The 69,384-nt window shown below is 47.0% G+C and overlaps 3 protein-coding genes and 1 long non-coding RNA gene across 6 annotated transcripts; 1 reads left to right on the plus strand and 3 right to left on the minus strand.

Moving 5' to 3' along the window:
• Positions 1 to 3,685: 3,685 nt before the first annotated feature.
• Positions 3,686 to 10,281, minus strand: ISCU (iron-sulfur cluster assembly enzyme). The gene is made up of 5 exons (XM_047761388.1): positions 10,017 to 10,281; positions 8,242 to 8,355; positions 7,271 to 7,381; positions 5,710 to 5,788; positions 3,686 to 4,211 (listed from the first exon to the last, which is right to left on the minus strand). Exons 1-5 carry the CDS (start codon positions 10,128 to 10,130, stop codon positions 4,126 to 4,128), a joined length of 504 nt encoding a protein of 167 aa, XP_047617344.1. The 5' UTR covers positions 10,131 to 10,281; the 3' UTR covers positions 3,686 to 4,125.
• A 1,244-nt stretch (positions 10,282 to 11,525) lies between these two features.
• Positions 11,526 to 47,472, plus strand: SART3 (spliceosome associated factor 3, U4/U6 recycling protein). 3 transcript variants are annotated; one of them, XM_047762680.1, is made up of 19 exons: positions 11,526 to 11,874; positions 22,516 to 22,642; positions 23,884 to 23,988; positions 26,540 to 26,724; positions 27,865 to 27,970; positions 29,279 to 29,403; positions 33,035 to 33,190; positions 33,883 to 34,021; positions 34,707 to 34,814; positions 35,607 to 35,684; positions 35,803 to 35,861; positions 36,797 to 36,906; positions 40,298 to 40,410; positions 41,417 to 41,493; positions 42,050 to 42,218; positions 43,676 to 44,115; positions 44,825 to 44,977; positions 45,765 to 45,955; positions 46,530 to 47,472. In XM_047762680.1, exons 1-19 carry the CDS (start codon positions 11,560 to 11,562, stop codon positions 46,705 to 46,707), a joined length of 2,934 nt encoding a protein of 977 aa, XP_047618636.1. In that variant the 5' UTR covers positions 11,526 to 11,559; the 3' UTR covers positions 46,708 to 47,472. The 3 variants fall into 3 exon arrangements, with proteins under 3 accessions (XP_047618636.1, XP_047618638.1, XP_047618639.1); XM_047762682.1 differs by having other exon boundaries at positions 27,919 to 27,970; XM_047762683.1 differs by lacking the exon at positions 33,883 to 34,021 and having other exon boundaries at positions 33,035 to 33,179.
• Positions 47,473 to 48,793: 1,321 nt separating this feature from the next.
• On the minus strand, positions 48,794 to 54,231 carry FICD (FIC domain protein adenylyltransferase). The gene is made up of 3 exons (XM_047762684.1): positions 54,140 to 54,231; positions 52,445 to 52,998; positions 48,794 to 51,427 (listed from the first exon to the last, which is right to left on the minus strand). The coding sequence occupies exons 2-3, from the start codon at positions 52,743 to 52,745 to the stop codon at positions 50,352 to 50,354; spliced, it is 1,377 nt and encodes a 458-aa protein (XP_047618640.1). The 5' UTR covers positions 52,746 to 52,998; positions 54,140 to 54,231; the 3' UTR covers positions 48,794 to 50,351.
• Positions 54,232 to 61,567: 7,336 nt separating this feature from the next.
• LOC125116868 (uncharacterized) lies at positions 61,568 to 64,078 on the minus strand. Its single transcript, XR_007132441.1, has 3 exons — positions 63,930 to 64,078; positions 63,447 to 63,617; positions 61,568 to 62,367 (listed from the first exon to the last, which is right to left on the minus strand). It is a non-coding gene; the product is annotated as an uncharacterized LOC125116868 (long non-coding RNA).
• Positions 64,079 to 69,384: the final 5,306 nt, after the last annotated feature.

Below are 69,384 nucleotides of genomic sequence, written 5' to 3' on the forward strand. Positions count from 1 at the left end.
TCAGTGGGACCCAGAATTTTTCTGTCCCAACATGAGGGTGAACACAGAGTCTGCCTCCCTTGTCTCAGCTTCCAGGGGCCTTCATCATCAAAAGGCACCCCTCATTTGCTTGGCTTTTTAAGAAGACTCTGTGATCAGGACAGCCAGTTTTGACAGGACAATGCTTAATGGGAATTTGTAAAAGTGTGCATCTCAATGTGATCCCGAGTGGCCAGAATCCAGGAATAACATTTAGGAAAGGTTAATTAGCGATGTGGTTGTAGCCATGGTGTGGTGCCTTGTAGGGGACTGGGAGGTGGGCAGAGAAACTCAGCTGGGACTCTGACCTACCATTTCTCTCTCTCTCTCTCTCTCTCTTTTTTTTTTTTTTTGGTTTTTAGGGCCGCACCCGCAGCACATGGAAGTTCCCAGGCTAGGGGTCAAATAGGAGCTACAGCTGCCGACCTACACTACAGCCACAGCAATGCTGGATCCTTAACCCCCTGAGTGAGGCCAGGGATTGAACCCTCATCCTCATGGACCCTATTTGGGTTTGTTAACTACTGAGCCACGAATGTAATTCCTGACCTACCACTTCTTAGCTGTGTCACCTGAGGCAAGTTGTTTCAACTCTCTGACCTTTCTTTCTCCATCCATCCATCCACCCATCCACTCACCCACCCATCCGTCCATCCATCCTTCCACCCCTCTACTCATCTGTCCATTCCTCCATCCACCCACACATCCATTCATCCACCTACCTACCCACCCATCCATCCACCCATCCACCCATCCATCCATCCATCCTCCCACACACTTACCCAGTCACTCACCCATCCCTCCATCCATCCACCCTTCTACCCCTCCACACATCCATCCATCCATCCACTCAACTCAATAAACATTCATGGAGCCCCTAGGAAGTCAAGAGCTCTACCAAATGCTGGGTCTCATAACTGACATTGCTGTCATCAATAGAAGACTAAATTACAAACCATCACACATCAAATGCTGGGTAGCTGTTAATAAGAATGAGGCAGGTCTGTAGGCACTGATGTGGAGAAATACGGTTAAGAGGAAAAGAAAAAGATACAGAAGTATGTGTACTCTGCTACTATTTGTGTCAAAAAAGAAAAAAAATGGACAGTCTATTTAAACACACGTATATGGGATATGCCTAGAAAATCTTTGGGAGGACACTTAAGAAATGAAACAAGTACCAGAGACTCTGCCTCTGAGGAGGGAGGCTGGGGAACTAGTAGGGGTGGCAAGGACACTTCTATATCACTCTGTTCCCTTTCAGGCTGTTTGAATTTTTAAAATAGTCTATTATTTAAAATTGAAAAGAATATTTTAAAAAAGACAATTTCTGAGTAATGATATAGAAAGACAAGGAAAGAGCAAAGTACAAAGCCACCTGTAATCTGTGTGGTATTAGGGAGGGACAGGGGACTCTGGGAGTAGAGAGCACCTAGCTCAGCCTGGCAGAATCTGGGGAGGCTTCCCAGGGGAGGTGGGATCTGAGATGAGGTTCCTGGGCTGAATGGAGGTTAAGGGAAGATGCCTGGTGAGGGCAGCCATGGCAATAGGAGTGGCATAGGGCCTGAAGGTAAGGTTCATTGTGGCCAGAGCAAAGTGACTGACATGGTAGGAAGTTTGGCATTTGTCTGAGGGTAACAGCAAGCCATGGACAGGTTTCAAGATGAGGAAGGCCAGGGTCAGAATGGGAAATGGATCTCAAGGTTGGGGTGAGGCTGGAGGCAGGGAGGCCAATAGGGAGGCCAGGAGAGATGATGGAGGCCTAGACTAAGGTGGATGGAGGCGGTGGGAGGGGCAGAGAGGGAGTTGGAGATTGAAGTGACACCTTCTCCTAGGACTGAGCCTCCACAGAAATAGTTTTGGCAAACTGCTTGGCAAAGTGCAGAGCACTTGACAACGGTTATGCACCCTGGAAACTCCCAGGGAGCTTTGCACAAACGCCCGTGCCCAGCCCCACTGGCACAGCAACAGATCTAATCAGGCATTGCCGTTAAATTGGGCTCCCCAATGGCTCTCAGGCATAGCCAGGCCTAGACAAATGAATGGCTTGGGCCTCACCCTGTGTTGGGATTCACCTTCCTGCCAGTACTCAAGGCACAAGAGAGCTGCTGACATGGGGTGAGACTTCTTGGTGTCAAGTTCTGCCAAAAGGAAAGGAGGCAAGAGAAGCATGGGCTTTGAGGTCACCCGGCCCAGGCCCAAGCTGGTGGTTGACTTCTGAGCCAGTTTCCTTGTTCGAAATAATGCCCACCCCAGAGGGTTGTCCTATAGATGGACGGGATTGCAAAGATAGGGCTGCTGTAACTTACACATGGGGATCTCCTGTGGAGGGTTTACGTGGAGATGCTGAGATCCTGGATGCAAAGATCTCCAGACTTGAGCTCACTCAAGAGTACGTGGCGCCCTCGTGTGGTCCAAACCAGCTGTGTCCAGGAGAAGGAGAGGCTGGTGGAAGTTAAAATACTCATCTTTTTCAGCTGCAGGACCACATAGTTTGAGGTTTGGGCTATTCTGGTAATATTGCCCTTGCTGTTTAGGAGCAGCCTCTGATGTGTAGAATTTAGCCTCAGCTCTCAGAGGATGGAATCAGAACAAAAGTGTTTCATTTAAAAAAGTCATGAAGAAAAGCAGTGGGGAATTGCACTGTGGCCACATATGAGACAAGCACAGCCTAGAGGGACCATGAATTAAATAGTAGAACACACCACCCAGGACACCGTGACGTGGTTCCACCCGGCGGCTCTAATTTGAGATTCTGATGAAAGCCCTGCTCTGTGGCCTTCCCCGCAGGCTGCGGCGGGTAGGGCTTTTGAAGTTCTGGGCCCTGCCCAGAACCCAAAGGAGTTTTTTGTTTCAGGTTTTTTTTTTTTTTTTTTAAATAAAGGAGGTATATTTAAGAGACAAGGCAGCCAGCCTATGCTTGAGCTTTAGGAAGAACAAAAACATCTTTTGAACTTGGCAAATTGAGACTTAGCTGGCATTTTGAGGTCATGTTTTCTAGAAAATCGGGCTTCCTTTTGTAGGGCTCTGAGCTAGAGCGTGACCGTGGCCCTGGGGGCAGATGGGATCGGGAGGGCAGAGATGAAAACATCTGTTTGTTATATGCCCCTGAGCTGGGGGAGATGTTTTTTAAACTTCAGCTCACTGTACACATATCTTTCAGAATGAATGACTTAAGTGTCATACCTGTGCCGCTGTGGACAAAAGAAGTCTCCTCCTGATGGCTTGGCTGTCCGCCTCCACACAAAACCACCAGGAGGTTCTCAAAAGTCAGGTATTGGAGCTACCCACCCAGACTCCAGCAGAGCCCTGGGCCCAGCTCCCCACACTCTCTCCGTAGTGGTCTGTACCTTTAGGCTGGTGGTACTCAGATTTCGGGATTTCACGAACCAGTGAAATTACAGAAAGAATCTTCTGGACTCCTTTGGAGTCGCCAGCCTGTTACTTGGCAAAGAAAACAAGGGTAAGTGATGGCCATCTCCTCCCCGCCTTGTTGTAGGACACACGATGACACCTGGCTTTGTAAACATCTCCGTGCAGGGTCTCTGCCGCATGAGTCCGGGATCTGCGAGCGCCCTTGCTGTCCACGCCTGGGAACGTGCCCCGAGGGGCTGTGGCAGCACCAGGAGGTGAGGGAGGACCTGAGAGACAAGGCTTTCCAGAGAAAAACATTCTTACTTTCTTTTATTATATAAAGGCAGATCTGCGTTATGTACAATACTTGGGCCTACCAAACAAGCTTTCCAAGGCATTCTCTGGGTAGGCTTCTCCAAAACAGACTCAGGTAAAATTAGTACCTGACCACCCAAATGGGAGACTGTGCTACTCCTTTCGGTTTTAAGGGCCCTCCACACAATTCACACTAGACATGGGCTGGGGTAAGGCTATAAACGTGAGCTGCAAGAACCCACAGGATTCAGAACAACTGGACTGTGTATTGTGCTTGCATTAGAGCCACAATGTGAACGGCAAATGTGCGGGTCTCATGGTTCTTTTATTGTAGGGCGAGGGCAGAGGGCATCTGAACACCTACGTGACTACTAAGCGGTGACGGCATGGGGCGGGGGGAGCAGCTTGTGTGACTGGGGCGGGGGCTTCATCCAGGACTCATGTCTTCTCAGCCTCTCCTTTCTTGGGTTCTTGCTTGAGTTTGTAATCAGCCAGGGCGGCCTTGATGGCATCTTCGGCCAGCACTGGAAGTAAGAGAAGGAAAGAGAGCCTAAGTTTCTAGAAATCTATAGAAATGGCCCTAGGAAGAGAATTTTAAGAGCTGGGGGCATTGGTGCTGGGACGGGCTTAACAGAGTCACCTTGCCAGGGTGCTGGGCGAGAGCAGCAAGCCCAGTGGTCTGATGCCTGCTTCCTGGGCCAGGTCACTCCCACTGGGTGGCTCTAGGGACAGCCTGGGGGCGGCAGACACCCAAGATTCTGCTTAGTTCTTCTGCCTTTGGACAGCCATGCTTTTCTTGGGGGCTTTAGACATAAAGAGTCTGAGGCACAGGGGGGACATAACGAATGTCAGTCCTCAGCTGTTCACACGAAGTCAGGATTGAGCATGGTGGATGCCGGTGACGCTGGCATAACTTAGGTCCTGCCAGTTGGTGGGATGTCATTGGCTGTCACTCTCTAGTGATCTCAAGTTTGAAACCTTTTATTTTGGAGTCTATATGAAAAGGGGGGCTTTGGGGAAAATAAAAGTAGAGAGAGCCGGAATGACGGCAGGGAGCACCAGCTGAGGGTTTCTGCAGCCAAGAAGGCCTAATGAAAAGGCGAGGGTTTTTCTGAAACCATGAGAAAATGTTTATAGGCTATGGCCTTTATTCCGGGTATTTGAAATTCCAGCTCAAGTGGAAGGAGCTCCGTCTCCGCCGGCCTCCTGAGGTTGGCGTGAGCGCGTTGCTGCCTTGGCGCTGAGTTCTTCTCCTGTGAGTCTCACCCTGGCGGGAGGCCTGGTTCTCTGCTGATTTTTAACTAATTTGGTCAGTAAACCTCCATCATTAAGGCTACTGTTTCTCATCCCCTCCTTTCCCTAAGAAGGTTGAGATTTTAAAAGCTTTAGATTTAAGACAGAAACTGCACGGGACAGCCACGTCTAAGCCCTAAGGCATCTGGGCTTTCTCTTTAGGACAGTGGAGAGAGGACTGCTGCCCAACTGGGTTAGTCATTCCTCACACACAGATGCAGCCCAGATAGGAACAGCAGCTGGAGAGGAAGTGATGAAACACGCAACAGGACCATGGTGAAGGCCGAGTTTTCTCCTTTACTGGTCCTAAATGCATTGCACAGGGGTGGGAACGGCACAGATTCTGGGGTTAGAGGCTGGGGTTTAGGTTCTGGCCCACCCCCTGAGGAGTGGTGGGATGGGGGTGCGTTAACCTGAGCCCTCGTTTCCTCCTCTGCAGGGGGAGAGGTGAGGACGCCTTCTGAGGACTGGAGGATGGTTGTGAGGCTTAGAAATGAGGCCGTGGTGGGTCTGGCCCAAGGCACATCCTGTAAGCCTCAGCCCCCGGGGCTCTTCCCCTCTGCGGGTTATGGAGATTCGCTCTGCGAGCTCTAACCTCCAGAGGGTTATAAGGATGGATTCTACAACCAAAGAGGAAGCCCTGTGCCTCTGTCACAAGTGCAGGTTAATGCCATTATGAAATCAGCCCCAGCTGTCCAAGCCTGCAGGCATCCTGGGGCTGAGACTTACTGGAGCAGTGCAGCTTCACCGGGGGCAGGCAGAGCTCCTTGGCGATGTCTGTGTTTTTGATGGTCAAGGCTTCCTCCACCTGAGGGGCAGACGGGAAAGACAGGCAGGTTTAGCGCTACTCTGTCTGGTGGGACAGAAAATGAAAAAGGCCAAAGAGACCCCCACGACCGGGTGGTGGGGGATGATGTCCATTTATTAACCCCAAACAGAGGCCTCCCACTTGCACGGCCAGGCTGCAGCTGGGCTTCTCAAGTGCAGAGCAATTCGTCGCCCCTGTACTGCTCGGCTGGCTGAGCACGGCTGGCAAAGACACGGCCGCCAGCCAGGAACGGAACCTGCTCGGAATCTCTGAGGGATCAGGCTGAGGCCAGTGACTTGAAGCTTTTTTTTTTTTTTTTCAAAGGCAGTGACTCCCTATGCAGGTTTTGTGACTCTCAGCCTCTCTGATTCTTTATACTAAACATTCAGAATAAACCCCTTCAACTCTTAAGGGCTAAATAGCGTCAGGGAGGCCCCAGGCCAGAGGCATCTGCACCCTCTGCCCCAAGGAGAATCTTTCTCCTCGAGAAGGATGCCTCAGTTTGGGCAAGAGCCTGAGGGCGTAGCAGGAGGCAGGCCTGTGTGGAGCAGATCCCCCTGCCTGGTCCCCAGTCTCCTAAGTCTGCTACCGCCACTGAATTACGCTTCAAGTTCAGTTCTTGGAAACCCAGATGGGAGGCTCTCAAGGTCAGAGAAAGGCCCTGTCCCCACTCTGATTACACTCTTGGAGCCCGCAGGGCCCTGTCTCCTCATGTCCTCCTTCCCTGAGGACAGTTCTGGACAAAGCACTTCAGAGTCACCTCTGGCCAGAACAGGTTAGGGCTCTGATTCATTGGCCCAGAGAAGCCTGCGGCCAGGAGGCCCCGAACCACAGGAAGCAGGTGGCACGTGGCCTGGCAGGCGTCCTGGCTGCGGAGCTGCCCAGCTCCCTCCACACAAGCCTCCGTGACTCAGCTCCTTGAACTTGGACCCTCGGGGCTGCAAAGACGGGCACCTGCAGTTTCACTTTTCTGAGGTTCTAACGACTTCGGGATTTTAGAAAGGCTAGTTTATTTCATGAATCCCCCGTAAGCCATCTGCAATCCTTCCTGAAACCCGATGGGAGGAAATAAAACAAACCCCCACCCCGCCTGCCCCCAGCAGACTCAGACTTCTAAGAAATTATAACAAGGTCAGCAACCTTGAAGAAAGCCAAATGTTTCTTTTCACTTCTATTTTGTTAGAGGGGGAGGTGAGGATCTTTTTTTCTATTTGGTTAAAAATGAAACACCACCCAAACCCCCGAAAAAATTAAAACGATCAACCGCAAAAAACCCCCAACTAAAAAACACTTAACAAAATTATCTGTAATTCCCAATGTGGAAAAGAATGTAATAAAAACCTGGGAAATCAAAATTAAAAAGGAGATTCTTAGAATGATATTTAGAGAAAAAAAAAAAATCATAGGTAACCGGACCCTTCCCTTAACTGAGAGCCAGGTTTGTGGGGCCTGTGATTTAATTCTAATTTGCAAGACCCTTACCGTCTTCCCCTTTACCCATTCGGTGGCTAATGAGCTGGAGGCAATTGCAGAACCGCAGCCAAATGTTTTAAACCTGGCGTCCACGATCTTCCCCTTGTCATCCACTTGAATCTAGCAAAGAGGCAGGTGTTAGCTGGTGACATGGCGGCCCATGGAAGGGCACGCACTCCCCAAATCCTCTGGTCCTGTTTCTGACACTTAAAAGTTTGGGCATTCATGACTGAGTTTCCTCCATTTCAAAGAGCTCGGTGATGAAAAGCTCAAAGCAGGAACTGCTACACACAGTCATACAGGTCTAGCTGGTAAAGATTAGCCGAAATTAATACCCCTCCTCCCCCCCTCTCCTGATTTCTGGCTACAACGGGCTCCTCCCAGCTGCTGGGTCAGCCTGCATTTTTAAGCACAAGAGAGTCTGCAGTAAAGGTCTTCGGTTAGTGCTTTTTTCTCCAGCACTAAACTGCACCTAGGGGTTCTCTCCTGCCTTGTTTGTTTTCCAAGATAGGCAGGAAGACGTCTGGAGAGCTGCCCGCCACCGTGATGAAGGAGATGTGGAGGGGGTTATCCCTTGCCCCAAAGGGCAGGCCCTACCTGCGAGTTGTCGCCAATGCGGGGGACATTTGATTTATTGCATTTCCTGTTTCTTTGGGGATTGCTTACCACACGGCCGTGCTTTTCCTTTGATAGGGAAAACTCACAAAAGCTTTTACTTAGCTACAGTTGGAATTTAGCTGATACTGGGAGTTCAAAAGTGAGACCAGTTTACTATGTCAGCAAGGGTCAGCGTAGTGTACCAGTAAGACTGGGATTCAGCCCCTGCTCAAATCATTCATATGTTGACTCCTCTCATCTCGCAGGAATCAAGATGGGGACCGAATGCAACGCTGCACGTGCAAACGCTCTGTCAACTAGGGAATACTGTACAAGTGATTGGATCACTGTTAACCACCAGTAAAGATGGAAACCAAGGATACCTGTAATTTCATTACATCGCCACAGGCCGGAGCGCCCACCAATCCGGTTCCAACATTTTTAGCTGTCTTGTCAAGGGACCCCACGTTTCGGGGATTTTCATAATGATCGACAACCTGAAACGAGAGGGTGAAGAGAAATCACAATTACTCTTTTTTGGTATTGGTCTCCCCGACTTTGATGGCACGTTTGAAGTCAGCAAACCGAACCTGGCAGGCGTCACGAAATACCAAGTTTTACCTGGGCGGGAAGGCTTATGCTCAGGTCAATGAGAACCACTGGCCACCCAAAGTCTTTGTGTGTCTCCTCTCAAATTACCTTCAGAGATTCATAATAAGGCAGAAAAATCTGCAAGATCTGGCTTTGTTCTGCAGGGTTTTGAACCACAAATAATTGACCTTTAACCACCTGAGGCATCAGAGTTGGGCTCAAACACCATTTTTTATCTCAAGATACATCTCAAAGGATCTATCAAAGCATAATGCTTACCATTCAAAAATTGTAAAAGTAAGTATGGTCCAGAAATAAGTGTTTCCCAGAAGCTTCAAGGAGACTATTATAGGAGGGACAAGACTAGGAATGCGTCCACTTGTGGGCGATAATAAATAAAAACAGTCCTTTCACTGTATTTCAGGGCCCTGAACCCTCTGGTGCACAGTGCGCCCTGGTGGCTGCAAGGCTGAGAGCACCAATTCGTTCTGCGTGGACTGTCAACAACACACCCTCCTGAGCTGGGGAAGACAAGAACATGGGCAAATGCGTTGAAGCCAGAAGAGAAAAACAAAAAACAAACCTAAAACAAAGCAAAAAAGCTCAAACTGGCACGTGGAAAGTTTTAAAAACTTTGAGGTCTGTTTACTAGTTAGCCGTAAGTATCCCAATCTTCCAGTCCCCTCCGCCCACTTATCTGTCCACGGATTTTGAGTCCAAGCCCTAGGACCTACAAGATAAAGTCCAGTCTGGACTTTCTGCCCCGTGTTGATCTGCTGCATTCTTTAGTTAACCGGTTCTAGAGTGAAAGAGTTTTACGTTTAGGGACCTCACGCCCCTGGAATGTAAAGGCTTCAAACTACGCACCTATCTCTACTCACAGCTCCCCACCACCCCAAACAAAACTAAACAAAAATGAAAGCATTATGACTTGGTTACATGTCCATCCCCATTCGGAGGCTCTGAGCTCCTACAACAATAATAGCAGCAGCACCCTAAGTGGCCTCCCTGTGCCAGGCACCAAGCAGAGGAGGACTCCGCAGGCACGGTCTCGTGTAGGGGGACTGCTAAGAGCCCCCCCCCCCCAATCTGATAAGTGGTAAAACAGGTTCAGCTCAGAGCAGTAACTTGCCCAAGGTCACCTGGCTAGAGCAGTGGCCTTAGGTGAGGCCGGAGCCCGCGCCGTTCTGTGTGTGTCTGTCCCTGGACTTCGGCTGGCAGGTCACAGCAGAACCCTGCTTGCTGGGCGGTTGGGAATTTTAAAGGCTTGGGTGCAAGAGATTAAAGACAGCGGCCGGGCCCACGGGCAGTCGCCGCTGAACAAGCCGAAGCTGTCATTCTTATTTCAGGCGCCGTTAGTGCACTTGCGCATCGAGAGAAAGTTGGTCGAGGCGGACTCGTGCGAGGGGCGCCCCGTTTCCTGGGCCGCAGTGGCGTTCCCCGGGCCGCGCAAAGCCAGCCGGCCAGTCGTCCCTAGGCCAGGCCTTTGGTAGTACGCCTAAGTCCTCTCGGCGGTCCTAGTCCCCCGGCTGGTGCAGGCCCCGCGCACGCCCTCGCCCGCCCCTACCTTCTTGTGATAGAGCCGAGCCGGAGCTGACAGCTCCCGAGCAGGCAGGCGCGGGACCGGGAGCAGCAGGACCGAAGCCGCCCGTCTTAGACGGCAGGCACCAGCCGCCGCCATCTTGCGAACTTGCGCCTGCGCAGGCCGAACGCGAGACCGAGGGGAGGGGCTCGTGCGCGAGTTGGCACCCGGCTTGGAGCGCGCCCCTCTAAAGTCCCGGCGACTTTGCGCCTGCGCCCTCCCGCTCGGTGCTTGAGTCCGCGCCTTGGCCCCGCCTTGACCACGCCCCTCCGAGTCCGGCGGGGCGTGGAGCCCAAAGGTCTGAATTCGCAGGATGGTTTTTCCTCCGTGCTGGGTTATGGGTCTGAGGGGCTTCAGGCTGGAGTTCTGGACGCAAATTTACGTTCACAAAGTCCACTGCCGGAATGCGGCACAGAGGATCAACCATTCCACCTTTCTTAGCCCTGTTTTGCTGCTTAGAATGTTGAGAGGTTTAGGAACTTGTCTGAGGTTGCCCTGAGAGTTAGACTCAGTTGGGATGCAAAGTTGGACAATCCTCAACTAGAATCCCAGCTCTGCTCCTTACTGGCTGTGTGATCCTGGACGAATGACATCGTCCTTCTAAACCTTGATCTCTTGTGTACTAATTCAAGGACAACTATTTCATCCGTTGAGCAAGTATGTTTTGAATATCCACTTTGTGTCGGGGTGTTTTGGGGATCCCAAACAAAGAAGAACAGACATAATTTCTGACATAATTAAGCTTGCTAACGAGAGAGAAAGGCAATAAATAGACACAGCAAGACTTTCCTACCTCAAAAAATAGGAAGCTTAATTAAACGAATACTTTGTCCAAACTTAATAAAAATTTACGTTTGTGTCTATTTCTTTATTAAAAAGCAAACTGTCACAATTTATATGACAAGGCCTGGCAATGAGATTCTAAATAGATGTTTAGTAATATGATTTATTAATGTTGGGTTACAGAATAGGAGCTTATAAAATGAAAACTCACATGTGTGTCTAACTACTAGGCACCAGGGATTACATAAAGGGGAAATGAGTTTTTCTCATGAGTCGTGCAATCGATCCTTCCCTGAGGACTTGGACTTTTCTCTGCATGTGAGGCTCGGTTGCTGGGGAGACTGAACTACGCGCCAGGTCAGACCAGGCAGTAAGAAAGCCGTTTATGCCAAGAATCATTTTGACCTTCTCAAGATGGCGCCACACACTGAACGTCGATCATCACGCTCTGTCCATGACTTCCTCTATGGCGTCCACTTCCTGTCTAAGGACCTAATTTCTGTCCCGAGTTGTGGCGGAACACATGCCCTGTTAGCGAGTTTTTTACCCCTAAGGAGAATTACTAAAAGCATGTAAAGTGACATAGATTTGTTGTATTTCTAGATTTTTCCCTCATCTGAGGCTCACAGTTTCTCTTTAAGTGGCAAGAGAGGGGGATTTTGATCAGGCGCGCTCCGCGGGCAGCTCCTATTTCAGAGGGTCTTTGGCGGCTGAGTGAGGACCCAGGAGGCACTGGAAGCGCAAGATGGCGACGGCGGCCGCAGCATCGGCTTCGGAAGCGGAGGCAGAGCCAAAGGCCGGGCCCAAGGCCGAGGGAGAAGAAGATGAGGCTAAGGCGGCCAGAACGAGGAGGAAGGTGTTATCGCGGGCTGTGGCTGCCGCGACGTACAAGACCATCGGGCCAGAGTGGGACCAGCAGGAGGAAGGCGTGAGTGAGAGCGATGGAGATGAGGAGTACGCCATGGCTTCCTCAGCCGAGAGCTCCCCCGGGGAGTACGAGTGGGAGTACGACGAAGAGGAGGAGAAGAACCAGCTGGAGATCGAGCGACTGGAGGAGCAGGTGGGCCGCGGGGTGGACGGCGGGCTCCTTTCCTTGGGTCCCTAGGCCCCGGCCCGCCTCCCCGGTCTTCAGCGGGAATAAAGCCGCTAAGGCCGCCAAACCAGACCTTCAAGTGCTTACCGCTCGATCGGAGCTTTGCAACCGTTATCCCATTGAGCCCTCACACGACCCGGTGAGGGAAGTAGCGTATTTCCCGTTTTACGGGAGGAAACTGAGGCTCCTGGTGGAGGGAATTCTCTTGCTCAAAAATACACTTCCTGCAGGTGGCGGGTCAGGCCTTGAACTTCGAATCGACTCCAGAACTCCCACTCTTAGCCACACTGTTAAACTGTGTCTAGCAGTAGAAATAAATTTGTCTTCTTAAGAGAGAATTATTTGTCTGTAGGAATGACAGTGATAGGCTGTGGCGTGGTAGGGAAAATAGCGACTGTGACGGTGGTAATAGAAATGGAGAGGTAGAGATTTTAGCGTCTGGAGGCCAAGACCCAGATCTGGCTCTTACACACCTGCATATGCTTGGACCAGTTTCTTAATTTCCCTGAGCCTCCGCTTCCTCTTCTGTAAATTGGGAGAAAGGATTCGCACACATTGAATTGTCATAACGGTAATTAGTGCCTAGGGCTTGGTGTTAGCAGTTACCTTATGAGATGCAGGTGGCAGTATCTCCTGTGTAATCCAGGATCGCGGCCGGAGGATCCCAGGTGGCACGTTCAAATTAGGATGGTGTGAGGAAGGTCAATAAAGGGACTACTGTGTCTAGGGCAGGGTAGTCAGGAGTGACGGTTCAGTATCTCAGGGCTAGTAACAGCAGGACCTTTAGTGTTCTTCTTTAGGCTGGAAGAGGTGGGGGGAGTGGCCAATTTTCCAGGACGGTTGTGTAGAGAGGGCACCTGAGAGGTCAGAGGGTGCAGCCCCAGTTTCCCATCAGGGATTAAGGTGAAGGAGGAAATACCCTGAATGCCTCTCTTCCTCTCTCCAGACAACCTGCTGGTGCTTTATGCTGAGAACAAGAGAGCCAGAAAACTTATCCGTGTGCTCCGTACAGTGGGGCCCAGGATAGGGAGAGAGAAGATGGAGTGGATTTGGAGGGTCAAACAGAGGGAGATGGAGCACATTTTCTTTCTACAGATGAGGAAACCGAGGTGCAGGAGGAATGATGAAATGATTTGCCCAGCACCACTCAGGAGGGGATTTGAACTTTTCAAGGTTGTCTGTGGACCAGGTGCCACCTGGATATGGAATTGCTTAGCGATGTGAAATTGTTAGCCGGGGTTTCTCACCTAATCTGTCTGGGTGTGAGATTTCTTAAAATGTCCTCTCTGGGATGATGTTTTTGTTAAGCTGTGCAACAGTGACATCATCCTGAGGCATACCTGGCCCGCTTGTCATCCCGTTTGAATATTAGAGGAACCAGTTGAAGGGAGGCAGGTGGTTACCAGTTCTGCTTTTTATCAATCAGCACAATGAAGTTCATTCAGTCTTTTATTCTTTAGCAAATGTCTTGTAATATGAGGTGCCAGGCTGACTGTGACCCTGTCCTGATAGAAATTTGTTCTGCTGGCCTTGGGCCTTTCAAGGAGCTGTTAGCTCACTCAGTAGGGGAAATAGGATTACCTGTTTCAGTGGAAGGACAGGGGTGGATGCAGAGAGATGAAATTCTCGATGAGAGTTCCCAGCTTACTAGAGAGGAGACTGGGTCAGGGCAGAGGTCTCCTGGCGTTGGGCATCATGCAGTTGCCAGCCCTGTCTCAGGCTCCTGCAGGTGGGCTGGAGCTCAGAAAGTAACCATAGATTCTGGCAAGTGGTAGTGGAATGAACAGCCTCTGGCTTTATTCTCTTTGTCCTGGGGTCTACACATTGACTTTTTCAATTTTTCAAAAGTTCCTCCCACCTTCTCCTACCCCACAGCGTCTCGTTCCTGTTGTATCCACTCTCATGGTGGAGCATGATGATGAGTAACTCCCAGAGAGGCCTGGGAACTACACGGCCTCATATCTGTGAATTCCAGTTCTCACCTGAGTGTGTCTTATGAAAGCTTGCAGTTAGCTATGGTATCTATCCATGTAACAAAGGCAAGGATTCCCCGCTCTTTCTTTGTGGCCTGAAACTAAAAGTGGCACCTTGTAGTGCCTTACAGGTTATGTCAACACTCTGAGCCTGGTGTCCCAGTGGCTAAAGGAGGGTTGTAATAGGCCTTTCCCTCACGGGGCTGTTGTTGAACTTAAGCTATAGGCACAGTTTGACATGTAGGAGATGCAATGCCAAGACCTGCTCTCTTCCTCCCTTTCCTGTGATTGTACCCATGTGTCCTTTCCACTGGACTTCTCTGTCATCACTCTGGTCCAGGTCGTGCTGTTAGGGAGTTAGGAAGTCACTTCCCAGATCACCTGCACATTGGCTCTATGGAAGTTCCAGGGCCAAGGATTGAATCTGAGCTGCAAGTACACCTGCGCCACAGCTGTGGCAACACTGGCTCCTTAACCCACTGTGCCACAGCAGGAACTCCAGCCCCTTCCTTTTTTAAAGCATCCTTTGTTGTTAATGATGTTCTGAGGTCAGACTGAACCTGCATTTGTGCTCATTGTCAGCGCTGATTGAACTCTCTGGAAGGTCTCTTAAATGCATTTCAGTGTGCATGTGACATACATATGTGTCAGCGCACCTCCCCCATATATCGTATCTTCATTATCTGGGACTAAAAATCAGAAACTTATACCAGAAACCATCTGAGAGACAGTTCCTGTACTTTAGAGACACTTGTACGTTTTTCTTCTAACCTCTGCACAGTGTTTACAGGAAGGCCACATGCATAAACATCACTCAGGCTGCCTCTGCAGCCCTACACTGCCATGCTCAAGCTCAGAAAACACATTCAGACCCAGGGGTGAGGGGAGAACTGAGCCTGCTTCTTCATGACGAATGTGCATCTTCCGCAGTCTTCACTTCTTTCGCCGTTGTAACCTGTGTGACACATTTGACTTTTGAGACATCAGTGTGTCATGGCCACTCTCTTGAGCTCCAGAGGTGTACTCCAGCGCCTTCCAGGGCAGACGGGGAAACAGAACCAGTTGACGTTAGGACACTTGTGTCCCCAACCTGGTCCAGTCCTGTCAGGTCCTCACGGGGTGGGTTCAGCCTGACACATTTGTAAGTCATGAGCAGGAGAACATTGCTAAGAATGTTTTGGTTTTTTTTTTTTTTTTTGCTTTTAAGGGCTGCACCCATGGCATATGGAGGTTCCCAGGTTAGGGGTTGAATCAGAGCTACAGCTGCCAGCCTACACCACAGCCACAACAACACAGGATCCAAGCCAAGTCTGCAGCCTACACCCCAGCTCATGGCAACACCAGATCCTTAACCCACTGAGCGAGGCCGCCAGGGATCAAACCTGCAGCCTCATGGTTCCTAGTCGGATTTGTTTCCACTGAGCCACAACGGGAATGCCTGCTAAGAATCTTAAGATTTAGAAAAAAATTACAAGTCATGGGCTTGTAAATTATTAAATCTTTATATATGTTTGCATGTAATATACATACAAAGCAGTTTACATTTAAACTGTAAAGGATGGTAGTGAAATGAATACCATTTACTCTGCTATTCAGTCTAAGAGTGAGAACTTCAGCAGCACTGCTGCCCTCTGTACTCTTCTCTCCTGTTCCATTGCCTTGACCTTTCTCCCACCTCCTCCTAAAGCCCAAAGTAACTGCTTTCTTGAATCTGTGTGCTTCTTTCTCTTTTAAACTGTGTATAGGGAGTTCTGTTGTGACTCAGCAGATTAAGAACCTGCCTAATATCCATGAGGATGCAGTTCGATCCCTGGGCACTGTATTCCTTAGATTCAGCCATGTTCCTGCGTGTTGAAGTTTATTCGTTTTGACTGCTGTATGTTTCGTACCCCAGTGTGTGAATAGCACACAGTTTAGCAGTTGTCTGACATTTGGATTGCTTACGGTTTTTGCTTTTTGCTATTACAAACAGCTACAAGGAACATTGTTACTATTAAACTGTGCTACTACTCTTGAACTTGTGTAAGAGTTTCTGTAAGTATTTTTCAAACTGGGGTCATGGTCATGGGTCATAAAGTCATTTAAGTAGATGCACCCAGTGCCATCTCTGTGATATATTTTGTGTGCTAGGATCTGTTTCTGGTGCTATCATTCTCTTGACCAGTTTGTCTATCTTGTGTCAATTCCATGGTCTAACTCATTACTCCTGAGACAAATCCTCCTGTGTGTATTTTAATGCAGAAGCTGGTGTCGAGATTCCTATGAGTGCATTGTCAGATGGTAGAGTGTTAGAGGAAGTGTAGGTAATTTGTCGTCTCTAGAGAGGGAAATATTATAGCTGAAATGTTGTGACAGGCATTGGAAGAACAGATACTTGTCTAGTCTCACTGCACAGACTTAATGTAACCCCGTACCCCAACTTGTTTGAAAAATTGTTTTTAAAAAATTAAACTTTCAGAGTTCCCTGGTGGCCTAGTGGTTGAGGATCTGGTGGTGTTATTGCTGTGGCATGGATTTGATCTCTGGCTTGGGAACTTCCACATGCCACAGGCATGACTAAAAAAAGTTGAACTTTTCACTTTGAGGAGTTCCTGTTGTGGCGCAGTGGAAACGAATCCAGCTAGTATGCTTGAGGATTTGGGTTTGATCCCTGGCCTTGCTCAGTGGGTTAGGGATCTAGCATTGCCGTGAGCTGTGGTGTAGATTGCAGACGCGGCTCAGATTCCGCGTTGCTGTGGCTGTGGTGTAGGCTGGCAGCTGTAGCTGAGATTTGCCCGACCCCTCACCTGGGAACTTCTGTATCCTGCAGGTGCAGCCTGAAAAAGAAAAAGAACAAACAGCTTTTCATTTTGAGATAATTGTAGATTTCCCTGCGGTTGTAGGAAATAATACAGATCCTGTGTATCCTTACCCTAACCTTACCCTGCTTCCCCCAGTGGCGACCTTTTGTAAAATAGTAGTACAGTCTCCCATCCAGCCATATTGACATTGACAGAGTCAACACACAGATCAGCTCCATCACCACAGGATCCCCCTGCTGCCCTGGAGGAGTGGCAGTTCCTGACCTCCAGGAGCCACTGATATGTTCTCCATTTCTATAGTTGTATCTTTCCAGGAATGTTGTGTAAATGCAATCATATGCTCTGTAACCTTTGGGATGAGCTTTTTTCCCTCAGCAGAGTTCCCTCGAGATTCACGTGAGCTGCATGTTTATTAGTTGTTCCTTCTGAGGGCTGAGTAGTAGTCCTTGGTGTGGGCATTCCTGATGAGTTGAACCTTTCACCCCTTGAAGGACCTCTGGGTTGTTTCCAGATTTGCCTTTTAGGAATAAAGACATTATGCACATTCATGTGCAGGTATTTGTATGAACATAAGTTTTATTTTTCTGGGAAGATGCCCAAGTGTGTTCTTGCTGGTAGTTTTTGTGTGTTAAATTTTATAAGAAACTGCCAAACTGTTTTCCTGAGTTGCTGTACCCATTTTACATTCACAGCAACAGCGGAGAGGGGTTGTTGTTTTACATCTTCTTTGGCATTTGGTGGTGTCACTGTTTTTCCCTTTGGCCATTTCACATTAGGATAGTGTATTGTGCTTTTAGTTTGTATTTCCCAGGTAGCTAATGATACTGACTACTGTTCAGGTGCACTTACTTGCCATCTGTGTCCTCTTTAGTTATACATGTTGGTTCGTGTCTTTTGTGTCAATATCTGCTGTATCCAGATTGATTTTCAAAGATTAAACTAGGCTTGCATACCTGGAATAACTCCTGCTTAGAAATGGTGTGTAATTCTCTTTTTACATTGAGTTTAGTTCTAGCCACAGTCCACTTATTTTGATTTACTCTGTTTTGACTTTCATTCAGTTCTAATTTAAATTTTCCTTGACACACTCTTTGGCCCATAGTTTTTTTTTTTTTTATTACTCAATGAATTTATTACATTTATAGTTGTACAATGACCGTCACAATCCAGTTTTATAGTATTTCCATCCCGCACCCCCAGTGCATCCCCCCACCCCCCAAACTGTCTCCATTGGAAACCATAAGTTGTTCAAAATCTGAGTCAGTATCTGTTCTGCAAAGAAGCTCATTGTGTCCTTTTTTTCAAATTCCACATGTAAGTGATAGCATTTGATGTTGGTGTCTCATTATCTGACTGACTTCACCTAACATGATAATTTCTAGGTCCATCCATGTTGCTAAAAATGCTGTAATTTCATTCCTTTTAATGGTTGAGTAATACTCCACTATGTATATGTACCACATCTTTATCCACTCCTCTGTCGGTGGACATTTAGGTTGTTTCCACGTCTTGGCTATTGCAAATAGTGCTGCAATAAACATTGGAGTACATGTGTCTTTGCGAGTCGTGGTTTTCTCTGGGTAGATGCCCAGGAGTGGGATTGCTGGATCAAATGGTAGTTCTATGTTTAGTTTTCTGAGGAATCTTCATACTGTTTTCCACAGTGGTTGCACCAATGTACAGTCCCACTAACAGTGTACTAGGGTTCCTTTTTCTCCACACCCTCTCCAGCACTTATTGTTTGTAGACTTTTTGATGATGGCCATTCTGGCTGGTATAAGGTGGTACCTCATGGTGGTTTTGATTTGCATGTCTCTAATAATGAGTGATGTTGAACATCTTTGCATGTGTTTTTTGGCCATCCATATGTCTTCTGCCTATTTATTGATGGGGTTGTTTGTTTTTTTTTGGTATTGAGTAGTAGGAGGTGTTTATAAATTTTGGAGATAAATCCCTTGTCAGTCACTTCATTTGCAAATATTTTCTCCCATTCTATGGTTGTCTTTTTGTTTTGTTTATAGAGTTTCCTTTGCTGTGCAGAAACTTTTAAGTTTAATTGTCTCATTTGTTTATTTTTGTTTTTACTGTCTTTATTCTAAGAGGTGGATCTGAGAAGATGTTGCTGTTGTTTATGTCAGAGAGTGTTTGGCCTATGTTTTCCTCTAAGAGTTTTATAGTATCTGGTCTTATATCTGGGTCTTTAATCCATTTGGAGTTTATTTTTGTGTATGGTGTTAGGGAGTGTTCTAATTTCATTCTTTTCCATGTGGCTGTCCAGTTTTCCCAGCACCACTTATTGAACAGGTTATCTTTTCTCCATTGCATAGTCTTGCCTCCTTTGTCATAGATGAGGTGCGTGGGTTTAATTCTGGGCTTTCTGTCCTGTTCCACGGATCTGTTTCTGTCTTTGTGCCAGTACCATGTGGTTTTGATGACTGTTGCTTTGTAGTATAGTCTGAAGTCAGGGAGCCTGATTCCTCCAGCTCCATTTTTCTTTTTCAGGATGTCTTTGGCTATTCTGGGTCTTTTGTGCTTCCAAACAAACTTTAGAATATTTTGTTGGAGTTCTGTGAAAAATGTCCTTGGTAATTTGATAGAGATTGCATTGAGTCTGAGGATTGCCTTAGGTAGTATAGTCATTTTGATAATACTGACTCTTCCAATCCAAGAGCATGGTATGTCTTTCCATCTGTTTGTGTCATCTTTGCTTTCTTTCATCAGTGGCTTATAGTTTTCAGAGTACAGGTCTTTTGTCTCTTTAGGTAGGTTTACTCCTAGGTATTTTATTCTTTTGGGTGCGATGGTAAACGGGATTGCTTCCCTAATTTCTCTTTCTGATCTTTCATTGTTAATATATAGAAATGCAGTCGATTTCTGTGTGTTTATTATGTTGAGGTAGGTTCCCTCTTTGCCTACTTTCTGAAGGGTTTTTTATCAGAAATGGGTGTTGGATTTTGTCAAAGGCTTTTTCTGCATCTATTGAGAGGATCATGTGGTTTCTATTCTTCAGTTTGTTAATGTGGTGTATCACACTGATGGATTTGCGGGTATTGAAGAACCCTTGCATCCCTGGGATAAACCCCACTTGATCATGATGTACAATCCTTTTAATGTATTGTTGGATGAGGTTTGCTAGTATTTTGTTGAGGATTTTTGCATCTGTGTTCATCAGTGAAACTGGCCTGTAATTTTCTTTTTTGTGGCATCTTTGTCTGGTTTTGGTATCAGGGTGATGGTGGCCTCATAGAATGAGTTTGGGAGTATCCCTTCCTCTGCAATTTTTTGGAATAGTTTCAGAGGGATAGGTGTTAGCTCTTCTCTAAATGTTTGATAGAATTCACCTGTGAAGCCATCTGGTCCAGGACTTTTGTTTGTTCAAAGTTTTTTAATAATAATTTCAATTTCAGTACTTGTGATTGGTCCATTCATCTTTTTCTATTTCATCTTGGTTTAGTCTTGGAAGATTGTACTTTTCTAAGAATTTGTCCATTTCTTCTAGGTTTTCTATTTTATTGGCGTATGGTTGCATGTAGTAGTCTCTTATGATCCTTTGTATTTCTGTGATGTCCATTGTTACTTCTCCTTTTTCATTTCTAATTTTATTGATTTGAGTCCTCTCTTTTTCTTGTTAAGTCTGAAATAGAAATGAAGAAAACCATAGAAAAGATCAATGAAACTAAAACTGGTTCTTTGAAAAGATCAACAAAATTGATAAACCCTTAACCAGACTTGGCCGCATAGATTATTTAGAAGTACATTGCCTAATTTCCAAGTGTTTAGAGATTTTACTGTTGTTCGTGATATCTAGTTTGATTCTGTTATCAGAGAACATACCCTGTATGACTTAATTTCTTTTAATTTGTTGAGGTTTATTTAATGGCCCAGGATATGGTCTCAGTAAATGTTCCTTGGGCAATTGAGGAAAATGGGTATTCTGTTATTGTTGGGTGGAGTGTCCTATGTACATCAATTAAATCATGTAAATCATGTTGGTTAATGGTATTGTTGAGTTCTTCTATATCCTTTCTGGTTATCTGTCTGGTAGTTCTTTTAGGATTTCATCTTGATTTATTTATAGTGATTTTTAATTTTAATTTTTTTGTTTTTTTTTGTATTTTTAGGGCCACAACTGCAGCATATGGAGGTTCCCAGGCTAGGGGTCTAATCGGAGCTGCAACTCTAGGCCTACGCCACAGCCACAGCAACACAGGATCAGAGCCGTGTATGGGACCTACACCACATTTCATGGCAATGCCAGATCCTTAAGCCACTGGGCGGGGCCAGGGATCAAACCCTCAACCTCATGGTTCCTAATTGGATTTGTTTCTGCTGTGCCACGATGGGAACTCCAATTTTTAAAATGGCGTATGGAAGTTCCCAGGCTAGGGGTTGAATCAGAACTACCGCTGCTGGCCTACACCACAGCCACAGCAACACCAGATCCAATCCTTGTCTGAGACCTACACACCACAGCTCCCGACAATGCCGGATCTTTAACCCACTGAGTGAGGCCAGGACTCAAACCTGTGTCCTCATGGATACTAGTCAGATTTGCTTCTGCTGAGCCATAATGGGAACTCCAATTTATAGTGATTATGTAGAATATTGCTTTAAATAGCTTCTCAGTGGTTGCTTTGGGTGTTGAGGTATACTTGACCTCACACGACTGTGTTTTACCTCTGAGTGGCGTGTGGAAATCTTCCCATTTAGATCCCTCTACCATTCTTCCTTTTAGATGTCATTGTTTGGGGTATGGGTCTTAACATTTTTATTTCCATTGTAACATACAATTTGGAAAACTCATGAAAAGAAGGATCATCTATTGTACTTACCCATATTTCTGCTCTTTTTGTTTTTCCTTCCTGATGTTCTTGATTTCTGTTGTCATTTCCTTTCTGTTTGAAGAAATGCCTCTGGCTATTCTTTGAGTCTGTAGCGACACATTCTTTTGGTTTTCATTTGTCTTAGATGTACCATAGCTTTGGAAGCAATTACCTTGATAACTTTTAGTTTGAAAAGTTTGAGATAGAAAAATAAACCTTTAGGTATCTATTACTCAGCTTCATCAGTTCAGTTTGTTTGCCATTCCGGGAATTTCATTTGCTTGTTTGTTTAGTAAAAGGAAAGAGCTCTTACTCAAGCATGATACTAAATTACTTTCTAGAATCCTCACAAGACCCTTATGAGCTAGAGCCTAGTGGTGTTTCCCATTTTACAGATGAGGAAATGGAGGCTTAGAGGAGTTAATAACTTGCCTCAGGTCATACTTTGTATTTACTTGTTTCATTAGAAAGTTTCCTTCTTTATTTCAGAGAGAACCCAAGTATGTTCTGACAGGAATTGTAACAGTTTTGAAGGAGCTTTATGTTTATTATAAAAAGCCTCTGTTGATTTTTCTCCCTCTTCCTGGGGGTAAATATTGCCTTGCTGTTTTAGTGGTCCTCCCAGATAGCACATATTTTGTGTTTGTGGCAGAGGTGTGCATTGTCATTAATGGTGAGAAAAGCTGAGAGGTTTTTTTTGTTTGTTTGTTTTGTCTTTTGGGCCACACCCGTGGCATATGAAGGTTCCCAGGCTAGGGCTCGAATAAGAGCTGTAGCTGCCAAGCCTACACCACAGCCACAGCAACGCCAGATCTGAGCTATGTCTGCAACCCACACCACAGGTCATGGCAGCGCCAGATCCTTAACCTACTGAGTGAGGCCAGGGATCAAACCTCCGTCCTCATGGATACCAGTCAGATTTGTTTCCACTGAGCCACGATGGGAACTCCAAAGCTGAGCTGTTTTGATGAGGGCATTTTAAATTTCAACCTGTGTCCCTTTTCCTTTTAGCTGTCCATCAATGTCTATGACTACAACTGCCACGTGGACCTGATCCGGCTGCTCCGGCTGGAAGGGGAGCTTACCAAAGTGAGGATGGCCCGCCAGAAGATGAGTGAGATCTTTCCTTTGACCGAAGGTAACACCTCTGCAGTCAGGCTGCTTGTGTAAACACAGAGGGTTGAAAGTGGGACATGATCCTTCTAGAAAATTTAAAGAGAATTTAAAACACATAAGTATAGCGGAGAGAAGAAACTCCATCCCCCAAAGTCAGCGAGTTTTCATTTGTCATCTTTAGTTTTTTGCAAAACATAGTTGTGGTCATGCACTTCTGACTCATGTTTCGAATCCTGATTTCTTTATCCTAACATTATGATAAAACATTTCTATGTAATTAAACTTCCCCTCGTTCCCTGTTTCCCATTCTAGTATTTATATATTTAATCTATTTTCTCAGAAACAGATAATTACAAATGTATTACAATTAAACTTCCACAAATTTTTTTTTTTTTTTTGGTCTTTTTGCCTTTTCTAGGGCCGCTCCCACGGCATATGGAGGTTCCCAGGCTAGGGGTTGAATCAGAGCTGTAGCCGCCAGCCTTTGCTAGAGCCACAGCAACTCAGGATCCGAGCCGCATCTGCGACATACACCACAGCTCCTGGCAACGCCGCATCCTTAACCCACTGAGCAAGGCCAGGGATCGAACCTGCAACCTCATGGTTCCTAGTCTGATTCAGTAACCACTGAGCCACGACGGGAACTCCCTCCACAAACAGTTTTTAATTTATATGTTTCATACCTTATTTGTTCCATGGGAGTTGGCCATTTAGGTTATTTCTACTTATTTGAAATGTTAATTTCACTAAGCATCTTTGGAGTTAAATATCCATGACTATACATCATCGATCTTTTAGGGACAAGTCGGAAAACATGGGTCCTAGACTGAGCTCTGTTCCCCTCCCTCCCACAAAGCATACCTGCAGGGTGTAGAAGCTGAAATCAGATTGCCTGGCTCTATGTCTTTCTAGCTGTGTGACCTTAAGCAAATGTTTCTGCCATGTAGTACGAGGCGTTCTGTGTGCAACACAGAACACATGCTTGGCATGTTGTAAATGCTTAGGTAGATGCCATTGTTACTAATGTCACTGTCATCTACCTCCTAGGTCTGTACTTTGCAAAATACAAAGTGCCCAGGTGCAGGCGCAGGTGTAGGGATATTGTGACTTCAGTGATGTGATTTTATCTGGAAGGATAAACCTTCTGCATGCTTGGTGCAGGTTTTAAGAATTGAATTTCTGTGAAGGGGCTGGGTGGTATGAGGCGGGCTGATGCCTGGTGGTGAGGGGGGCGGTGATGCAGGGGGCGCCGGTGTCTTGCAGAGCTCTGGCTGGAGTGGCTGCACGACGAGATCAGCATGGCTCTGGATGGCCTGGACCGAGAGCACGTGTACGACCTCTTTGAGAAAGCGGTGAAGGATTACATCTGTAAGTCCCCTTCCAGGGTGTCTGGCGGGCTCGTTGGCGTCTCTCTCCGCTGTCATGGGTGGAGCTGTGGGGCGGCGCTGCCCGGACAGGAGCATTCGCCCAGCGACTAGCAAGATTTGAGTTCAGTCATTATTGTCATTGTCTATGGTTTTCAGTCCAGGTATTTGGATTTAAAATACATATAGAAGAAATACTTGAGAAGGAAGAAAGTGAATAAACTCAACCTCAGCACTTCCCTGTCAGGGAAAACTTACCTGGTATTTCCAAGTGACTAGAAGTTACCTTTTACACATGGGATAGATTTTTCCAAGTTTTGGAGAGAATGCTTCCCCCCCCCCCAATATTAAAAAATTTAAACTTTTAATTTTGAAATAATTATATCTTCATAGGAAATTGCAAATCTGTGTACTTACTTCATCCAGCTTCCCGCCAGTATCTTATGACTGTAGTACAAAATCAACACCAGGAAATGGGCCTTGGCACAGTGTGTGTATGTGTAGTTCTGTGACATTTTATCCCCCCACTGCAGTGAAGATACAGAATCTCCCATCGCCACGGAGACCTCCCTTGTCCACTGGTCTTGACATCGTACCAGTATACGTGAAGTGGGGACCCCTTACGTCCCTTTAAAGCCCCTTGCCTTCCTCTGTTGATGGTATAAGTCTTTAAATATTTCTGCTACCTACCTTGAGGACTGCATCAGACAGTGCTGTGAACAAAATGGTTTTTTTAAAATGTTAAACAAAAAACCGCCCCTTTTAGTTAAATAGCCTTTTCCGCTGTGTGATTTTCCTCACCGCCCTGTGGGCGTTTCCCCCATGAGAAGCACTGATACTTAGAAGATAGGCTGCCCTAAGGAAGGGAATGTTTCGTGTGCTTTTACCAGTCAAGGTGAATTTATCAAATTTTTACTTTTTATAATCTGAATTATGAAAATAAAAAGGTGTCTTGGGAATATAAAATGATATTAAATGTGCTTTAAAAGCTGTTTTTGGCGTTTGCTGGTGGCTTAGTGGGTTAAGGATCTGGTGTTTCTGAGTAGCTTGGGTCACTGCTGTGGTGCAGATTCAGTCCTTGGCCCACGAACTTTTACATGGAGTGGGGGCAGCCAAAAAAAGGAGAAAAAGAAAGAAAGAGGTGTACTTGAGCCTCTGCTCTAATGCATCCCATGTGGCTGCTAGAATCTCTGACAGTCCTGAATGCATGATGTTCCTATCTAATGCTTCTGTTTATACCCCTTTTTCCTGTTGCACAGTCATTGTTCGTAGTGCCAGTTCTCTTTCTCCAGGGACCTTTTGCCCTTCCTGGGCTGTGATGCTTTTCCACCCTTTATAGTTCTGCAGTCACTTTGCTGTCAGGCCCCTACTGTCACTGAGTGTTGATGTCACTGTGCCATCACCTTCCACCAGTGCTTCAAGGTTGCTGTGGGTCAGGAGCTGGGTAAATAGGCTTCTGAGCTTACTTCTCATGAGTAGCTTTGAATGGGTACCCAAGGGGTTCTTGGGTTATTTTCAGGAGCTTTAGCATATGGAAATGGTGGCACTTTTGGCTGCTGCTTAGTTTTAAATGTAATTTGCACATTTGAAGATTCCAGGTGTAGAAGTCCTTATTCCTCAGCACATCCTCAGTTGTGAATTCAGGCTGCCTGGGGGTGTTCAGTATGCCTTTAATAAGTTACGGCTATGGCCCTCTGGTTCTTCAAAGATTTTGAAAATCAAGATCCTTGGTTTTGGGGGAGGCTTATGCAGAGACCTTGTCCCTGTTTTGGAACCTGGGATCTGATGACACATTCTTTTATTTGCCATAATCACTGGAGCCCTATACCCTTGGGTTTTCTGAGTTTAAAGTACTGTTCATAATATTATGGATAATTTAAATGTTAGGAAAAGCCATGATATAATCTATCAAAAGTTGCCTTGTCTTAGAGGAGGAGCTGTTTCATAAACACTCTGTAAACTGGACTCATCCTAAGTAAGGGCTTCAGCTCCAAGAGCTAGTTCATTTTCATTTTTGTTTTGCAGCCCATATGTCAGCTCTGTACTGGTGAGTAGAAACAGAGTAGCTAACAAACTTTAGTTCTAGTAACAGGAGTGGTGCTTTTATTTTTGTTCTTTCACTTTGGCTGAAAGGCTTAAAAATGAATCAAGATTTAAAAGTTGAAAAATTCTTGGCTTTACAGTTTTTCTAAAGATCGAATCAGATTCATAACTGTTTGCATTGAAATCTGTTCCTGGGTTCCTTCAGTTTTCCTAAGGAAGCTTTATAATCAGGTCCTGGTACATGTTGCCACGTGCCAAGTGCCACGTGTTGTTTATGTAGTCGCATGTCACTGATTATACCTAGTAGGAACATTGTTTAAGATAGGCTTTCTTTTCAGGCTGCACAGTTGGTGCAGGTAAACCGAATGAAGTGCCTGTTGCTGACGCTCTTCCCTTTCTCCTCAAATGAGTGCTTTTTCCATGGGCTCGTTTCTTTTGTCAGGCGTCAGAACAAAAGTTTTGATGTTTGACTGCTTCCTACCCTGAACTAATGGAGCACTTCTCCTTTTTAGGTCCAAACATTTGGCTAGAGTATGGCCAGTATTCAGTCGGCGGGATCGGTCAGAAAGGTGGCCTCGAGAAAGTCCGCTCTGTGTTTGAAAGGGCCCTCTCGTCTGTCGGTTTGCATATGACCAAAGGACTCGCCATCTGGGAGGCCTATCGGGAGTTTGAAAGTGCCATCGTGGAAGCTGCCCGGGTGAGTGCCCACCGCCGTGACCAGTGCTTGCCTTTGACTAGTCAGGGCTGTCTTTGTAAGTGGTCTTGGAAGAACGTATTGAACAAAATGGTCCTCACCAGTCCCTTGGTGGGTGGGCAGTCAAGTAAGTAAAAGCACGAGTCTTTGTGGAATAGCTAGAATGACTTCTTTGACCAAAAATCAGATGACTCTATAAGTTTTTCACTGATGTTTATAAATACTACTCTTGCTGTTTCTGTATAAGAGTACAGGGATAACTAAGTCACTCCCTCCAAAATTGTGTATATGTGTGTTTGTATGTGTGTGTGTGTGTGTGTATGCACATACCTAGATATATATGTATATATCTCTATATCTTGTATCCCGTAGTGACTGAGAGAGATCTGACCCCATCATAATTGCGTTTTCTAGACTAGCTATGATTTGTAGAATTTTACAGTCCCCTTCCCAGGGTCCCTTCTCCCGCCATGCATGTGAGCACAGAGCTGTTGTTGGTACCCAGTGGAGCCCTTTAATACTTAGGTCATTGGTAAAGTAGCCCAGGCTTTTCTTGAGTGTGTCCTTGTTGAAAAAATGCAGGGTGCCCTCCCCCACCCTGACTTAGCCATTGGGGCTGAGCCTTTGGCTGATGCGTGTGGCTCTCTGTCTAGTGTTGGTCACCACCCTGCATGGACTCCGCTCCCCTCAGTGTTCTTGCACTTTCTGGCCGCTCTACCTTCAACTGACAGTCAGTTTCCTTCTCTTCGTTAGCTCCAGAGAGCCTGCAGACACACCCCAATGCCAGCTCCTCCTGGAGTCTTTCCAGAGTCCCTCCCTTCATAACAACAAAACTCAGCCCTGAAACCCAGCTTGAAGCAAAGCCACAGCCCTCTGATACTGTGACACTTTGCTCTCCTCATGCTTACGCTCTACCTCGTTATCGTCGTTTGGCTACATTTCTTAGATTCCTTCTTGATTGCTCCCCATCCTAAACACTTCAGAGAGATAACATTTGCTTTGGAACCTCTTACGCATTTGGCACAGTAACTCATGAATAAGAGGGCCTATGAATTTTTTTAGTGTGAACTAAAAATGTGCTGAACTATTTTTTGAAGTAGGAGGAACCAAAGTTTGTCATTTACTACAAATTTGCTTCTTTAGCCCATAGCTGGCTTCCTTTCCCCTTTTGACCGGGAACAAACCTTTGATTCACAGCTGGAGAAAGTCCACAGTCTCTTCCGGCGACAGTTGGCGATCCCACTCTACGGTAAGAGAAATTGACCTGTCAGCAGCCAGCCAGCCTTTCGTGGGACTTAACTCGCTTTGGGGCATGCCACAGGCATCTCATTATCAGGGCATCTTGTTGTATTGTCATTGGACAGTGTCAGTGTGGACAAGCCCCTAGGTAGAAACATACCCTGAATTGTTACTGTTAAGAGGGTAGTGAGGGTCAGAGGCAGGACTGAAAGCCGATGTCCTGCCTCCCAGTTTCCTGCGTTAAAGACATTGTGGGGAGGCAGAGATAGGGTCTCTGAAAAGAACAGGGAAACTGACCCCCTGTATTTTCTGGGGAAGCCTTATTGAATAAGAGTTGCATTACGAGCATTTTGGGGAGTAACCTCCATATGAGGCGGGGTTTACATGTGGAGGTTGTTTGGTTGAGGAGCATGGTCGATTGGAAGTGTTCCTATCTGAGTTTCTTGGGGATTTGGGAAAGATTCTCCTTTTGGGTGAATGTATTTCGGCAAGCAAGCCTTTGAGCTTGAACATGACCAGCCCTGGAAGGATTTTCCCGAGCTTGGGAAGAGTTGGGTACTACCACCTTGTTTATTCCCTGGGCATGGTTATGTGTTGCACACCCTCACAACCTCTGGGCAGCTTTACTTGAGCCCAGGTGTTCTTTTTTAACTTCATGATTTATTTGGATTTGATTTGACAGATTAGGAAGTAACTCTCCATGCCATGGGTTAAGAATCCAACTGCAATGGCTCAAGTCACTGTGGAGGTGCAGGTTCTGTCCCCGGCCCCAGTGCAGTGGGTTAAAGGATCCAGCATTGCCACAGCTGTGGCTTGGATTCAGTCCCTGGCCCAGAAACTTCCACATGCCAAGGGTGTGTGTGTGTATGGTGAGTGGAGCATGAACTTGAGCCAGTCTGCCTGGGTTCAAAGCCCTGCTCTACTGAACCATAGACAGCTGATGTAACCCTCTGCTTGTGTTCCCTCAACTGCAAGATGGAAATCAGAGTAGCTACCTCATGGAGTTTTGAGGATCAAATGTGTTAATGGGTGTGCAGTGTTAGAACATAGGAAGCAGTAGGTAAGTATTGTTAAAGCGTTGCTATCAGTTTCATGTACTCTGTTTGATTAGTTGGTAGGGCTGCCCTGGGACAGTGCAGAGACAGAGTGTAAGGCCAAGTCAAGGCTCAGCAGAAGAGCTCAGGGTTTGATCAGTAAGGGCCCTATGTCCACAGATGTTGGGGAGGGGTCAGTGGCACCCTAGTCTCATGGTTTATCTGTGTTTGAGTTGATAAAACCCAAGGGCAAGACCCATGGGGCTGCGTCTATTTCTCAATAGATATGGAGGCAACATTTGCAGAGTATGAAGAATGGTCAGAAGACCCCATACCAGAGTCAGTAATTCAGAACTATAACAAAGCACTACAGCAGCTGGAGAAATATAAACCCTATGAAGAAGCACTGGTGAGTGTTGGCCTCATTTATAGTAAACTCCTCTCTACAGACTTTTCCCTAATCGAAAATTGCAACTAAAACAGTATCTTTAACATTTGTTTTATTGTGAAGTGTGTAGAGTGTATAAATGTGTACATTCAGTTTACGTCCTAATAATAAAGTGAACATCCATGTACCTACCACCCAGGTTAAGAAATAGAGCATTGCCAGTACCTTAGAAGTCTCCTATGTGCCCCTCTCCGATTGCCTCCTCCTCCCTCTCCCGAGAGGTAATCACTTTCCTGACTTTTGTGATAATCATTCCCTTGCTTTTCTTTATAGTTTTACAACCGTTGAACGTACCCTTAATTAATACATTGTTTAATGTTGCCTGTTTTTGAACTTTTATAAATGGAATCATACTGTATATTTTCTTTCATTCAACATGTTTTTGGGTTTTACACATGTTGATAAGTATAGATACAGTCCACTTGTTTTCACCTCTGTAAAGTTGTCTGTGCATAAACAGTGTATTTATCCATGTTTGTAGCTAGTTGGGTTGTTTCGCATGAAAAGAATTTGCTACAAACATAGGAAGTGAATTGCTGGATCGTAGGGGTCATGTGGAACTGTTTTCCAGGTTATTGGTTGCTACTCCTGTCAGCAGTATCTTGAGTGTTCTCATTGCTCTTACCAACCTGGGATATTGACAAACTTAAATTTTAGCTAATTTGAATCTGAAATCATAGTTTTAATTTGCATTTCCCTCATTACTAATGAAGTTGAGCATCTTTCCACACCTATTGGCTGTTCAATTTTTTTTTTAAGTGCCTATTAAAGTCTGACTCATTTTTTCTTTTTTTTTTTTGTCTTTTTCCTAATTGATTTTGTAGATCCCTGGGTCTTAATCCATACTTTAGTGTGTATTGCAAATTGTTCCTCTCAAGTTTGTGGCTTGTCTTTTCAGTTTCTCGGTGGCATCTTTTGATGACCAGTTGTTGATTTTAATCTAATTGGATTTATCATTCTTTCCCTTATAATTTGTGCTTATGGGATCTCTTCATGCTCCCAGGTCACTAATATCCTTAGTTCTGAGTTTATAGTTTTGTCTTCCATGTGTAGTTTTCATCTGAAATCGGTCTTTGGGTATGGTCTGAGGCCGGGTCCAGTTTTGTTTTTCTCTGTGGAGAAGCAGTTGTTCCAGTGATGATTTTGATAATTCCCTCCTCTCCTCACTCAACATGTTATCCCACATTTGTCATGGATTAGCTGTCCATTTCTGTGTGGGTCTATTTTTGGGTTCTCTATTCTGCCCCACTGGTTTATATTATACTGTCATGATGATGGTTTTATAATTAAGTTTTGATCTTTGGTAGCATGAGTCCCATCCACATTGTTCTTGAAGAGGGTTCTGGCTTTCTTTAGCTCTTAATACTTTCATTAAATTTAGAATCAGCATTTCAGGTTCTACCAAAAAAAAAAAACCTATTGATTTTTTTAATTAGAATTGCATTGGATCTGTAGATCAGTTTAGGGAAGAATTTATATCTTTTAAATATTGAATCTTCCAATATATGAACATGGTATAGGCCTCTGTTATTTAGGTCTTGTTTTTCCTTTCTTGTTTTTTGATCTTGCCTGCGGCATGCAGGGGTTCTGGGTTAGGGGTTGAACCCGTGCCACAGCTCTGGACCCAAGCCACAGCAATAACAATGCCAGATCCTTTAACCACCAGACCACCGGAGAACTCCTAGGTCTTATCTTTCTGTAGAGTTTTATAAATTTATCCAATGTCTTAAACACATTTTTAGATATATTTTTAAGTGTTTTGATGCTATTGTAAATGGTATCTTTTTAAAGATTTTATTGTTTGTTCCTGATATGTATAATGTGGTTTTTAATATTAATTTTTCATCAAACTTGCTAAATCCTTATTAATATTAATACTTGATAGATTTTGGGGAAATTTCCTGGGTTGACATACACACACAATTATTACTTGTAAATGGCATCTATTCCCCTTTCTTGGTCTTAAAATACTTTTAACTTCATTTACCACTCCTCAGACTTCTTGTGTTTTCTTGAATTTCTTGTCTTTTAGTTGACCCATAAGACATCATTGTTATGGGGCATTATACACTCCCTCTTTGGCTACATTTACTGCATGCATTTCTCACTTTCTTTCTCTTCCTTCCTTCTTGCATCCTAGATCTTCTATATGGACTTACTTTTCTTTAGCTCAGAGTCTACCTTTTAGTGTCTCCTGCACTGGCTATTTGCTGGTAACCAACTTTTTCAGTTTTTGTTTGGTCGAAAGGGTCTTTACTTTGCTCTCCTTGAGCGTTAATTCCTCAGGGTATAGAATTCTAGACTGTCAGTTCTGTTCTTAGCAGTTAGATAGATCTTTCTGTCTTCTGGGTCTGTGGCTGTTGAGGAGTCATCTGTCTGACTCTTGCTTTTTTGAAGGAAATCTGTATTTGTTCTCTGGCTGATTTTAAGAGCTCATTGGTTTGGTTTAATGTCTGGTGATTTTGTTGATGTAGATTTCTTTGTATTTATCCTACTTGAGATTTGTAGGGCTTTCTGACTTGGTTTTTGGTATCTTTCATGGCATGGTGAGTGAGAACACAGACTTTAAGAGCTGGGCTCCCTCAAGTTTGAATTTTAGCTTTGGGCTAGGTGACTTAGTTGCCTCAAATTTAAGATGGAGATTGAAATGATATCCGCCTCCTAAGATTGTTGTAAAGATCAAATTCTTCATAATACTATATCTTAAACCAGCAAAAGCAACCTTCCCATAGCTTAATCACTTTCACTTTAGATTTTGTCTGTAGTATTTCTTGTTTCTTTGCCAGTTTGTTGTTGATTTGCAAGTAGATGTTTTTTGTATTCATTATAGCACTTATAGTTGTTTCCAGTGGCACAGTGTATCTGGGTAACTTGTCATTATTAGTAGAAAATGAGGCTCTATGACATTATCTTTCTATGTTCAGAGCACATGCACTCTCTTGCTGGCCTGCATGTGCTCCCTCTCCCCTTTTCACATGTAAATGGTTGGTATTTAGTTGTATTTCACAAAGCCTCATCATGAAATCCTTAGCCAGCTGAATTTTGTTTTGATCATAGGTAGTGTGTGGCTGAGGAGAAAACAGGTTGAATAAGAGGATTTTGTCTAAAAAGAATTTGGATGGTAAACCTGGAGCATAGTCTCTTCCATCTCTGGCACGTACCTGTGCTCTTGATACTTGGAATGACAAACCCAAAATGGTACAAGGCACTGAATCACTCAAGTGGGTTGTGTTTACCCAACTCAGTGGGCCAAGAAAGTGACATCTGTTTTGGAAGTCATTGCTAGCAGTGGTCATTGGCAAAGGTGCATATCTCATTCAGTACCCGAATGATGGTCTCCCAATCTCTTTAAATTCCCTGTGGCCTCAGGATGGATTTAGAAAAGGGTTTATGGAGCCCTTTCTTTTTTTTGCTGTGAAGAGGCACTGTGGACTCTGGTTCTGCCCATCAAGTTGTAGACCTGATGTGCGGAGATTCTCAGATGGGGATGGTTGATTCTTATCTTGGCCAAAATTTAATATGAAGATCTGTGTGCTTTCTGACAGTGTCACATAGCTCATTCCTACTTCATTGCGATTCTCCTTTGCCTCAGTTGCAAGCAGAAGCACCCCGGCTGGCCGAATATCAAGCATACATTGATTTTGAGATGAAAATTGGTGATCCTGCCCGCATTCAGCTGATCTTTGAGCGCGCCCTGGTGGAGAACTGTCTTGTCCCAGACTTATGGATCCGTTACAGTCAGTACCTAGTAAGATGACCCACCTGTTCTAATCTCACTTAACTTTATTTTTACCATTTTAGATTCTCCTTAATGAAAAATCAGAAAGCATGCCAGGAGTTGGCTGCATGCTCCTTCTGTCTGCTCATCTCACTAAGGAAGTCAGGATCCTAATGATTTCAGTTATTTTAAACTGATTACTGACTAAAAATTTTTTTGCTTAGTCTTACTATTGAGGACTTTATAACACATTAATTTTTCTTTTCAGTTTTTTTTTTGATGGAAAAATGTGAACACATAAATGTAGACAGATTAGTAAAATGGAACAACAAATAATCATTGCCCAGGTTCAACACACCTGTGGCACTAGTCTAGTTTCATCTAATTCTTATGAGTTTTATCTATTTCCTTACCTATTTCCCTTTTTCCATGTTGTTTTGAAGCAAATCCAGAAATCACATTGAGATGGTAAATATTTCAGTACATATGTATAAAAGATTTGAATTGGGATCCAAACGAGATCCATTCATTAGGATTAGCTGATGTCTCTTAAAGCTCTTGGATTTGTAGGTTCCCCTCCCACCTCTCTTTCCCTGCTTCTCTAAGCTCCTTTGCAGTTTCTTTTAAGGAAAGTTCCTTTGTTGATTGGTTGTGCTGGAAATGTCTTGTGGATGGTGAAGTCTTAAAATTTTCTCTCCTGACCCTGGCATTCTTTGTCATAGGATCGGCAGCTGAAAGTAAAGGATTTGGTATTATCAGTACACAGTCGTGCTGTTAGAAACTGCCCCTGGACAGTTGCCCTGTGGAGTCGGTACCTCTTGGCCATGGAAAGGCATGGAGTTGATCATCGAGGGATTTCGGGTGCGATTTTTTTTTGGGAGGGGGGGCGTCTTTTTAGGGCCATACCCACAACATATGGAGGTTCCCAGGCTAGGGGCTGAATTGGAGCTGTAGCTGCCGGCCTACACCACAGCCACAGCAACGCCAGATCCGAGCCACGTCTGCAACTTACACCACAGCTCACAGCAATGCCAGATCCTTAACCCACTGAGTGAGGCCAGGGATCAAACCTGTGTTGGATGCTAGTCAGGTTAGTTTTCCATTGAGCCACAATGGGAACTCTGGGTGCGAATGTTTTTATGGGAAGAGTTCTAAGCTTTTTGTCCCAAGTCAGAAACAGCGAGCTGCGATGGAGTCACTAAACCAGCATTCCCCGTGGGGGTTACTTTGGGATATCGGATATTAGTGACAAAAGGGCTTTTTAATGTCTTAATATTTATTTACTGTAATTTTTAAGGGAGTCCTGGTCTTTTCCCCAACTTACTTGACCTGAAACAAGTCAATTCAGTTTTCCAGTGCTGTAGTAGCTTTTCTTTTAAACACTTCTTTTTAGCTCATTTCATTTTGTTGCATCCTGTTATTGTTATTATCATCATTATTTAAGCCATATAGTATTTTATGGTCAGAGGTTTTTAAAATCTTGATAACTTTATATTAGCTTCTTTTTTGAATTGGCAACAAATCCTGGCTTTTTCTTCCACTCCAGTGACCTTCGAGAAAGCTTTGAGTGCTGGCTTCATTCAGGCCACTGATTACGTGGAGATTTGGCAGGCGTACCTTGACTACCTGAGGAGAAGGGTTGATTTCAAACAAGGTATTAAGTTCACGTGTATCATATCTTTTGTTGAGATGTTCCAGTTGCCCAAGTATCTCGTGATGGGGCTAGTGATGTAGACCAGCCATTGGTAACTTTTTATGTCTGTAACAAGTCACGCTGTGCTTAGCAAGGAAGAAAGTAATGGTCCTTACGTTTCATGCTGGCTCCTGTCAACCTCTTTAGTATTGTTTATTTCTTTTCTCCCTTCTGTGTGTCCTAAATAGTTCCTTATGTAGGACTGCTGTGTTTCTTTCATTTTTAAAAAAATACTTAATTTTTTTATTATCATTTTTTGACTGTGACCTTGGCATATGGCAGTTCCGGGGCCAGGGATCAAACTCACACCACAGCAGCATCCAGAGCCACAGCAGTGACGATACTGAATCCTTAATCCATGGCACCACAGAACTCCAGGACTGCCATGTTGCTTGTAAATCCTTGAGCCTCCATAGGAGCCCTTGCCTTCCTCCCCTCTCTCAGAAACAAAGCGCACCCAGAACCCCTATCTCACTGGTACTTGGGCTCTCTGCTGGCTTAGGGAGGCCCCCACTCTGCCATGGTCCCACACGCAATGTCCTTGTCACCCTTGTCCTTGTACTCTCTGTGATGTGCTATGTTCCTGCGTCTTCTCCCTCACATGTGATGAGGGCAGGGACTGGCAGATGTATTTGTGTCCTGAGCATGGTAGCAGGTGCGTCACAGGCTCTGGGGAGTTTCAGATGTAGGATTAAAACAAAAAAGATGCAGCCTGTGGTTCCAGCGCTGAACCTCTTGTGCATTTTCTCACAGACTCCAGTAAAGAGCTAGAGGAGCTGCGGTCGGCGTTCGCCCGCGCTTTGGAGTACCTGAAACAGGAGGTAGAAGAGCGTAAGTGGGCCCTTCCTGCCTCATTTGTGTGCTTCCTGTTCTGGTTGACGTGCCTTTTCAGTCAGAGGCAGTTTGTGTCTCAGTTGCTTTCTAACTTCGTTTATTTTTGCTCTTTAAGGTTTCAATGAGAGTGGAGACCCAAGCTGCCTGATCATGCAGAACTGGGCTCGGATTGAGGTGAATGTTTTTGACAGATTGTCAGTTTCATCCATCCTTAAGGGGCCTTTGTCTCATCGTGTGGCTGAAGCCGGGTTGGCATCCCGGGTGACGGTTCAGGGCCTGTAAAGATTACAGGTGTTATTTACCTGGCTTGCCGCACATTCGTTTGTATCTTTGGGAGAATCCTGGCTCCCAGCTCGAAGGCTCAGCAGCTGTCCAAGTGCCAGGCTCTTGCTCGTGTGTTTACTCTTCCCTTCCCGCCTCACCTGCACCCTCACTCACACCTCCCCCTTGTGCACCCGGCCTGAGCTGTTCGCCAGGCCCTCCACTGTGTGCCGGTGGGGAAGATGGACCCCATCCTTGTGCTAGTTAGGTTTTAATGCAGTCTAATGACAGGTAATTAGAGGATGCGATGAGTTGAATGTTGTCGCGGGACCAAGGACCCTGAGGTAAAGAAGACATGGACTGCCCTTGTTCAGCTCTTGAGACTGTAAAATCTGATGTTTTCTTCTCTTGACAGCGAGTCGGTCAAAGAGACACATGTCAGGTAGTTTGTATTGAAATCATTTTAAAAATGCAGCCACGGAGGCTCAGAGTTTTAAGAGCCAGCATTCATTCCTCCATCAGTCTTTCTTTCTCTGCCTTGCCCTTCAAATTAAACTCTTACAGTTAAGCTTGATAAAAATAAAAACCAAATGCCTGGCCAGTACTGTCATAAATGCCTCTGGGCCCTGGTGCTTGGTTCTTAAGGCGAACATGGGCAAACAGCTTGTGGCTGCAGAAAGGTTCATGTGCTTGCGGTGGGCCGTTAGCAGGTGGGGCGGCCTGGGAATGTTCTGGGGGTTAAGTAACGCTAGAGTTTTAGCCATGTCTGTCTGAAGTCTGTTTCGTAATGGCTGTCCACATCGTAAGGTCTGAGCCCTATCCTCACTTGGTCTGCTAATGTGTTGTAGGCTCGCCTGTGCAATAACATGCAGAAAGCCCGAGAGCTCTGGGACAGCATTATGACCAAAGGAAACGCCAAGTATGCCAACATGTGGCTTGAGTATTACAACCTGGAAAGGTAACCGACCTAGCGGGGGGTGGGGTGGGGGAGGTGCTGCTTGTCAGTCCCCAAGACTCCTGCCAGCCCAGGCTTGTTCCTGCCAACACGCTGCCTCCCTTTGTCATCCCGTCCCCTTAGTGGTGGGGGTTTATTGTGCGGGGCTGTGGAGAAACAGACACAATATTCTGTGCCTGGATTCCTCTGAAAGGCAGGCTTTACTTTCAGTTTGTTATTTTGGTTGGTTTTGATTTTTTGAACATGATGTTTCATTTGATATTTGGGGGAGTTGTTTAGATTTTATATTTGCTTTGTCTATAAAAGTAGAAAATACTAAACAGGAAAGAGTAAAAAACCCAAATTATCAGCAACGGCATACCTGTATGTAACCACCATTAGTTGATGGTTTGGGTATTTTGAGATGTTCCTATACTAAATTAAATAAAAAATGACAATGCATTTATAGTTATAAATCCCTAAAATTATTTTATTTCACTTTATTGTATTTTTTGTCTTTGTCTCTTTAGGGCCACACTCGCGGCACATGGAGGTTCCCAGGCTAGGGGTCAAATCGGAGCCGTAGCCACCGGCCTATGCCAGAGCCACAGCCACGCATGATCTGAGCCGCATCTGTGACCTACACCACAGCTCACAGCAACGCCAGAGCCTTAACCCACTGAGCAAGGCCAGGGATCGAACCCGTGTCTTCATGGATGCTAGTCAGGTTCGTTAACCACTGAGCCATGATGAGAACTCCTCTAAAATTATTTTAAATAATACTTACAACATAGATAAAATACAGGGAAAATATAAAGCATATGATCACCTTTTAAATTCAGTACGTCTTGGATATTGCATGTCAATAAATATATTTCTTTTTCTGTTGTGAATATTTTTTTCCCTTAGAAAAATGTGTGCTCAAATTAAAATAGTTGAAATGTTTACAAAAATGAGATAGAAAGTGAAAGTTTCTTAAAATCCCACCCCAGATATGACCACTATTAAAGTGTGTTGAATATTCCTCTAGATCAGTGGTTCTCAAACATTTGGTCTTAGGACCCCCTGTACACGCTTGCTTTTTAGGGCCACACCTGCAGCAAATGGAGGTTCCCAGATTCTGCTGTGCCACAGCGGGAACTCATACACTCTTTAAATTTGAAGACCCCCCTCAAAAGCTTTTATTCATGTGAGGTGTATCTGTTAATATTTATCATATTAGAAAATAAAACCAAGAAATTAAAAATATTTCATATTAAAAATTCACAATAAATTCACTGCATTTAACAGCAGTAACATTCGTTTATGAAAAAAGACTGCTTTCCAAACCCCAAAATTTGACGCAGTGAGAAAGTGGCCAGGTTTTATACTCTTGTAAATAAATATCTTCAGTCTGGCTCAGTAGCAGACAGCTGGCTTATCATAACTGCTTCTGCATCCCCTCTGTTGTGATGTTTTCATTGAAGGAAATGAAGGAAATTGGACCTCACACATATAGGAGGTTAGAAAAGAGAAGGGGGTAGTTTTCAGATAATTGTAGCTATTCTTTCACACTGCAGCAGATTTCAAGTCATAGTTATTTGCATTGTGGAATCTGAAACCATATTGACACATCTTTCAGATTCTGTTATATTAATATCCATTGGTCTGTTTTGCATTCTGAGTGGACCTTTTACCCACAGTTCTGTGATATGCATTTTGTGTGTGTGGAAATGCTGACTCATTAAAGTCCTGTAGCTCTTCCAGATTTTGACATGTTTAGTTATCTGGCATGAAAACATCTCATTTGTTCATACCTGCACTGATCTTAGTAGAAAAGTCTCAAGAGAAATTCCCAGGTGGTGCAAGGGGTTAAGGATCCTGTGTTGTGGCTGCTGTGGCTCTGATTGTTGCTGTGGCTCAGGTCTGATCCCTGGCCTGGGAATTTTTGTATGCTGTGGGCACAGCCGAAAAGAAACCAAAAGTCTTACAAGTAGGAAGCTGTCAGCGCCCACAGTGGCAGATACAAGTTTTCCAAAGTTCTAATTTTCACCTTAAAGCTCCAATTTTATTACTGACGAAAAACAAAAAACAGAAAAACTGTCAATGGTTTTCCTTAAAATGACAGTCTCACTTCATTAATTTTTGAAACCGTCTGCCAAATACCCAGGTCTGAATCACCATAGTTTTTTGTCACTCAGCTGTTCTCTCAAGTGGAAATGATATTCCATGAAAAAAGGAGTCTAGCTTGCAACTGAAACAATAACCCATTTCTTTGCTACAACCATTGTGCTTCAGGGCACATAAAGAGGTGCTTTATGCATTCATCCCATCTGTCATGAAGAATATTTAGAAGATATGCACGACCTTGATTTGCGCTAAGAGCACTGTAGCATTTGCACCATTGGTATTATGTTGAAAGTATAAGAGTTAGATAAATGTTTTGGTATCATTATGAAAGTAGTTTTGAGTTTTCAGACCTCCTAAAAGTGTCTTGCACACTTTCGGGAGTCCACGGATCATACTTTGAGAACCACTGCTCTGAGTTTTTTCTTAGTGTCCTCCTGTGTATTTACAGTGTTCATGTATATTTAGCTTTTTAGAACAGCTGAGAGCATACTGTCTCAGAACTGTTGGGGTGCACAGGGTACTGTTTTGTAACTGTTGCAGTAAGCAGTGTACCTTTCCATGTCAGTGCAGAAAGCTCGGCCTTTAGGTGGAATTTATCAGGGCCCTGGATCAGCGACTGTCCCCTCTAGTGAGACCAGGTCCTACAGTTTCTTCAGGGACTTGATCAGGTTACATACTGCTCTTGGATCCCCCACATGCATCGCACATGTGAATGCAGTAAAGGCAGAAAGTCTGGCTGCAGACCACTGACGCTGGCGCCTTTCCCACTAGCACCTGCTTGCCAAGGGAAAGAGTGATTTATTTGTTTATTTATTTATTTATTTTTGTCCTTTTTGCCATTTCTTGGCATATGGAGGTTCCCAGGCTAGGGGTCGAATTGGAGCTGTAGCCACTGGCCTATGCCAGAGTCACAGCAGCGCGGGATCCGAGCCACGTCTGCAACCTACACCACAGCTCACAGCAATGCCAGATCCTTAACCCACTGAGGAAGGCCGGGGATGGAACCCGCAACCTCATGGTTCCTAGTCAGATCCATTAACCATTGAGCCACGACGGGAACTCTGGGAAAGAGTGATTTAGAAGAAAGCCTTCATTTAGACTAGAGGGGCTCTCTGGATAACGGAGGAACATGAAAAGTATCAGTGGCAGGGAGCACTGTGGATGTCTCAGAAAGCTCAGGTCTCAGAAGCTGGGGTTGGTGCCTAGCTTCTGCGGCCATGATGTGAGCTGTGAGAGGACATCCCCTCCCTCTGTGCGCCTTCCGCTTTGTGTCCCGGTGGTCCCAGCTGTGTGTTTTTTGCCCTAGGGCCCACGGTGACACCCAGCACTGCAGGAAAGCACTGCACCGGGCCGTGCAGTGCACCAGTGACTACCCGGAGCACGTCTGTGAGGTGCTGCTCACCATGGAGAGGACAGAAGGTGTGACCTTGGGGTCTGTCCCATTGATCATCTGGCGTTAGGACTGTAGGCTTAAGGATGGACTTTAGTCAGGGCTGTAGCCCCTCGAGGGGCTTCTGCAGGGAGACTGTCAAATGCAGTGCTCACCAGTGGCGGGGTGGGAGGCGGTCCTGCTGCCCTTCCCTTCTCTGACTCTCTCTGTGCAAGGTGCTTCCTGAGGACGCTCTGGCACAGGCCACACGTGACTCTGGTGGGGCCATCCTGGCCTCCCTCTCCCTGCTAGGTACCAGTAGTGCTCCTTCTGCCTCCAGTTCTGACAACCAGAACCGTCTCCAGACATTGCCAGAGCTTCCCCGGGGATCAGGAAAGTCTGCACTGCAGCGCAGCACCAGGCACACCAAAGCAGTGCCAAGAGGCGCAGGGCGGGGGCGGGGAAGCATGCTTCCTGGTCACGTGCGCCTCTTGCGAATTTAGAGCCTCGATATTCAGTTTCCATGGGTGTTAGTCTGGATTTGGGGTATGAGCCCCTCAGAACTGGAAATAAACTCCTAAGTGGCAGCAACATATAAGAAAAGCACTGCAGCATTTATCATTTGAAGAGCTCTTCAAATCTTTGAATCTTAGTATGGGTTGTCTTGTACTTTCCACATTAGAATGTTTTAATAACCTTTGCTTTGGAGAGCCCTTAAGAGATTATGTTCTGGTTTTCAAGTCTATTTTCTAAAAGAGAAGGGGTGCTGTAAACACACCTGGAAGGACTATTTGAGTTCTGAAACTTGAAAGCTGCATGAATGAAATCTTAAAATGGGGAGCTGATTCTCCAGTTCTTTTTTTTTTTTTTTCAGCTGCGCCCAAGGCATGGCAGTGACCCAAACCTCTGCAGTGACAATGCTGGATCCTTAACCTGCTGTCCAGTTCTTATTTTTTGATAGGAGAGATCTCTTCTGGAGGTGTGGGGGAATTAAGAACATTTTATATCATATCCTTCAAAATTCTAAGAAGTGAAAGTTTGCTTCTCTCTTTCAAGGTACTTTGGAAGACTGGGATATAGCTGTTCAGAAAACGGAAACTCGATTAGCTCGGGTTAATGAGCAGAGAATTAAGGTAACGATGCCCTTTATTTAAAGTCTCTGGAGCCTCTGAAAGCTGTTTCAGTTGTGTTTGGTATGAATGTTCTTGTCAGAACCTTTGAGGTCTTCCTAGGAAGTGTCTTTTATTCAGAGTATTAACTATGAAGTATATGTCAATATTTAAGCTTGTCATGTTTTTTAGATTGGCTTAAAACTTTAGCCCCACCAGTAGATACTTTGTGTAGTGGGGGAATTTTGGCCCTAAAGGAGTAAATGAAGAAGATACAGAAGGAGCCTGGCTTAGCTTAGTGATTGAAACGTGAATACCCCAGAATGAATCAGGGCCCCAATTGTATAGGTTTTTGTTTCTTTTTTTCGGGGCTCTTGTAGACCTGAGCTGTGCCTCCTAAGAAGCCTGCAGAGGCCCTGACTCAGCTGGGGAAAGCTGGGAGCATACCCCCTCGTGGTCCTCTTCCTGGCCACCTCCTTTTTCTGGAGTGATGAACAGCCTCCCGGTGCTCTCCCCTCTTCCAGCCGTAGACTTCACATCATTGCTGCATCCAGTGATGTGTCATATCCCAATTTTTCAGGCTGCGGAGAAGGAAGCTGCCCTTGCCCAGCAAGAGGAAGAAAAGGCTGAACAACGGAAGAGGGCCCGGGCTGAGAAGAAAGCGTTGAAAAAGAAGAAGAAGACCCGAGGTGCAGAGAAGAACACGGTGGACGAGGACGATGAGAAAGAATGGGGCGATGAGGAAGAAGGTAAAGCCTGGGGGGACTTTGACCTGGAACTTCCAGACCTCCAGACAAAGGTGCAGAGCAGCACAGAGAACTTCCTCTTGAACCATTTGAGAAGTTGCTTGCAAGGTGCCCACCACCCTTCCTGTCCCCACCTTCTCTGCGTGGGTGTCCTCCTACGCTGCTCAGCTCCAAGGCCCTGAGCCAAGCCCTGTCCATCCGGGCTCACTCCTGACACTGTGCCTGATGCCACCGCCTCGTCCTGGGTGGCACCCCTCCCCCTCCACGGGCTCCCACACCTGACCTTGTCCTGTCACTGCCTGTGCGTGGACATCCCTTCATCCATGGGCCCTGTCACCCTATACCCGCACCTGCTTTGCTCAGCCCCACATGATGGTTTTGACTTGTAGAATTTTCCAGCCGGTGTTTCTGCCTCCCCTGCAGTTTCAGGCATGGGCAGGTGTGGGTCAGATATATTTTAGCACAGTCAGTCAAGGTAAGGAATTGTCTCTAGACACTAAAGGATGCTAAACATTTTTCTAGTACAAAGTTGTTAGCCAGAGGGAAATCGTAGTGGAGTCTTTGTTCAATTGACCCAGAATTTCTTATGCACCTTTTTGGGGCTGTCAGCAGTGACCTTGAGTAGCTCACTGCTTTTGGGGCGGCTGGTTTAGCTGGGGGAGGTGTAAGTGTGAGTCATGGTGGGGGCCAGGGCAAGCATGAGGGGGTCAGCTGCCTATACGAGAGACCTCGGAGGAAGTGACGTGTGCCTCGGTACCTGGCGGCAGAGTGACTGTCAAGGGAAAAGAAGGGAAGAGGCAGGCCAGGCAGCCAGTGTCAGCCAAGCAGGTGACTGGTGTTGGGTGCTGATGCATAGCAGGGGGCTGGGGTAGGTGAGGCCGGAGTGGTAGGCAGCCAGCCCGCCCAGGCAGGGTCCTCCGGTGTGCAGTGTGCACAGCAGACTCCACTGGAAGGCAATGGGGAATTGATGGAGCGGTCTGGGGGCAGCGGGCCCACACCAGTGGGATTTCAGTACCGTCCCCCTGGAGGCAGTGGGGAGACTGGATTGGAGTAAGTTGTTAGACTCTGTTGAAGGACACAAGACCAGAGTGAACGCGTGCAGAAACTAGAGCGCTTTGTACTGCTTTTCCAGGGTGTGGCCCTGGGAGCACATACTTTCATGTCCCCTTGGGGGCTTGTGTAAACAGGGTCCCCAGGCTCCATCCTCCCGTCGCTGCCCTGGGCTTTCCAGGAGTGGGATCCTTAGGATTTACCAGCTGAACTTGGAGACCCCCAACTTCTCGTATAATTACACGTGAATGATGAGGACCTTCCCCAAAACGGCTCCAAAAAGCCTAGGAGCAGGGGGCAGGGTCCGGGGAGGGCGAGAGCGTGTCCCGGCCAGTTCTCCCCTTGGGCAGCAGGGTGAGGGGTGGAGACAGTACATTGACCGCTGCCACTTTTCTCCTGATGACCCACAGAGCAGCCTTCCAAGCGCAGGAGGTTGGAGAACAGCGTTCCTCCCACCGGGGAGGCTGAGAGGGGCCCAGACGCTGACCCGGGCCTCGTCGGAGTGGAGCTCCCATCCAAGCCTAAGGAGCGAGCGGCCGCCCCACGGAGGGACGTGCCCAAGGTGCTGCATGACAGCAGCAAGGATGGCATCACTGTGTTTGTCAGCAACCTGCCCTACAGCCTGGAGGAGCCGGCCACTGTGCTCCGCCCCCTCTTTGAGGCTTGTGGGGACGTGGTTGAGATCCGCCCCATCTTCAGCAACCGCGGCGACTTCCGGGGCTACTGCTATGTGGAGTTCAAAGAGGAGGCGGCGGCCCAGCGGGCGCTGGAGCTGGACCGGAAGAGCGTAGAGGGGCGGCCCATGTTCGTTTCTCCCTGTGTGGACAAGAGCAAAAACCCAGATTTCAAGGTTGGTTTATGGAAAAAGAATGCATTTGTGGAGGGTTGTTGTAGGACAGACTAGGCACTCTTTTCCTGCAGCGGCTAATATTTAGAAGGTCTGTATTCTGTTAACAAAGAACAAAACTTCTGGGAGTTCCCATTGTGGGTCAGCAGAAATGGACCCGCCTAGTATCCAGGAGGATGTGGGTTCAATCCCTGGCCTTGTTCAGTGGGTTAAGGATCTGGCGTTGCTGTGACTGCTGAAGGCTGGCAGCTGTAGTGCCGATTCGACTGCTATCCTGGGAACTTCCATATGCCTTGAGTGCAGTCCTAAAACAACAAAAACAAAAATGAAACTTCCAGGTTCATAGGGGTCCGTTCTGGGCTGGTTATCTGAGGTCTCCCTCAGGCCTGGGGCACTTTAAGCTGGAATTAGTTGACACTTGATGATAAAATAAGAAATTGCGGGATGGCTCCTTGCCGTTGAATGGTTAGGAGTGGCAGGGGACCGTGCTAAGTGTTTTATGAATCACCTCATGGAATACTCACCTGAAATCTGAGAATAGTGACTTTCATTCTTTCCCTTTTACAGAGGAGGAAGCGGATGCTTGGAGAAGTTAAGTGACTTGACCAGGGCAACTGAGTTCACGGTTCTCAGTCACCAGGGCCTTAAGCTCCATGTGGGGAGCTGGGCTGGGCCTTGGGTCGTGATCCCCTCCCTCTCTGCTTCCTCATAGGTGTTCAGGTACAGCACTGCCCTGGAGAAGCACAAGCTGTTCATCTCAGGGCTTCCGTTCTCCTGCACCAGAGAGGAGCTAGAGGAGATCTGCAAGGCCCACGGCACCGTGAAGGACATCAGGCTGGTTACCAACCGGGCTGGCAAACCCAAGGTCAGGATCTCAGCAGGCGGCAGTTGTTCCTGGAGCTCAGGCCAGACTCTCTTCAGAGATGATATGGTTCTAGAGTGGGTTCTGGTTTGTCTGCTGAGAAACAGACAAGAAGTTAACAGAAGGATAGATGAGGTAGCCTCTCCTTCCATTTGGAGTCAGATTAATCTCTTTTTGTAGCTAACTGTACTACAAAGAAAAAGGTGTTTGAAAAAAAGCCACCACGAATTAGCAGGGGCGGCAGTGCCACCCCCAGGATGTGGGACCTTGGAGTGGGCGCCCCCTTAGTCTCCCCTCTCTTGCCCTGACCCCTCTTTTCACTGGGCCTTTGGCTGTGTCCCTGCATCCCTGCACTGGTGTCCCTCTTACCTCATCCTCACCTCCGGTGCCCTCAGCCTTTTGCAGAATTCTTGACCATGTTTTGAGTTTTTTAAGAGTGTGTTTGACCTCTCAGCCCCCTCTCATTTATCTGGGTTAACCGAGAGTTGAGGAATGTGAAATAGGGTGGCCTGAAGGCACAGGCCACTTCATCCGTTTCCAGGTTTTTACTAGTCCATCCCGTCTTTTTTTTTTCTTTTTTGCTGGAGCAAGTACAAGATACCTTGAACTTCAACAAAAGTAGTCTGAAGTTACAGTCAGCTGTAGAAATAGCGAGGGAGGCCACCGTGGGGAATCAAGCCTGTAGACAGGATGGTGGTGGGGGCGCCTGCCCTAACGGCCCCTGGCCCCGAGGGAGGCAGCCGTGTCCTGCCTGCAGCACTGACCTGGCTGGGCTTTTACCAACTTTCAGGGCCTGGCCTACGTGGAGTACGAAAACGAATCCCAGGCGTCGCAGGCCGTCCTCAAGATGGACGGCATGACTGTCAAAGAGAACATCATCAAAGTGGCCATCAGCAACCCGCCTCAGAGGAAGGTTCCAGAGAAGCCAGAGGCAAGGAAAGCCCCAGGAGGCCCCCTGGTGCCGCGGCAGATCTACGGAGCGTAAGTGTTGCATGCTCCTGGTGCAGACTCGGTCTTCCGGTTAGGGCAGCAAGGTCAGCCAGAGGCCGGGACCCGCCTTGCCTGGTGGCACTCACAGTTCTCTGGTGCAGGCTGTCCACAGCAAGTCCATGCTGAGTGCCAGCCAGTTTACACGGGTCAGGTTTTTTTTTTTTTTTTTTTTAAGGCAGTGATTAAAGTCTCCTTTGGCCATTGAGCCCACATATATGGGTTCCAGACCTGACAGTCGTGTGCTCGCCAGGCTCATGTGGAACTCCAGCTGTAATCCAGACAGCTGTTCTCACTGAGGGATGAGGCAGCGAAATGCTGAGGTTACTTGTGAGATAAGGTTACGGCCATTTTTATTCACCCTACATGTAACTGTACTGCACAGGCTTAACTTTGCCTTCGCCTAAATTGTGAAAAAAGCAAAGTTTGTTAAAATGATTTTTACCTAGTAACCAGGGTCAGGGAGACAGGGTTCATCTTACCTTTTACCCAGGATAACTTCAGACCATCCTGGCTTATTTCCACCAATTGTCGCTTTGGAGGGTCCATGTGGTGTTTGCTCTTCCAGGCGGGGGAAAGGGAGGACCCAGCTCTCTCTGCTGCCTCGGGCCCTGCAGCGCCCTGGCGCCCCAGCAGCCCAGGCTGAGAATGGTCCTGCGCCACCACCAGCAGGTGCCACCCCGGCGGCCACCGAGGCACCCAAGATGTCCAATGCGGATTTTGCCAAGTTGCTTCTGAGAAAGTGAGTGGAACAGAGAGAGAAGGGAAATGCCTTACTTCGTGCCCGGAAAATGCCTGGTGCCCCGCTGGGCCCTGGCTGTGCGGCCCTGTGCCCATGCTTCCTCTGTACACGTGGGACGGGGGAAAGGTGTCCAAGGAAAGAGGCTTTAAGTGCTCCCTCATATTGAGGGCGAGAGATCGAAAACGATCACTCCACAGGCTGGGCACAGGGTGTAGTTTCCTAAGATATTTTTGTGTCTTAAAGAGTGAGAAACAGAAGTGAAACTCAAACACACTGTTTTGAGACCCACTTGTCCAAATATTTTTGGCCAACTCTGGTCCCTTTTTATAAGACACTTCTCTTACACCCTGCAACAGCACATGTGCCCGTCACTCTTGTAATTTTTAAAAGACAAAATGGCAGATGCTAGTAATTCACCAGAATGGCCTATTTTAGTAAAGGGGTGGGGAGAGAGGACATCACATGAGAAACAACTGATGGATTTGTGTTCCAGGGGGCTGTGCATTTTTATATTATGTATTTGTAAATGACACGTCAACCCATTGTTTTGTTTCCTAAAAGCAGAATATCTGTGACATTTGTTTTGTATAGGAATTCTACCCGCCATCTGCTGTGGACCATTTTCTTTGCCTAGTAGCTAGTGAACTGTGTTCTTTGTCTAAATATTGAGTTTCAGCCCTTTGATTTTGTTTAAATACCATGTCAAGTGCAAACTTAAATTCTCTCCATTTAGCTTTGTTTATTAAACTGAAGTTCTCTTAAAAACTTGCTGAATGGTACTAAGATGTGCATTCAAATATGTATTTTGAAATGGGTGTACCTTGCTTTACCTAATAGATGTGTAAATAGAACTTTTTTTCTAAGTCATAACCGACTGTCACTTTAAGTCATTTCAGCTGTGCAGTTTATAGCGGTTTGGCACTTAGAGCTTTTTTACCCCTTATCTTTCATCAAATATTTAGTGCTTTGAAAGTGATGTTGCCAGTTCAGTAGGAAAACGTACTGTATAAAGGCACTCTGGGGGAAAGAAAGGGAGATTCTTTCCTGTGTGATGGAAATCAGTCATGTATGGCACAGTTTTTAGGTTATCAATCAGGCTTTACTATTTTTAACTTATCTGTTTTAAATTTTCCATTAGAAATGTTAAGTAGACTAGTAAACCACCCCACCGCCTGCCCATATGCCGGTTATGGAGCTTCAGCAGCTCACAGCCCCTTTTCCTTCCCCAGATTCTGGGGGTGTATCCCAGATGGCAGAGCATTCTCCCAGTACTTGTGGAACACGTATCTCTAAGGACTTAAGATGATAAACATTGTTTCTAGAAACATTAGCAGGATTACCTTAATGTCATCAACGATCCAGGCAAATGTCGTTTCCTGTTGTTTGACAAACAAGTCTTTTTCCGTCTGTAGCTTCTTTCCACCTCATCTGTCTTGCACAGAACATCTCTTGTCAGAGGTTACTTGTGAATTCAAGCAGCGGCTGTCAAGCAATCAGAAGAGCCTGTGTTCTCTGGAATGACCTTTCATTTCCCTGCAGCAGCCTGGGCCGTATGTGAGAGGACGTGGCTCTGGCAGGGCCCAGTGCACCCAGCACACTTCCTTCCCGACCCAGGTGCTCATCACTGCTCTGCCTGGGCACCCGGCTTGTTCTCTTGCTCTTGCCAGTCCTCTGACCTCTCACTCCATCCTCACCTCGCCTCTCCTCTCAACAAGGGCTCGTCACAGAAGTGGACCTTTTCAGGCTTGAGCAGGACTCCATTTAGGTTCAGGGTGTTGACGGTTCTAGAAATGGGTTTTTGGGAACCTAAGAGTGGGTCTGTTTTCCCTAGAGGAAAAGGCCGATGGTAAATAGATACACACAAACCATTTCACTTACGTGAGTCTTTAGTGGAGGCTCAGTAATCCATCCCTGTCAACTTCGGTAGTAGCTTATCCAACCAGTTCTATTTCGTTTTCTTCTAGAAATGACCATCTTGGATCTGTTTCTCTCAGAAAAATATAAATAGGGCTAAAGTTCAGAAAGAATCCCTCCTTCATCCTTAGGCCAAATGGGACCATCTCTTGAGGAAGACAGCAAAGTCTCAGGCATTTATGTAACAAAATACTTTTATTAATCAGCAATTTGTTAAATAACATCCTTCACATACAGCTAAAGTGCACATTTCTCCCTTGAGTTCAAAGCAAGCATTCTAGTCAGGCTTCCGGGGTGTGCTTACGAAAGCAAGACGGTAGAAGAGTTAAAGGTGTAAGAAATCCTGACGGCAGCATATAAATACAAAAATATTTCTTATAAAGGTTTGGGGCCATTTCATACATCTTTTCACTTATTAATCTTTCAGCCAACTACTCTGTGCTTATTACACAATTAAATGACTGTATAAACACTTGCTCCATAAGAAGGATCTCATTACTATCTGGATCTGAATTCTCCAGTCCGAGACAGCACTCGGTGGAGAGTCTCTGTCAGTGTCTGAATGAAGTGTGTATAGTGTCAGATGTCACCGCTGGGTCACTGGTAAGGGACCAGTGGTTCCCAGCCATTCAGACTCTAAACAGCAGCAGTCGTGTTGGCCCTGGTGCCACGTACGATTGAAGGGAGCTCCTTGCTACTTCCATCATGACAACTGGGAACCTTGGCTGTGTTAAATGTAAGATTACATCTTTGTACAAGTTGCTAGAAAAATAAGGCCACCCCAAGGCCATCTATTCTGCTTCCCAAGGGGATGCTGGACAGTGGCTGTGGGGCAGGAAAGGGGGTTCGAGGGATGCATCCTGCCTGTGGTCAAAGGTTTTTCTTGGTTCCTAGAACTGGTGCTTGTTTGGCATGGACATGGCATCTGTCTTCTCAGATGTGTCCTAACACTTGGTTTGCAGCAGGATTTAATGACCGGGTGACAGACCCAGAGGACTTTTAGGCCATAACATCTGGTCTGAATTGCCACAAATGTGAGACATTGACACACAGAAACTAGGCTATCCCCTGTTCTTAATTAGAAAAAAAGTCTTGATGTGGAAAAATTACAGTCTTTGGTACTGGACTTTGCCAACTATGGCTCACAGAATCTTCCTTAAAATGAGCAAGGTGTCTCACCAGAAGTATTGTCAACAGTCATTTCATATCTCAGAAATTTGCTCTACCACCCAGTAAGGATTAGTCACAGCGCTCATCTCTTTGTAGGGGAGCCAACACCTGTAGGAAAGCAAGCTTTCAGTCATTTCTCAGAACTACGAACCAGGTTCTCCTCCGCCAGCTTCAGAAAGGCTGGAAGGAGTTACTCCTGTGGCTCGAGACCTCACCCCACCTTAGTGCAAATTCTGCTCCAAAACTTGTTCTGGTCACAAGGTGCACTGATGCCCCTTGAAGTCTGCTGGGGCCACCCCATGAACAGGGGCCGCCGGCTTGGACAGCTGACGCCACACACTTATCAGCTCAAAAGGAAATAAATAACTTGGCTCAATTATAAGTTATTTTAGGGACAAAGCTTAATAACTTAATTTTCTTCTTTAAAGAAACAACTGGAGGTAAAGAATGTTCAAGCTCCTCATCTCCTGCTCTGGGAGATGACTAGGTTTCTAGAAATGCTAAGTTTCTGTGATTTTTATCCCCGCTAGGACACCCCTTGTCACCAAGGGAGGATTTACAGCCTTAAGGCTTTACAGGCAGTGTCTCCTTGAACCCAGAGTGGTTGGGTTTGGCCTCTGGCAGCCCCACTGGATACTCTGTGGTGGCGAAGAGCAGGGTGTCCAGGGTGGTCTCTGTGCACTTGGCAATGAAGCGGATGAAAGGCCTCACGTCGCCTTCATTGGCAACCTCCAGCACGTGGTAGTACTCGGACCTCTGCTCCTTGCGGATGGTGATGGGTGGGTAGCCCGCTTGCATGAGGATGAGGTTCATGAGCAGGCGCGAGGTCCTGCCATTGCCATCGATGAAGGGATGGATGTAGACCAGTTTGTAGTGGGCCAAGGCCGCAAACTCGACTGGGTGCAGGTTCATGGCATCCTCGGAGTTGAGCCACTGTATGAACTCCTGCATCTGCTTCTCCACCTCCTGAGGGTGGGGCGGGACGTGGTGTCCCACCAGGACCTGTGTCGTCCGAAAGCGGCCAGCTTCCACCGGATCCACGTACCCCAGCACCCGCCTGTGGATCTCTAGCACGTCGCTGATGCTGACGGAGCCGATGCGGGACAGCAGTGTGGTGTTGACGTACTTCATGGCCGCGTGCATGCCGATGACCTCGTTCTGCTCCTCCAGGCTCTTGCCAGGCACGGCGTAGCGGGTCTCCAGGATGTGCCGGATCTCCGAGAGGGTGAGGGTGTTGCCCTCAATGGCCACCGTGTGGTAGATGTGGTGGTAGTACGTCTCCTCCATGACCCTGCGCAGTGCGGAGTTGCCCTTGGGGATGGACATGACCTTCTTCACTTTGCTGTCGAGGATGCTGAAGTACCGCTGGTCGATCTCCTCCACCAGCGGCAGCGTGCGGTCGCGGTTGACCAGCGCCTTCTCATGGTAGGGCGCGATGGTCAGCGCTCTGGTGTACAGGTAGTCCGCCTGGATGATGTCCTTATCCTCTTCTGAGAAGATGCCGAACTCGTTGAGCGCATCCACAAAGCCAGGGTCCATCTTGAGGGCGTGCAGGAAGAGCTTGTGGGCTTTCTCCCGCTTGCCCTGGCGTTTCATTTCCAGGGCTTGGTTCAAAGCTGCCTGGGCTTCCAACTTGCCGGCTAGAAAAGAGCCGGCGAGGTCAGGGACTGGGAAGCAGGGGAGGGGCAAAGGATGGCCAGAGGGGCCGTGCCCTGTGTTTATCTACCACATCACCTCGGGGGCTCAATGCAGCCCCACAGCCCAGCCAGGCTTTGTGCTGGTCATTGTTCTTGGCCCCTCCAAGCCATTCTCTACCGGGGATGTGGGGGTGGGGTGGGGTGGGGGGCATCAGCTGGGCTCCCTGGCTCCCCTCTTCCTGCTATTGAGAGTGGCGGTGCTCCTCTATGGCTACCACTACCACCAGCTGGCCTCCCCTGTGTCCCCGCTAGCTCTCCCCTGTCCTGGTGATTTCTTCTGGAGGGGCCGTTCCCTTCACCCTGCCTTCAGCCCTGTGCCTTTCAGGCCAGGCTGTGAGGGGCTTCCCCCTGCTGCTAGGCCCTGGGGGCCTCCTCAGCCCTATACCTTTGAAAAATTTTCTTGGATTTCCTTAAGTGTCCTAGCAGGTTAAAGATCTGGTGTAGTTACTGCTGTGGCTCAGGTTCCACCCCAGCTCAGGAACTTCCACATGCCCTGGGTGTGGCCAATAATAATAATAATAATAATCCTTGTAACCTAGTAGTTTTCATGTAACCTAGTAGTTTTCAACTGGATCCTACTCTACATCTGGCTTTTTCCCACTGGTCCTCCTACTCCCAGAGCCAGCCACACTACTGGGCTTTTTTAGTTCAAGTGCCCAGGGCTCTCCTACCCCTGTGGTTGCCTGGAACACTCTCTCCTTCTGCCTTTTCCCTTGAGTCCCTCCTCCTCATACTCAGGTCTCAGCTCAGGCATCCCCTCCTCCAGGGAGTCTTCCTGAACTGTTCCTATGGTTCCCTGGGCTTCCACATGACTATGCTGACAGCACTGTATTTCCACCACTTGTCACCTGGCCTAGCTGGGAGCTCAGGGCTGAGACCGGGCCCCGCACACAGGACAAAGCAGACCCTCTAAACATCTATGGGATTAACGAGTGTTGAAGAGCAGAAGGCCAGTCCTACCTGGAGAGACCTTGGTCTTGACCACCAGCAGCGCTGCATTCCTGGAGGTGACACTTAGCTCCGTGGACGGGCTGGTGCACTTGGTCACGGCAGGCTGTGCCCTATCTACCTTGCTCCTGAGCAGGTAGAAGCCTTTGAGCACAGCCAGACACTGCTCCTCCATGGTTCCCAGGGGCAGCAGCAGGGTGAGCAGGGACCCCAGCACCATGCTCAGCAGCAGCATCCATAGGAAGCGTCCCCACGCTGAGACCCATTTTGGTTCAGTCACCGCCATCACTGAAGCCATGGGCATGAGTGTCATCTGGACCCAGAGCTGGGCCCCTTGCACATATCCCAGTCTGGGAGGGAGCAGGACCCACAGGGAACCAGGAGTTGGCAGGAGGTGAAGCAAGGGAACTGACACCTTCAGGATACTTTTCTGGCTTCAGTGGAGGTTCAGAGATGCCCCGTGCCTCTTCATTCACTATGAGCAGGGGTGGGGGCACGGCAAGGAGTGGACAGAACAAGAGGGGCCATCCTGGAAGAACTGGTGCTACCTCCAGGGCGCTGTGACTCTGAAAAGTAACACTTATTAAGCATTTGCTGTGTGCCCCTGGGCTCAAGTCTAAGGATCTCACATATATAATACCCTGCTATCTTCAACAGGAGCCCATGCTGTTGCCACCACCCCCTCCAGATGAGACGGGTTCAGAGACCTGAAGGCCCCTCCCAAAGTCACCCCGTGAGCAAGTGACAGCCTCAGGAAGCCATGGCTTTAGGGTCTCCCCACTTAACCACAAATCTGTGGCCTCAGATTCCCAAACACTGGGGGTCTAGACACAGATTACACCTGTCCAGATTGGCTAAGGCATTTCTGAGGTACATTCTTTTGTTAAGTACAACTGTTGGGCGGCCACCTCTTCCTGCCCTCACCCAGGTATTAGCCACAATGGTGTTCCTCTCTCTGGCCTTCCTTTCCTGGCCTGTTCAGCAGGCTTCCTGCCTAAGAGTTTGGTCAGTCTGAGCAGCTAAAGAGGAACTCAGGCTATGGGCCAAAGTGGGTGACTGCCTGCCTTTAATGACAATAAGCCGGTGCTTGGGGCTGGCAGCAGGAGTGGAGGAGTCGGGTCTGAAAGCACCATCATGCTAACAATAAGCATTTATTAGGCAACTATGGTGTGCTGGGCCTACAGCTGAGGGCTAGCCATACTTTATCTCAGTTCTCACCACCCCTCCAAGGAAAGCTACACCCAGGTTCCAGAGAGAAAGAGAATACAAAGTCAATTCCCAGACGACCACAGGAAGTAAACAGACGTATGGCGCATGAATCCCCAGTGCATATGGCTCCAGAGTACCCGGGTCTTCACCTCCACCTGCGCCGGCAGCCCCTAGTACTGGACTGATAAGGTTTCTGATCGCTCAGGCTTGGAGTCTAAGGGGGGAGCCTGGCTCGCTGATACAAAACATCTGAAACGACTTGGTATGGGGGTACAGAAGAGAGTGTGGGTCACTGCTTGGTCCAAATGGTGGGGCTGGCGCCTTGATGGGACTGGAATTCATCAAGGAGGAGGTACTTTCTGGGAAGCACAGATCTCTTACGCCTCACTAGCTAGGAAGGGGAAAAACTGAGGCCCGGAGACGGGAGGACATTGGACTAAGGTCATTCTGAGTAGCTGCCCCTTTCCGAACCCCACCCAAAGCTCGACCCCTCCTCACCGCGCGCTGTCGCTTGGCCCTGCTGCCGTCTTCCCAGCACTCGCAGGCTCTGCCGCCGCGGGCTCCGGGGACCTCCCCCGCCGGCTCGTGGTCCCGCCTTCAGTGACTCGCCATTGGTTGGCCTGCCATCTTCTTCGCGACCGATTGGCTCCCTCAACTCGTCCGCCCTTCGCATTTCCGGGTTCCCGCGTCTGCCTCCGCTTTCCTGGGAAAGACGCGCCGTGGGCCACTCCTATTGGCTAAATCTTCTGTTGGTCGCGTGCCCGCAGTGGCCAATAAGGAGCAGAAGGGGCGGGGCCTGGGCAACTAGCGGGAGCCCAGGGTACTAAAGCACCCTGCCACCGGGGTTTTTGGGAGCGCTGGGTCCAAGTTCCGATTACCCTTCCCTTAGGTTTCCTCAACCCCAGGGCCCCTCTCGTCCTCTGCAGGGCCTTAGTTTCCTTAAGTGTAAATGAGGATGCTGATGGTTTACACCTGTCCAGCCTGTTACCTGACTTCACAGCCTATGTCCTCAGCCTCCATTCTTTGCTGCCCGGGTTGCCCCCTTCCCTTGGTCTCTCACCTCTCTCCTTCCTCTTAACTTTGTAATTTGCATCCTCTCTCTAGAGCCTAGCTGGTTCACTTGCTTCCCAGTGTGGACAAAGAATGTTGCCTGCCCTTCTGGTAATAGCGTCATCAGCCATCGCAGCTGCCCAAAGGGTGTGCCCAAGGGGAATTCAGGATGGAGAAAAACTGGATACAGGCCCTACCTAGTTAAGGTACCTAAGGAATATTTTCAGTGATCCTGGGTTCTCCCATTTTCCTATATATAGGAAAGCACTAAGATCATTAACTTCAGGTGTGTTTTTGTGATTACCGCTTTAGATGTTCAACTGTATCTCCCCCCCCCCATAAACCCCAAAGGAAATCTCATAACCTGGCTCCTCCCTTACCTTTTTGGAAGGTTCTTCAGAGCTGAGAGACTTTATCCTGGGCTATATTGTCCTCTGTAATGTTTCAGGATAAACAATTCACAACTTCTTGGTTGTGCAGTCTGCTTTTTTTTCCCCCCTTCCAGTTGACAGTGAAAAGTATTTTCCTTGAAGCAGTGGACTGAAGCTTCAATCTTAGTTCACAAGTATTGAAATTAAACATCCAGGACATGCCCAGAAATACTAAGATGTTAGCAGTATAGGTGTAGAGCCAGGGAGACCGGGGCTTGCGTTCAGACTTTGTAACCTCGAGTCTCAGTTTCCCCATCTGTAAAATGGGGGCTGACAGCCTCCATCGCTTTTACCTCTCAGTTTGGTATCTGCAGAAGGCCCTACACAAAACCAAGCTGCTTTTGTCCAATGCACAGCAGGCCAAAACACTGAGAAACAGGCTTGCAGCAAAGAGGATTTGAAAGGCAGCTAACTGAGGAGACAGAGCAAATCTCAAATCTGCCTCCCCGAAGGCAAGGGGCTTGGGTCACTTATGAGATCAAGAATAAGCAGCAAGGCCGTCAGAGGCATGAGGTTGTGGGGGTGGGGTGGGGGTGGAGAAGGCCATTGGGAATAGGTGTGATAATTCTGTGTAGATGTAACTCAGCTACAGGCCTCTGCATGACCAAAAGGTCACAGAGGGGCCCGTCCCCCATCCTGGTTGAAGGGTGGGTGGTCCCCCCCATCTCAACCAACTCAGCTCAAACTAGATATAACTGACTCCAAGTTCCTAAAAAATGACTCAGGCAAACATCTTCTGGTTTGGCTCTGGGCTGCTTGGAGGACATGCAGGTCTTCAAAGGACCTTAACTAGGTGCAATGGATTTAACCCATGGTTTCAGTTCCCCGTATTTTTGGATCATTCCTCAATCTTGATGAATAAGGCTGACAACCATCCTGGCTACTTCCCGCTGATAAGGGGCGTAACTTGAGGAACTGAACTGTTCAGCACTCATTTGAGACTCTTCATTTGTTCCCAGATTGAAGTTCCCATTTTGATCTCAGGGAACAGTTAAAACCTACACACCAGCGATCAAGGCATTCACAGGCCCAAAATCAGTAATGGAAGTCAAAACTGCCAAGATGTACACTGAGGAGGCACACAGAATGCCAGACATCTGAAGTTCAATATTAAATATGGAAGGAATGTAGCCTGGGAGATAAATACAGTTTCTACAGTATTCTGACCAAGTAGAACTTTGCCAGGGGTAGACATTAACTGTCTTTTTTCCTTCTTTTTACAGCTGCACCTGCAGCATATGGAAGTTCTGTGCTAGGGGTTGACATGGAGCTGTAGCTGCCAGCCTATGCCTCAGCAACACTGGATTCTAGCTGCTTCTGAGACCTATGCCACAGCTTGTGGTGATGCCAGATCCTTAACCCACTGAGCGGGACCTGGGATTGAACCCACATCCTCATGGACACAGTGTTGGGTTCTTAGCCTGTTGAGCCACAATGGGAACTCCAGTGTCTTTAAAAAAAAAAAAAAAATCTGAGGACTTGAGATGACCAAATTTCAGTTCAGTCAGTCAAGAAAAAACAGGGGACAGGAAATTCTGTTATTAGCCTTAACCTGTATCTGAAGATGCAGTGAAATTAGGGAGGGTCAAAAAGTTAATGACAGGCACAATCAAGGGGTGAGCTTGATCCAATACAGAATAAGGTTTTGGGTGACATGCTACAGCTACAAAGATTACCTACTTTGGCCAAACTCTGACAGGTCCGCATCACTGAATTGTCCTTCTAAGCCTGGGAGGTTAGAAGCCATGAGGGAGGCATTAACCAAAGAGAACAATCATCCTGGTCACCTAACAGGTTGTTTAAATTGCCTTCTGAAAGTTACCCAAGCCACCACTGCATGAATTCCACCCACCTTAACTTTTCTCCAGGCTTCTTTTTGAAAAGCAACTTAAGATGCAAGTGTTTCACTGGCTCATTTGGAGAAGTTAGTGTCGAGGCTCTGGGGTCGAGGGTCGGAGGTCTGGAACCAGCTCAGGTTTGAATGACCTCGGTTCCAAGTTTCCTTCTGTGGCAAGCGTGGTTTCTGCTTCCCCATCACATTCCTCAAGGCCTGTGAGGTTGGAGCTGGTTTTCTGAATGTTTATTCTTCCCAGACTTTTGTCTAGAGGTTCATTGTCTCCTCTAAAACTTCCCAAAGGGGTTTGGCTATCTCTCCGAAGTTGGGGATCCAGGTATAGAAGAACCTGGCCATCCCCAGGAATCTCCCCAGGTCTAGCGCTTCCCTTCCACCAGGGAGCAAGTCTTTGTGAGAGTTCAGAACCCAAGTATTTACTAAAAGGCTGAGAACTGCCTTTTTCTTGGACACCTTCTAGCCTCGTTCTATAAAAAGTTCCAAGTTGCTTTTTCCCTTCCACTCCCCGCCTGCCCTGGAGCTCTGCCCTGGCAGCACCACACTTGCTCTGGGCTCCTAGTTCCTGCTAAGCCAGTCCCTCCAGCCACCATCATGATCATCTGTCAGCCATGGCAAGATGTTCTCCGACGTCTACAAGGTCCGGGAGATTGCAGACGGGCTGTATCTGGAGGTAGAGGGGAAGATAGTAGGACAGAGGGGAACAATGATGACTCACTCATTGGTGTTGTTTGCTTTTGACTGAACGCATGCCACAGCAGTAACCAGAGCCCCAGCAAGTGACAATGCTGGGTCCTTAACCCACTGAGCCACCAGGGAACTCCAAATCCCTCACGGATGGATATGCATCAGTGCAAACACTGTTGAAGGCCCCAAGGGCAAAGGTACCAAAAACAGTTATGACTGGTCATAAACCATCACTTGTAGGAAACCAGCTTCACGAGAGCAGCCTACAAGGAGTACAAAGATTACGTGTAAAGGGAAACTTAAAGGAAAGAGACAAGTTTAAGAGCTTTTATGACAGGAGCTGCAGCACAAATGAAGCACATCCTTGCTAATTTCAAAAACTATCAGTTCTTAAAACACAACCTGTCAGTTCTTTGTTGGTGAAAGCATGATTCCAGATGGCCCAGTAGTCCAGGTGCCGGACTGCTGCAAGAATGATGTGACCAGGAACATGATTTTCTTTAAGGATGGGTTTAATTTATTTTTTTTGTCTTTTTAGGGCCACATCTGAGGCAGAGGGAAATTCCCAGGACAGGGGTCGAATCAGAGCTGTAGCCATCAGCCTAGACCACAGCCAGGTCAGACCCTAGCTGAGTCTGTGACATACACCACAACTCACGGCAACGCCAGATCCTCAACCCACTGAGCCAGGCAGGGATCAAACTTGCGTCGTCATGCATAGTAGTCAGATTTGTTTCCACTGAACCACAACGTGAACTCCTAAAGCTTTTTTTTTTTTTTTTTTTTTTAATAGCCACACCTGCAGCACGTGGAAATTCCCAGGCTAGGGGTCATATCAGAGCCACAGCTGCCAGCCTGAAGGATGGTTTAGATGTGGAAAAATGTGAACAAGTTTGGCTGTTACTCTGGAGCTATCACCTGTTGTCATACTGACTGACCACAGCTTTTCATCCATACAACACCAGTGCTTAGATAAATGAGACTGATGGCATTTTGAGCTCTTAATTTTGATTTTTTTTTTTTTGGAGTGGAGGCATTTGTTTTTGAGGGGAAAAAAAAAATCATGTAGGTTGCTTAAAAATAAAATACATTTAAACTCACTTGAGGAGTTCTCTTTTGACATAGCAAGTTAAGAATCCAGTGTCGTCCCTGCAGTGGCTCAGGATACTGCTGTGGTGACGGTTTGATCCTTGGCCTGGGAACTTCCATGTGCCACAGGTATGGCCAAACACCCCCAGCCCCCAAAACAAAAACAAAACTCACTTGGAAGGATGCCCCTTAGTTTAATACGTAATGTTTAGATCCACGCTGTGTAGCCTTCCTGGAGGACACAGAGCCTGGTTGTAGATCTTAACTAGAAAGCATGAAGATGGTCTTCAGACCACTTCCCAGACGTGGACTGTCGCCAGGAATCACAAGTAACTGAGCTGAAGGGAAAGACCAGGCTCATAGCAGTGCCAGCATGTGAAGTGGCTTCTTTACACATTTCATCACCTACAAACGGAAGTAGTTAATTCTGGAAGAGATGATCAAAAGAATCAAGAGGCGAATATAGCTGGAAGGAAAAAAAAGTTCAAAGTCAAAACTGTATTCTGGGAGTTTCCCTTGTGCCTCAGGGGGTTAAGGACCCACATTGTCTCTGAGGATGCGGGTTTGATCCCTGGCCTCCCTCAGGGGGTTAAGGATCCAGCATTGCTAGAAGCTATGGCAGAGGTCACAGATGCAGCTCGGAGCCAGGGTGACTGTGGTGTAGGCCAGCAGCTGCAGCTCCAATTAGACCCCTAGCTTGGGAACTTCCATATGTTATAGGTGCAGCTGTAAAAAGAAAAACAAACTGTATTCTGGTCTAAGGTATTTGTTTTACTGGCAATCATACTGTCCACCTAAGAGCACAGGTCCTCCTTTCAAGGGACCTAGTTGTAGGTCCCTTGAATTTTTTTTCACAGTTCTATTGTTAAAGTCTATCTAGAGCTTCCCATTCGAAAGCAAACAACTCTTTGGAGTCAAAACTCAAGGGTAGGCAAAACAAACCCCTATCCTTTAACTCCAATACAGGAAACCAACAAAAATCTCCAAAGCAGTGAGCTGAGGTATGAGTTTAGGAACCACTGGATGAGTATCTTAGGTGTAGCTGTCTTTGCTTGTCCTGGCTCCCCATCCTGTCCCCTCAGGGCTGACCAGCTGCACTCCCTCTTCCAGAACAGTTGCAGGCTGTCTTTGGGGGTTGGAAGCACAGAGATTGCCGTGGGCAAGCCTTCTATTTTAATGTGCTATTTTATGTCCATTTACCCAGGTGCAGAGGCAACCCTGGTATTTAACTTGTCAGTCTCCTCCCAGAAGGGGAATGGCACATTCAGGCAGGTACAGAAAGCTGTGTTTTATGGTTTTTTTTTTGTCTTTTGTCGGGCCACACCCACGGCATATGCAGGTTCCCAGGCCAGGGGTCTAATCAAAGCTACAGCTTCCAGCCTACACCACAGCCCCAGCAATGCCAGATCCAAGCTGCGTCTGCGACCTACACCACAGCTTGCGGCAACGGTGGATCCTTAACCTACTGGACAAGGCCAGGGATCGAACCTGCAACCTCATGGTTCCTAGTTGGTTCATTTCTGCTGCACCACGATGGGAACTCCCAGAAAGCTGTGTTTTAGACTGATTTCCCCATCGGACAGTCTAGTGACTAGAGAAAGGGCTTTTTCAATGTTTCTCCCCACACTCTAGTTACTAGCAGTCTCAGAGGAAGGTTTAGAGAGCCAGGTATTTAAAATGAAGAAAGGGACCCCCACCCTCAATAAACCAGAAAATCCAAAAGTTGATTTTCCTACAGTCATAGTCACCAGGGGCTCCGTACGGGAGATCTTGATGGACTCCGTGGGGTTGAAAGCAACTCCTGGGCCCTGCCCTTCTTGGTCACTGTCCTTTTTGATTCAGGCATGTGGTGTGCCACCCATTTACCTTCAAGTCTTACTAGGATGGGACGCTTTTCTAGGCTTCCTCCTGTTTACGATACGTACATGGGGAGTCCACACTCTTGGACCTCCTACCTTTTGCTGAGTGCCTCATGGGGGCCCTTGATGGGGTCTGGCTCTTCTGTGTCGGGCAGCCACAGCAGGGTGGACCTGTTTTTTTTTTTTTTTTTTTTTTTAAAAAGGGCCACACCTGGGCATATGGAGGTTCCCAGGCTAGGGATTGAGTCAGAGCTACAGCTGCTGGCCTACACCACAGCCACAGCCACGCTGGATCCAAGCCGCCTCTGCGACCTACACCCCAACTCATGGCAATGCCAGAGCCTCAACCCACTGAGGCCAGCGATCGAACCTGCAACCTTACGGTTCCTAGTTGGATTTGTTTCTGCCGTGCCGCGACAGGAACTCCATGGACCTGTTTTATTCACCAATTGTTTCCTTTCTCCTGAACCTGGTCCCTGCCATTGAAAACTTTGAATGCCTTTATTCAAACTGAGACAGAGCCCTCCTTAAAGCCCCTCCCACCTTCTGCAGGGGAGGCTGACCACTAAAAAGTCACATTAACCATCTTTAAATTAAAAAAAAAAAAAAGTAGGAGTTTCTGTTGTGGCTCAGTGGGTTAAAAAACAGATGTTGTCTGAGGATGCGGGTTCTATCCCTGGCCTTGCTCAGTGGGTTACAGATCTGGCATTGCTGCGGCTGTGGTGTAGGCTGGCAGCTGCAGCTCTGATTCGACCCCTGGCCCCAGAACTTCTGTATGTTGTAGGTATGGCCATAGAACGAAAAGAAAGTGTATACATATATATGTATAACAATCACTTTTCTGTTCAGAAGTTAACATTATGAATCAACTATACTTATATTAAAAAAATTTTTTTTTCAAGTTCTCTAGGGCCTCAAGGCTACTTCTGTGTATTGCCTATAGCCTTTCAAGATTCCATCTAGAAATTTTGAAGGATCCTCATTCAATTTTGTTTTACCTTCTGTACTTTATGGAGGCTCATCTTGCACCCTCTTTGCAGTCCTGCAAAAATGCATTCTCTGTGTCAGTCAAGTTCGGGTCTCTCCCCAGCATTCACATCCAACTGGGATCCACTGAAGGTACGGCTATGTTTGCTGTGGTCTGTCCTGGGTGGCCAGGGGGTTTTGTATGGGGCAGACATGCCTCCTTCCCCAGGCTTATCCAACATTCTGTGCCCATCTGAAGTGAGCAGGGTATGTAGTAAGCTTTGAACAGCTGGCCGTGTTGGTTTGCACAGATTGGTGAAGGAAGATCTCCATTCTCTTGGGGTCTTTTAAGTTGGCATATGGTTCTTCCAATTAAATCTGAACCTGGAAACAGGGAGTGGACCCAGATCCATCCCATCACCTTTGCCCAGTCTCAGCATTCACATCCCCAGGGGGGACTTGGCTTAAGCAATGTTGCCCCACCTGAGTGGTTGCTCCCTGGCCAAGTCAGTACCCCAGCAGGTTAATGAGGAGGGGGGAGACCCCTTCTATTTCTTTCTTGACCCTCAGAGACCAGGGGGCACCGGAGCCTGAGGCTGTGGCTCATATCCTGGCGGGGAAAGAGCAGCAATACCATCTTCCAGGGTAGAGAAGAAGGTAGAGTGTTGGCTGACCTCACAGCACTGGCAACACAAGAGCAATGACTCCTTTGCATGTGAATCAAGCAAAACAGGTTTCTCTCATCTTCCTTTCCTGTTTGGGCAAAATCTTCTATCTTCTTTGCACAGGTTTATTCTGTTAAAACATAAAAGACTGTATATAAGGTATTTCCTCCCAATCCCTACCCCACCCTTGCCTTCCTCATTTACAAAGTAAATCCAGTTGCAAAATTGTATCACAATTTAAGGGCCTGTTTTCAGGCCATTTTGCTCCAGAGCCTAAAGCATATTGTGGTCATGCAGTGGTTTTGTTTTTGTTTTTTTAATGGTTGCACCTGCAGCATATGCAAGTTCCCAGGCTAAGGGTTGAATCCGAGCTACAGCTACTGGCCTACACGGCAGCCACAGTAATGCCAGATCGGAGCTGCATCTGTAACCTACACCCCAGCTTGTGACAATGTCGGATCCTTAACCCACTGAGTGAGGCCAGGGATGGAACGTGCATCCTCATGGAGACAACATTGGATCCTTAACCCAAGGAGCCACAAGGGGAACTCCTATTGTCATGCAGTATTACCCCCCCCCCCAAAAAAAAGACAAAAAGAACTTTTTGCTATGATTCATAGTGCAAGTCTCTCAGTTTGGGAAAATGCAGCCTAGAGGGCTACACAGGGGAATTGGGCAATTAGAACACATTTTGGAAGGGCTTTGCTTCTAGGTGGTCATAGCAACGACATCTTTCTAAGAGGCCTTGCTATGGGCATCAAGAAGCTCAATCCCCTGTAGCCAGTTCTTAATGGGACAGTCAGACATAGACAAAACAGAACAAACAAGACCAAAACCCTGAGCACTGGGCCTTTACCCCAGGTATGGAGTACCTTGCAGCTGTGAACCTTTTATATTGTCTCCAAATTCTTGCCAGGTGGGCCTCTAACCCATGACTGAGTGATGGCTGCAAAGCCAATCTAGGCAAAGGTCTGTTTCCTTAGTGAAATTACTCACCCCAAAAGATGTCTTTCAAACCCATCTCTTTGTGGCACAAGAAAAATAAAACCAAACATTGGTGGCATCACCCAGTAGGAGATCCAGGGGTGGGGTGTGTGGGGGGGAAATCTCTGGCATAAATGGACCTGGAGGCTGCTGGGACCCATCCACAGGCTCCCAGTACCAGCAAGGGGCTGAGGAGCCATAGGTGATAGGTCCCTCTGAACTTACCTCCTGGCTGGTTCCCGAAATTTGCATCCAAACCAGGTTCTTGCCTGACGTACAGGAGCCAAAACACAGACGCCGAAGGTTTGTAGCAATGAGAGGATGGTCCTGGGTACGAAAGCCTTTCTGGGTCCTTTGTGATGTGTAGGAAAAAACTTTCCGTCTCCTAGACCTTCCCTGAGTTCCAAAGGGCAGATTCCAACAGTTACTAGTTAGAGGAAGGAGCGAATGCAGAAATGAAGAAGGAGCAGCCCAGAAACAATAGTGCAAACGACGGAGTCCCAGTTCCTCCTCAAGGGAGACGCAACAATCTGATACATAGCTCTGGGTTCTTCTGCAGGAACCAAGCCCCCCTCATCCTCCTCGGCCCCAGATGGTGGGTGGAGGCTTCACACCGAGCACAGGATTCCTTGACACCCGCCCTGGTACCTCCCCAACCACCCCTCAGATGAAAGTCATGCACCCCACAGCCCTCACTCTAGAGCTTACCTTTAAAAACTCTTGCTTGAAAACCATCAGGGAGTTGGTGTCTTTTCGAGTATAACTTGTCTGTTCTCCTTGCTGGGCGCTGCAACCAACCTTTCTCTGCTCCAAACTCCAACTTCTCAGTTTGCTCAGCCTCGCTGGGTGTCGGGAACACGAACTTGGTTCCGCCTTTCCTGGCAAGGCAGCCAAACGGGGAGAGGAGCAAACAAATCTCAAACTCACCCACCACCTCCCTGAATGGGGCTTGAGTATTTATGGAATGAAGAATGACGTCTGAGGCGTCTGAGGCGTGGGGAAGGTGATGGGGAATAGGTGTGATAGGCGTGATAGTTCTATGCAGGTGGAACTCAGCTACAGGCCTCTGAGCGAGCAAAAGTTCACATGGAGGCTCTCGCCCATCCTGGTTGGAGGGTGGGTGGTCCTATCCTGTCTCAACCAGCTCAGCTTGCACTACACAGCTGACTCCAATTCCCAAAAAACAACTCAGGCAAGCCTCTTGTTGTTTAAGCTCTGGGCTGCTTGGAGACATGCACGTCTCCAAAGGACCTTGATTCGTGGCGGTAGGTGGAGTGGATTTAACCCACAGTGTCACCCAGGCTGCCCTCCTGGGCCTCAGTGTCCTGAAGTGTAAAGTAAGGATGTGATCGTTTGCACCTGTCCAGCCTGTTACCGGACTTCACAGCCCGTGTTCTCAGCGGCCACTCTTTGCCACCAGGGTTGCCCCCGTTCCCCTGTCTCTCACCTTCTCTCTCCTTCCTCCTGACTTTGCAGTTCCCGTCTTCTCCAGAGAGCCTTGCTGGTTCTCTTGCTTTCTGGAGAGATAGAGGTTATTTTATTTATTTATTTATTTATTTTGCTGGAAGCAGAGAGCTGACACCTCCATCTTAATTCACAAATATTGACATTAAATATCCAGGATGCGCCCCAGAAATGCTAAGCATTACGGGGCTAGCAATAGAGATTCTGGAATCAAGGGTGATCTGGGCTCTAATTCAGACTCTGCTCTGTGTGACTGTGACCTTGGGTAGGTGACTCCAACCCTCCATTTCCCCATCTGTGAAGTGGGGACAAATAGCTTTCCTCGCTTTTGTCCTCAAGTTTGGGATGTGCAGAAGACCTGACACTTCAAGATCTGACCTCCTTTCTCCATGACCCCCATTCCCCCTGGGAGCCAGTACTGGGTGGTTGTGGGTGTCACTGACAGGAGCCACACAGCCCTGGGTTCAAATCCCAGCTCAGCTGAATTACATTCAGCAAGGAATTTGACACCACCGCCCCCCTCCCCCCGCTTTTCTGTGAGATGAGGATAATGGGAAGACAGCCCCTCCTCGTAGGGTTTTGTGTGAGGGCATCTGGCACAGAGCAAACCCTTGATAAGCATCTGCTGTTGCAGTTATTCCCAGAAAAGACACCAAGTCATCACTGCTTTATCTGCAGAAGAAACTGTCAAAGCTGCTATAGGTTGCTCCAACCGCTGGGGAGAGACCCCATTGTCCTTCCATGGGTCTCAGTCTGTTTCTAGTTGAGGGAAGCCACTGACCAGAGCACAGAGGGAAGTGTCCAGGCCCAGGCCAGAGGCACTGTCATGACAATGGGGTGGGCATTGCAAGGTGAAGACCCAGCAGCTTTGCCCTTTGCCCTTTGGGCTCCCTGTGTGTATCTCCTAACTGGCTCCCATTTCCCCAACTCCCAGCCCTTAGCAGATGCTCGATCAATTTTATTGACTTGAATAAGAAATACTGAAGCAGGGCGTTCCCGTCGTGGCGCAGCGGAAACGAATCTGACTAGAAACCACAAGGTTTTGGGTTCGATCCCTGGCCTTGCTCAGTGGATCAAGGACCCGATGTTGCCGTGAGCTGTGGTGTAGGTCACAGATTCGGCTCGGATCTGGCGTTGCTGTGGCTGTGGTGTAGGCCGGCAGCTACAGCTCCCATTAGACCCCTAGCCTGGGAACTTCCATATGCTGTGGGTACAGCCTTAAAAAAGAAAAAAAAAAAGGAAAGAAAGTAAAAAGAAACATGGAAGCAGGACAAATCATGGAGGTTTTTTTTTTTTTTTTTTTAACAGGATAGTACTTTTTTTTTTGACAGTTTACTTCACTTTAATTGGGAACTTAACACCTGTGCTTGATGAAGGTTTTTAAGAAACACATTCAGAATGGTGGGGGTTTCTGGGGCTTCTTGTCTCTCTCTTGAACAAAGGCCTTGAACATCGTTATCTCAGAATTCCTTGAATTTCACATCTGATGGCACAATCGGTGACGTCCTTGTCAAAACCTTCCCCACAGGAGGGCCTTCTCTGCCAGCTAATTATGGGGGATGGTTGATGGAGTGGAAAACAGCCAGGCTCTGGGGTCAGACAGACATGTGTGTTCAAAGGCAGGGCCTTCCACTCAACTGGCTGGGTGACCTTGAGCAGGGCAGTGACCATCACTGAGCTGTGTATCGTGGGGCTTGTGGACCTCTGTCCCCTCCCAGGCATGAGGTGCTGTCATAGCCTGCTTTTTTTTTTTTTTCCTTCCTTTTTGGGCCCACACCTGCAGCCTATGGAAGTTCCCAGGCTAGGAGTTGAATCAGAGAAACAGCTACCAGCCTGCCCCACAGTTCACCAGGACGCTGGATCCTCAACCCACTGAGCAAGGCCAGGGATCAAACCAGCATCCTCATGGATACTTGTCAGATTCATTTCTGCTGTGCCACAATGGGAACGCATCATCACCTGCTTTTAAAAGCACCCTCCTCTCTCCATTCCTTGGAAGGCCAAGTGTAAACTCTTCAGTGAGCTTGGACCATGGTAGCAAATCCAGAGGACATACAAGGACTGTTAGTGAGAGATACTGCCTGGGTGTGAGACACTATGGAGAGGTGGGGAGTGTGGAGAATGTGAGAACACTCGTCCAAAGTGGACGGCAGCCTTTCAGCTCTAGCCTATGTTTATTATGCTGGGGTGCAGCCCAAAAGTTGACAGATTTTTCAGTTTTTCCAAAGAAATGTCAGGCCTAGATTTTTAAGCAAAACGTCTTTACTTTTCAAAGAGTTGGCATGTCTGCCCACTGGCTTATGGAGGGCTACCAGATTGCAGTCCCTTTTGTGGGCTCTTCAAATGTGCCAGAGATGGTAATAGGGAACACAGGAAGAGGCCACACAAGACCAATGCAGCTCATGGTTGCGTTACTATCTGTGGACACCAGGGGGCAGTACTTCACTTGTCATCACTCCCTCCCTTCAATCCCTGTCAGGAGATTCCACTCAATTTTCTTTCTCTATTTTGTCTGCATTCAGCTGTGTTGCACGCACAAAATATGGTTCCCTAAGCGATATTGAAAAGTGAGATTTCTCCGTCTTAAGCATTCTGTATTGGGTGGAAACTGCCTCCCTGCGGTCCACGGAGGAGTTTTCTAAAAGCTTACCTTGACACCTGACAAAGAACCTGGAAAGCGGCTGCCTGGGAAATGTGTTCATTATGCAAAACAAAACAAAACAAAACAAAAAACCCTTATGCATCTTTAAGAAACAGCAGTCAAGCGCTTCCTACTGGCAGAGTCGAATTCTATTGCTTAGGAAACACAAAAACCCCCAACTTGAGGCTACAGTGGAGGTGGCTTCAGAATGACTCCATTCATTTAAAAGAAGGTACATCCAGACTGTTCTCTCTCCTCTCACTCACAGGTTCCTCTTATTTCTACGTCTGGATTTTTTTTCTCCTCTTTTTTTTTCTTTTTGTCTTTTTGCCATTTCTTGGGCTGCTCCCTTGGTATATGGAGGTTCCCAGGCCAGGGGTCGAATTGGAGCTGTAGCCGCTGGCCTACGCCAGAGCCACAGCAATGCGGGATCCGAGCTGTGTCTGCGACCTACACCACAGCTCTCAACAACGCCGGATCATTAACCCACTGAGCAAGGGCAGGGATTGAACCCACAACCTCATGGTTCCTAGTCGGATTTGTTAACCACTGCACCGTGATGGGAACTCCTCCTCTTTCTAACCTAATGCTACCCAAGAGGCCCCAGGAGCCCTCGCTAACTTATCCTTGTTATGTACACTCAGTGGGGTCAGGCCCAGCTTTTGAAGCCTCCTGAGGAACAGCAGTTTGGTGGCCCCGTTTAGGTGCCCCTGGGCTGACGACTCCTGTTCTGGATTCAGGATATTTCTCGTGTCATATGGTGTCAAATTGATTTTCATCATCAAATGGATCTCAGACATGCAAATAATCGTTGTTCTCAGAGCCAGTTATTTGGAGAAGCCATATATCTTACTTTCAAAAAAAAAAGAAAAACAACTTTTTTTCTTGTTAAGTAGCCAATGACTTTATTTCTTCGAAGCAAGGTGGGATTGTTACAGATGTAAGAGAAGGCATAAATAAACAACAAGAAGAAAAAAATATCCATGCACAATTACGCTAAATATTTTTCTCTGCACATCTAGTTTTTTTCTTTTTTTGTCTGAATCCCTGGCATGTGGAAGTTCCTGGGCCAGGGAATCAAACCTACACCACAGCAGTGACAATGCCAAATCCTAAACCGCTAAGCCACCAGGAACACGCTATGCACATCTATTTTTATTTATTTTTTTTATGGCTGCACTGGGGCATATGGAAATTCCTGGGCCAGGGATTGAATCTGAGCTGAAACTGCAACCCGAGCCACTGCAGTATCCAACTGCACCATGGTGAGAACTCCCACATCTATTTTTAAATTAAATATTTCAGACATCCAGTAGGCATCAATAATGCAATGAGTACCTGCGCTTGCCACCCAGTTTAAGAAATACTGTTTCCTATTAACAAAGCACCCTGCAAAGCCCCATAGCATCTCCTCCCCATCACGGCCCGCTTCCCCTTCCAGGGGCAACCAGCATCTTGAATTCAAAGCTTATTATACTCATGCATGGCCTCTTGCTCTTATTCATACGGTACATGTTCCTAAATAATACATACCCATTTGCCTTCCCCTGGTGGTGAAGAGCACTGGGATTTCTTCCAAGCACCCCCTACTACAAACAGCACTGCAGTGAAATTTTTGTATGATTTTGGGGGCACATGTGTGAAAGTTTCTCTAGGGCAGTTTTTCAAACTCCTATCCCTACCGTGGTCTGTTCCAGATCAATGAAGTCCTCAATACTTGCTGTAGCTTTTTTTTCCCCCCTTAATACTTCAGCATTTTTATTATTATCTAGAGTTTAATATATGTTTAATTTACAAAATACAACAGTTCCTGTCGTGGCTCGGTGGTTAATGAACCCAACTAGTAACCATGAGGTTGCGGGTTCGATCCCCGGCCTCAATCAGGGGATTAAGGATCTAGCGTTGCCGTGAGTTGTGAGTAGGTTGCAGATGCGGTTCGGATCCTGAGTTGCTGTGGCTGTGGTGTAAACCGACAACTACAGCTGTGATTAGACCCCTAGCCTGGGAACCCCCATATGCCGAGGGTGAAGCCCTAAAAAGACAAAAAAAAAAAAAAAA

This window comes from Phacochoerus africanus, chromosome 15 (assembly GCF_016906955.1).
Source record: "Phacochoerus africanus isolate WHEZ1 chromosome 15, ROS_Pafr_v1, whole genome shotgun sequence".
In the NCBI taxonomy this organism is placed as follows: Eukaryota; Metazoa; Chordata; class Mammalia; order Artiodactyla; family Suidae; genus Phacochoerus; species Phacochoerus africanus.

What these genes read in the sequence shown, in the direction of transcription:
- ISCU (XM_047761388.1), bottom strand. Translation starts at nt 10,130, where the DNA reads ATGGCGGCGGCTGGTGCCTGCCGTCTAAGACGGGCGGCTTCGGTCCTG. An exon ending in CTCGGCTCTATCACAAGAAG is followed by an intron (nt 8,356 to 10,016) that starts GTAGGGGCGGGC and finishes CTCTCGTTTCAG; the next exon opens with GTTGTCGATCATTATGAAAA. An exon ending in GGTGAAGCTGCACTGCTCCA is followed by an intron (nt 4,212 to 5,709) that starts GTAAGTCTCAGC and finishes TCTTACTTCCAG; the next exon opens with TGCTGGCCGAAGATGCCATC.
- SART3 (XM_047762680.1), top strand. Translation starts at nt 11,560, where the DNA reads ATGGCGACGGCGGCCGCAGCATCGGCTTCGGAAGCGGAGGCAGAGCCA. An exon ending in GAGTATTACAACCTGGAAAG is followed by an intron (nt 36,907 to 40,297) that starts GTAACCGACCTA and finishes TTTTTGCCCTAG; the next exon opens with GGCCCACGGTGACACCCAGC. An exon ending in GCAAAAACCCAGATTTCAAG is followed by an intron (nt 44,116 to 44,824) that starts GTTGGTTTATGG and finishes GCTTCCTCATAG; the next exon opens with GTGTTCAGGTACAGCACTGC.
- FICD (XM_047762684.1), bottom strand. Translation starts at nt 52,745, where the DNA reads ATGACACTCATGCCCATGGCTTCAGTGATGGCGGTGACTGAACCAAAA. An exon ending in CAAGACCAAGGTCTCTCCAG is followed by an intron (nt 51,428 to 52,444) that starts GTAGGACTGGCC and finishes GCTCTTTTCTAG; the next exon opens with CCGGCAAGTTGGAAGCCCAG.